The 72,089-nt window shown below is 40.1% G+C and overlaps 1 protein-coding gene and 2 non-coding genes across 3 annotated transcripts; all 3 read right to left on the bottom strand.

Annotated features, from left to right (window-relative positions):
* Positions 1–4,518: 4,518 nt before the first annotated feature.
* LOC139750362 (uncharacterized) lies at positions 4,519–33,407 on the bottom strand. Its single transcript, XM_071665072.1, has 2 exons — positions 33,265–33,407; positions 4,519–8,558 (listed from the first exon to the last, which is right to left on the bottom strand). Exon 2 carries the CDS (start codon positions 7,350–7,352, stop codon positions 5,949–5,951), a length of 1,404 nt encoding a protein of 467 aa, XP_071521173.1. The 5' UTR covers positions 7,353–8,558; positions 33,265–33,407; the 3' UTR covers positions 4,519–5,948.
* A 5,730-nt stretch (positions 33,408–39,137) lies between these two features.
* Positions 39,138–39,211, bottom strand: TRNAN-GUU (transfer RNA asparagine (anticodon GUU)). The gene has a single exon. It is a non-coding gene; the product is annotated as a tRNA-Asn (tRNA).
* Positions 39,212–57,705: 18,494 nt separating this feature from the next.
* TRNAN-GUU (transfer RNA asparagine (anticodon GUU)) lies at positions 57,706–57,779 on the bottom strand. Its single transcript has one exon. It is a non-coding gene; the product is annotated as a tRNA-Asn (tRNA).
* Between the last annotated feature and the right edge of the window lie 14,310 nt (positions 57,780–72,089).

Below are 72,089 nucleotides of genomic sequence, written 5' to 3' on the forward strand. Positions count from 1 at the left end.
TCGGGGCCTGAACATGCAGGAGGGTGAAAGGAGGGCAAGTAATAGAGTGAATTGGATCGATGTGGTATACAGGGGTTGACGTGCTGTCAGTGGATTGAATTAGGGCATGTGAAGCGTCTGGGGTAAACCATGGAAAGCTGTGTAGGCATGTATATTTGCGTGTGTGGACGTATGTATATACATGTGTATGGGGGTGGGTTGGGCCATTTCTTTCGTCTGTTTCCTTGCGCTACCTCGCAAACGCGGGAGACAGCGACAAAGTGTGGGAGGAAAGTTGTTAGAAGCAGTGAAAAGTTTTTATCGAGGATGTAAGGCATGTGTACGTGTAGGAAGAGAGGAAAGTGATTGGTTCTCAGTGAATGTAGGTTTGCGGCAGGGGTGTGTGATGTCTCCATGGTTGTTTAATTTGTTTATGGATGGGGTTGTTAGGGAGGTAAATGCAAGAGTTTTGGAAAGAGGGGCAAGTATGAAGTCTGTTGGGGATGAGAGAGCTTGGGAAGTGAGTCAGTTGTTGTTCGCTGATGATACAGCGCTGGTGGCTGATTCATGTGAGAAACTGCAGAAGCTGGTGACTGAGTTTGGTAAAGTGTGTGGAAGAAGAAAGTTGAGAGTAAATGTGAATAAGAGCAAGGTTATTAGGTACAGTAGGGTTGAGGGTCAAGTCAACTGGGAGGTGAGTTTGAATGGAGAAAAACTGGAGGAAGTGAAGTGTTTTAGATATCTGGGAGTGGATCTGGCAGCGGATGGAACCATGGAAGCGGAAGTGGATCATAGGGTGGGGGAGGGGGCGAAAATTCTGGGGGCCTTGAAGAATGTGTGGAAGTCGAGAACATTATCTCGGAAAGCAAAAATGGGTATGTTTGAAGGAATAGTGGTTCCAACAATGTTGTATGGTTGCGAGGCGTGGGCTATGGATAAAGTTGTGCGCAGGAGGATGGATGTGCTGGAAATGAGATGTTTGAGGACAATGTGTGGTGTGAGGTGGTTTGATCGAGTGAGTAACGTAAGGGTAAGAGAGATGTGTGGAAATAAAAAGAGCGTGGTTGAGAGAGCAGAAGAGGGTGTTTTGAAGTGGTTTGGGCACATGGAGAGGATGAGTGAGGAAAGATTGACCAAGAGGATATATGTGTCGGAGGTGGAGGGAGCAAGGAGAAGAGGGAGACCAAATTGGAGGTGGAAAGATGGAGTGAAAAAGATTTTGTGTGATCGGGGCCTGAACATGCAGGAGGGTGAAAGGAGGGCAAGGAATAGAGTGAATTGGAGCGATGTGGTATGCCGGGGTTGACGTGCTGTCAGTGGATTGAATCAAGGCATGTGAAGCGTCTGGGGTAAACCATGGAAAGCTGTGTAGGTATGTATATTTGCGTGTGTGGACGTATGCATATACATGTGTATGGGGGGGGTTAGGCCATTTCTTTCGTCTGTTTCCTTGCGCTACCTCGCAAACGCGGGAGACAGCGACAAAGTATAGAAAAAAAAAATTATATATATATATATATATATATATATATATATATATATATATATATATATATATATATATATATATAGCTACTTTGCTAATGTGGGAAATGGCGAATAGTTTGAAAGAAAAATGATATATATATATATATATATATATATATATATATATATATATATATATATATATATATATATATATATATATATATATAGATATATCTTTTTTCTTTCAAACTATTCGCCATTTCCCGCGTTAGCGAGGTAGCGTTAAGAACAGAGGACTGGGCCTTTGGGGGAATATCCTCACCATCCTCAAACATCTCATTTCCAGCACATCCATCCTCCTGCGCACAACTCTATCCATAGCCCACGCCTCGCAACCATACAACATTGTTGGAACCACTATTCCTTCAAACATACCCATTTTTGCTATCCGAGATAGTGTTCTCGACTTCCACATATATATATATATATATATATATATATATATATATATATATATATATATATATATATATATATATATATATATATATATATATATATATATATATATATATATATTTAGACTGAGTACAGAATGGAAAAAAATGAGAGAAAAGGAGGTAAGGGGAGTGGGGTAGGAATGGGATGTATTTAGGGAAGCAATGATGGCTTGCGCAAAAGATGCTTTTGGCATGAGAAGCGTGGAAGGTGGGTTGATTAGAAAGGGTAGTGAGTGGTGGGATGAAGAAGTACGATTATTAGTGAAAGAGGAGAGGGGAAGTAATAGGGTCATGGAGAGAGGTTTGTTGAAGAGACAAGAGGTGGTGAAATCCTTGCCGAAGATGAAATGGGGCAAGGCGGCAGGAGTTGAATCTATCAAGAGAGAGGGTGACCGTGCTGTTGATTGGTTGGTAAAGCTACCAACTGTATGTAAGAATCGTGGTGGAATGCCTGAAGATTGGCAGAATGCATGTATAATGTCATTATGTAAAGACAAAGATAAAGGTGAGTGTTCAAACTGTAGAGGTATAAGGTCGTTGAGCATAGCTGGTAAATTGTACTGAATGAGATTGTGAATACATGAAGAGAGCATCAGACTGGGGATGAACAGTGTGGTTTCAGAAGTGGTATAGGATGAGTGGATCAGGTGTTCGTTAAAAAATGTGTGTGAAAAATACTTTGAGAAACAGATGGATTTGTATGTAGCATTTATGAATCTGGAGAAGGAATATGATAAAGTTAATAGAAATGCTTTGTGGAAGGTCTTAAGAATATATGGCGTGGGAGGTAAGCTGCTAGAAGCAGTGAGAAATTTTCATCAAGGGTATATGGCATGTGTACGAGTCGGAAGAGAGAGTAATTGGTTCCCAGTGAATGTTGGTTTGCGGCAGGGATGTGTGATGTTCCCATAGTTGTCTAATTCGTTTATGGATAGGGTGATTAGGGAGGTAAATGCAAGTTTTGGAGAGAGGGGCGATTATGCAGTCTGTTGTGGATGAGAGGGCCTGGGAAGTGAGTCAGTTGTTGTCTGCTATTGATACAGCTCTAGTGGCTGATTCGTTTGAGAAACTGCAGAAGTTGGTAACAGTCTGGAAAAGTGTGTGAAAGGAGACAGTTGAGAGTAAATGTGAATAACAGCAAGGTTAATAGGTTCAGTAGGGAGAAGGACCAGTTAATTGGTAGGTAAGTTTGAATGGAGAAAAATTGGAGGAAGTGAAGTGTTTTAGTATCTGGGAATAGACTTAGCAGCGGATGGAACCATGGAAGCGGAAGTGAGTCACAGGATGGGGGAGGGGTCGAAGGTTCTGGAAGCGATGAAGAATGTGTGGAAGGATAGAACGTTATCTAGGAGAGCAAAAGTGGGTATGTTTGAAGGAATAGTAGTTCCAACAATGTCATATGGCTGCGAGGCATAGATAGGATTGTACGGAGGAGAGTGGATGTATTGGAAATGAGATGTTTGAGGACAATATGTGGTGTGAGGTGGTTTGATCGAGTAAGCAATGAAAGGGTAAGAGACATGTATGAGAACAAGGAGAAGAGGGAGACCAAATTAAATGGGGAAGGAAGGAGTGAAAGTGGTTTTGAGCGCTCGGGACCTGAACATACAGGAGGGTGAGAGACGTGCAAGGAATAAAGTAAACTGCAACGATGTGGTATACCGGGGTCGACGTGATGTCAATGGACTGATGTAGGTTATGTGAAACCGCTGGGATAAACCATGGAAAGGTATGTGGGGTCTGGATGTGAATAGGGAGCTGTGGTTTCGGTGAATTACACAAGAATGCTAGATACTGAGTGAGAACGAATGTGGAGTTTTCTATCTGATTTCCTGGCGCTACCTCGCTGAAACAGGGCGTAGCGATGCTGTTTCCTGTAGGGCGGTTTGAGAGGCTTGAAAGAAATAGAATGAATTGGAAAGATGTGGTATATCGGGGTTGATGTGCTGTCAATGGACTGAACCAGGGCATATGAAACGTCTGGGAAGGTCTGTGAGGCCTGGATGTGGATAGGAAGTTGTGGTTTCGGTGCATTGCACATGAGAGCTAGAGAGTGAGTGTGAACGAGGGTGGCCTTTTTTATCTGTTTTCCTGGCGCTACCTCGCTGAAGCAGGGGGTAGCGATTCTGTTTCCTGTGGGGCGGGGTGGCGCTAGAAATGGGTAAAGGCAAGCAAGTATGAATATGTACATGTGTATATATGTTTAATGTCTGCGTATTATATATGTTGATATGAGTATGTATATGTACGTATATGTGCGTGTATGGACGTTTATGTAAATATATGTCTATAAGAGTGAATCGGCCATTCTTCGTCTGTTTCCTGGCGCTACCTAGCTGACGCGGGAAACATCGGTTAGATATAATAAAAAGTAATATAAAACCAATGCTCAAGTGGTGACTTTTGGAGAAATGTGAGAATGTATTCATGTATCATTTGGGTGTAAGCAGCTTATGTTGCCTGCCATACGCAAACAGAGTGACATATATGTCGATAGAGACATCCTAATTATGGCTGCACGTTTCATTATTGTATTATTATTTATCATTTTGAGACAGCTGTAGGAAAGGAAAATAATTCTAGTTTTACAACTTCACACATTTACTGATGTACAAGAGAATGCATCACCAAATGGAGCAACTTACATGTATATTGTGATGACAAAATATTAACCTGAAATATCAAAGACATACCAGTTGTAAAGTGCGATGAAAACAGTGTTTAGCAGAACAGACATCTTGTCAGGTAACGTTTAACCTGTGTAGCCATTTTCTTATCTAATTCTATATTATTTTTTTATCACCATTATGTCACTCTACATATGTTTGACATTAAATAATCAGGCTCTTTACAACTGATGCCATTACAAAGATATTCATTCCATAGATAAGAATAGCTGTATCACTGAGATAAAAGTTTATAATCACAGTCATTTGGGTAGTCCCTTGCATGCTATCATCATACAAAAAAAGAATGACATTATGAAACCTGCATTTCTCGTGTTCATAGGAAACAGAAGGAGATGTCAGAGTGACGTTCATGTACACAGAACAGGTAACATATCTTCACACGGATCCTCAGCCAAGTTCATGGTCTGTGGGATATCTTGTCTTCCCTGTCTTCTGACCCAGGGAATGGGTAATGGTTTTGATACAGTTCTGTATTAATGCCAATGAAACCAATAATGTGTTTTGCTCATCTCCAGCGCGAAGATTAAGAAAGAAACGTAAATATCTTCCTTAACGATATCAATATCGTCCGTCTGAGCCTGTGTGAATGACTGAAGGGCAGTATTGACTGCTTCTGTATCTGGAAAGTGATCCGTCTAGTACGTTATGGATTCTGCCCTATCATCAACTTTTTCTTTCACTCTCAGAACTACCAGACCTATAGGAGATACCTCAAGTGATCCTCAGCTGTCAACTGGCAAGAAATCTTGATACACTGAACTTTATAGTCGCAGAAAATGTTACAATAAAGAACTCTTCCAGGTCCCTTAACAATATGAACAATCATATCCTATATGAATATTCACTTGCCATGGCACCGTGAATTTTTTTTCTTGTATATTCAGCGATGTGCTGAAATGAATCACTCTACAAGAAAAGGTGTTTTAGTACTGTATTAATATAGTTTCTTTCCTGCATGATCATGTGCACATGTGTTGAACTGAACCACTTCCCTGAGAAGTCTCTTGGCTAAGTGAGCATTCATACAATTTCTAGCTGAACGCCTCCTCTGAGAAAGGGCCTTTGTCGATATAAATCATATGGCTTCTCTCCTGTATGAATCGCCATGTGCCACACTAGGTTACCCAGTCTCAGAGGTGTTTCTAGCAATGTGAACATTCATATGTCTACTCTCTTGTATGAATATTCATATGCTTTACTACATCTCTCCGAAAAGGTCTTTTGGCTATGTGACTATTCACATGGCTTCTCCCCTGTATGAGTGAACTCAAACTTCATTAAACGCCTCCTCTGTGAAAATTCTTTTTGATCATGTTAAGTCATATGGCTTCTCTCTTGTATGAATAGCCATGTGCCGCACTAAGTTACCCCTCTTGGAAAAGGCCTTTTGGCAATGAGAACACTCATATGGCTTCTCTCCTGTATGAATGACCTTGTGCTGCACCAAACTAACCTTCTGGGAGAAAGTCTTTTCACAATGTGAACATCTATATGGCTTATCTCCTTTATGAATGGCCAAGTGCCGAACTAAATTACTCCTTCCCGAGAAAGTCTTTTGGCAATCTGGACATTCATGTAGTTTCTCCCCTGTATGAATAACCATGTGCCGCACTAAATCACTCCTAAAGGAGAAAGTCTTTTGGCAATGATCACATCTATATGGCCTCTCTCCAGTATGAAGAACCATGTGCCGCACTAAGTTACTCCTCTCGGAAAAGGTCTTTTGGCAGTGTGAACATTCATATGACTTCTCACATGTATGAGTATTCATATGCCGCACTAAATTATCCCTTTGGGAGAAGCTCTTCAGGCAATGTGAACATTCATATAACTTCTCTCCCTTATGAAGAGTCATGTGCTGCACTAAGCTACTCCTACAGGAGAAACTCTCCTGACAATGTGAACACTCATATGGCTTCGCTGCTGTATGTATAGCCAAGTGCTTCACTAAATCACTCTTCCTTGAGAAGGTACTCTGGCAGTGTGAACACCCATACGGCTTCTCTCCTGTATGAATGGCCATGTGTCGCACTAAAGAACCTCTCATGGAGAAGGTCTTCTGACAATGTAAACATCTATATAGCTTTTCTCCAGTATGAATAGCCATGTGCCGCACTAGATTGCTTCTCCTGGAGAAGTTCTTTTGGCAGTGTGAACATTCAAATCTCTTCTTTCCAGTATGAACAGCCATGTGACGCACTAGATTACTTCTCAAGGAAAAACTCTTTTGGCAATCTGAACATTCATATGACTTCTCTCCAGTATGAATGGCCATGTGCCGCGCTAAATTACCCCTTTGGAAGAATGTCTTTTGGCAATGTGAACATTCAAATGACTTCTTTCCAGCATGAATAACCATGTGACGCACTAAATTACTCCTCATGGAGAAGGTCTTTTCACAGTGTAAACATTTGTATTTCTTTTCTCCTGTATGAATAACTATGTGTCGCACTAAATTACACTTTATGGAGAAGGTCTTTGGGCAATATGAGCATTCATATGGCCTCTCTCCCATGTGAGCTTTCATGTGATTCTCAAGTTGATAACGTTTGCTAAAACCTTCCTGGCTCTGGGAATACTTGAAAGGTTCCTCCCCTGTGTTCGTAAGCACATGCATTTTCATATCAGAATCTTTTAAGGATCCTTTGTCACATGATGAACCTGACGCTGGTTTACCCTCCATGATGAAATCTCGTCGAGAGTTGTAGCCCATAACAACCCGATGTTTAGTGACTGAACACCACAAGTGGAGTGAACAATCTTGACTAATGTGGCAAGTGGCATTTGCACCACAAGATCGGATTTTAGCGCGCTATTCTCAACTCGGTCAAGTGTAGTGACATGAACTGCTAGTTGTCAGTGGCGGAGAGCGTTGAGGCTTCTGGTCTCTATGTTTAGGTCAGCTGAGGTCAGGTACTTCCATCACCTTGTCACCCACACCCATACAGCGGACACTCTCAGCAAAACAGGTTAGCCATGGTAGTTCACAAGTTATATCAAATCCCAAATTACTATTTTTTTCTTTACTCATACTATTACAAATTCAATAGTGTTTCTTTATGCACCTGTCTGGTCTTCTTACATTCCAAGTTTTATACTGTTGTGAAGCCACTCACCATTTTCAGCAATGGATGATACATATTCATAAGATTATATCTAGCGAGACGAAATGAGCATTCCTTACATGTCCTAAAATCACCTTTGACAGATATGAACAAGGACTTACATCTTTGACTTTATTCACAAAGTACCAGTTCAGAGCTGTCACCGGTACTAGTGATAAATCAATCTGACAACAATTCTGAATGGTTATCATAAATAATTCAACTTGGCCATGTAGTGAGAAGATGTTTTACAGAGAAAGATATGAAACACGAAATGTACTGGCGTATCATAATGTAAACATATATCATGAACAGATGAGTTGAGCTTCACAACAGTTCTTGTCATAATGAAACTTAACAAGTAATAATATAATTCTAATAATAGTTATAAATAGTTCTGACTGAAAAGTAACAATAATCCTTATCATAAAGTAAACTCTCTTATGGTACCGTTAACATCAGTCCTTCTCTGTACCAAAAAAAATACAGTTTTCCTCACTCTGTTTTGACTGTTCATAATATCTTTCAACCTACAATTAACTACTTATTGTTATCAATATGTTGATCCAGTTATTACTGTTACTATATAATCTTACTCTTGTTGGAGACCTTTAGATACTTCCACTGCTGCTGCTGCTGTAATCATTACAGATAATTCCACTGGCCTGCTTCGCTCTTTTTGTATTTGATTGTAATACTATTGTATGTAACTGCTGTGATGATGTTCCTGCTGGTATCAACACTATACTTCGTTCATGTGGCACTTCGTCAGCCCTTAGAGGTACACATTACGTTCTTCAGGTGAGTACCAGAAACTGCAAATAATAACAGAATGAATATTAACATTAAACTTTGAAGGTAATACTGTTAATGTACAAGAAGCTATGATCTACAAGAATTGATACATAGAAACTAAACTGATATCATCATTATCAAGCGTTGACAACAGAGGGAGCTCAGATCTTCCACGTATAATGTGAACATTACATAGCCATGAGATTCTTAACACCAGAAACTTTCGAATCAGTGTTAGATAATGACTCTACACACAGATTATATACTTTAAAGACTATATTATTAATATTTTGAGGTTATACTCCTAGTATGAAATACTGACAATATATAGAAATCAGATCGCTAACATTATTTGTTGACGATATATAGAGGACATATCCCTGATATCAAGTACTGACAATATGTAGAGGGCAGACAGGAAACATTAATTACTGATGACATATAAAGGACAGATGCCTAATATCGTGTACTGAGGATACACAGAGTTAAGATCCCTAACATAAAGCAATAACAATATATAGAGGACAGATCCTGAGCATCAAGTACTGACGATATAAAGAGGTCAGACCCTTAATATCAAGTACTGACGATATACAGAAGTCAGTTTCCTAACATCAAGTACTGATAATACACAGAACTCAGATCCCTCACATCAATATTTGACAACATACAGAAGACAGATCCCTAACATCAAGTACTAACAACATATAGAAGACAGATCCCTAACATCAAGTACTAACGATGTATAGAAGACAGATCCCTAACATCAAGTACTAACGATGTATAGAAGACAGATCCCTAACATCAAGTACTAACGATGTATAGAAGACAGATCCCTAACATCAAGTACTAACGATGTATAGAAGACAGATCCCTAACATCAAGTCCTAACGATGTATAGAAGACAGATCCCTAACATCAAGTCCTAACGATGTATAGAAGACAGATCCCTAACATCAAGTACTAACGATGTATAGAAGACAGATCCCTAACATCAAGTACTAACAACATATAGAAGATATATGCCCAACATCAAGTACTAACAATATATAGAAGACAGATCCCTAACATCAAGTACTAACAACATATAGAAGATATATGCCCAACATCAAGTACTAACAATATATAGAAGACAGATCCCTAACATCAAGTACTAACAACATATAGAAGATATATGCCCTAACATCAAGTACTAACAACATATAGAAGACAGATCCCTAACATCAAGTACTAACAACATATAGAAGACAGATCCCTAACATCAAGTACTAACAACATATAGAAGACAGATCCCTAACATCAAGTACTAACGATGTATAGAAGACAGATCCCTAACATCAAGTACTAACAACATATAGAAGATATATGCCCAACATCAAGTACTAACGATGTATAGAAGACAGATCCCTAACATCAAGTACTAACAACATATAGAAGATATATGCCCAACATCAAGTACTAACGATGTATAGAAGACAGATCCCTAACATCAAGTACTAACAACATATAGAAGACAGATCCCTAACATCAAGTACTAACAACATATAGAAGATATATGCCCAACATCAAGTACTAACAACATATAGAAGACAGATCCCTAACATCAAGTCCTAACGATGTATAGAAGACAGATCCCTAACATCAAGTACTAACGATGTATAGAAGACAGATCCCTAACATCAAGTACTAACAACATATAGAAGATATATGCCCAACATCAAGTACTAACAATATATAGAAGACAGATCCCTAACATCAAGTACTAACAACATATAGAAGATATATGCCCAACATCAAGTACTAACAACATATAGAAGACAGATCCCTAACATGAAGTACTAACAACATATAGAAGACAGATCCCTAACATCAAGTACTAACGATATATAAGTAATAACGATATATAGCGGACATCTCCCTAACATCTCCCTAACAATGTTTCTGAAGTGCAAAAACATCTTTTTGAAAGCACAAGCCTAGATAAATGAGTCACCAGGGGCCTGCTGAAACACGACTGGAAATGTTGGGACATTCAAACAGTGGCCAATCCTGAGTAGCAGTTCTCTCTCAGTTGCAGGTGAGAACTCATTGTGTAAACGGCGTCTTTTCACTCAATTGAGAGATTGTGCTTGTGTGTATTCAACTGTTGTGTTGATACCCCATCCACCATTATAATGCCGAGGAAGTGCGTAAATATTCCGAATAATCTTCGCTACATCTGAGGTGAATTGACATTCATATCGCAAAAACGTCCTTTCACATCCCACATTAAAAATGCAATGAACTTACTTTGGTTGTAAAGTGGGTGACCAGGATAAAAGTTGAGCACCTCATTTTTGTCATGTCACATGTGTCAGGCTTCTCACAGTATGGGAAAAAGGTTCACGCTGTATGCCTTTTGCCATTCCTATTTTCTTACTTTAAGAGCGGGATTGCCTGAAGGGCACATATTTACATGAAAGTGTTGTAACACAAGTAATAATGATAAAAGTTCTCTTTCGATAGTAGAGTAATCTATCTGGCCTTGAATAATTTTCTTACTAAAATAGCTTAAAGGATGATAGATATATTCTTCGTCCTCCCAGCTCCTAAATTACCGGCATCTACAGCTAATTTAAACGGTATGTTAAAAATCAAGGGCCTGCAAAATCGGACTATATAAAGTTTGGGTTTTTATCTGATGGAAGGCTGTCACACTCCTCATCTAAAACATTCTTTCTACGTTGGGCAGACTGGTAAGGATCTTAATGTTAGACTTATGCAACAAAAATATAGAATAAGAACAGGACAAGAATAAAATGCCTTGTTTAATCATGTTAAAATTTATGATAATTGTATTGACTGGAGTAATACCAACTCATTTATCAACTAACTCCTGTACCAAGGGAAACATAATTGAATCTTCTATTATTAAATACACAAAGATTTGTAACATTAATATCAGTGAAGGTCTATACAAATTGGATAGTTTTATTGTAGACAAACTTTGTAAACAGTTTCCTTTCTTGTCAACATAATAAAACTTTACGATAGGTACCCGAACACCACCATCCGGTGACACTTGTTTACGAATGGCGTCCTATCTACGTCTCTTGCTTGTATATCAACTGACTGTTCTATATCTTATTCTTGTATCTCCCCTGATGATGTGAACATCACATCAAATTGCGATGGGAACTTATCGTATTTCATTTTCATGTATAATACCTGTGTATATATATATATATATATATATATATATATATATATATATATATATATATATATATATATATATATATATATATATATATATATATATGTAAGAGGATAGAATTGTTGGACAAGGCGAGATCTGACTGTGCACATAAACTTTTAGCAGAAAACAAACATAAACGGAATCAACAAGGAACCAGATGGTCGCCAGTGTTGTCACATCTATCTAACCTGTATAGTATCCTTGACTCATACTTTTTTTGATATGTTGGGAATACTACATCTTGCAATTAAGAATATACATTATTACTAGAGCCACTATATGCAGGAGGGAGATCATATGTTGGCAACCCCACAGTGTTGAACGGTGCCCCGGGTCAACACGAGGGGCCGACAGCCACCTACTGACCCCTATCACATCCCTCCTGAAGGGGGGTGGGGGAAAGAAGGCCACATATGGGTACTCTTGTAATATTGTTTAGCTAGGAAGGAACAATGTATCATATTGTAAGAATAATAAAAGGATTTAGTACGTAAAATAACCCATGGCATGCATCATGAGTATAGCTGTAGGTTAATTATAGAAATCAAATTGCACCGCACATGTGATCACTGCAGTTTCCATGTAGGAAAATGCCAAGTGCAAAAGTTTACTAATTACGGAGCTCAATTACAAACATACAGTGGTTCAATTCCAAGTAACGTCACCATAAAAATGTATCGAGTGCGGAAAAGTGCGAACGTGGAGTGGAAAAGTGACAAAGCGACACTGTGAATCAATTAAACAGGGAAACTGTAAAGACCACCTTGGTAACCCAACGTGATTTCAAGTCACGCAGTAAACAGACGAGACGGAGTTGTGGGTCAGTTCAGTACACTACCTCCTCAGAGACAGTTACCCAGCTCAGGGGGCAAGTTAGCCTACCTCCTTAGAGACAGTTACCCAGCTCAGGGGACAAGTTACTCTACCTACTTGGAGACAGTTACCCAGCTCGGGGGGCAAGTTAGCCTACCTACTTGGAGACAGTTACCCAGCTCTGGGGGCAAGTTAGCCCTACCTCCTTAGAGACAGTTACCCAGCTCTGGGGGCAAGTTAGCCTACCTCCTTGGAGACAGTTACCCAGCTCAGGGGGTAAGTTAGCCTACCTACTTGGAGACATTTACCAAGCTTGGGGGGCAAGTTAGCCTAACTCCTTGGAGATAGTTACCAAGCTTGGGGGGCAAGTTAGCCTACCTCCTTGGAGACAGTTACCCAGCTCTGGGGGCATGTTAGCCTACCTCCTTGGAGACAGTTACCCAGCTCTGGGGGCAAGTTAGCCTACCTACTTGGAGACAGTTACCCATCTCTGGCGGCAAGTTAACCTACCTCCTTAGAGACAGTTACCCAGCTCATGGGGCAAGTTACTCTACCTACTTGGAGACAGTTACCTAGCCTGGGGGTATAGCATTCAAAGAAATCCCGGAGAGCGTACGAGAGGTGAGGAAAGCAGCTTGTGTGTCCTGGTGCAGCATGTGCGAATACTGAGGACGTGCTTCTGGCGTGATTGACTCAACGCAATTGTAGGAAACGCGAGCACAGACGGACTGACCTGACGTGGAGGACGTGGTGCATTGCATGAAGAGACACTGAGTCACGCCCATACACCTGGCTGCCGTCCAGCTACTACAAACCCAGCTAAGACCATGTGTTGTACACTCAAGTGAACTTTGAGCACCAGAGAACAAGAAGTCCCTTGCAATTGAGAATTACGATGCTTATTTACTATTAGCATTTGTGTTAGGATGCATGCCACATTATTTCTGATACTGTGAGTAGCCTTAAATATCTAAAATTCAGTAAACGTCCGTGGACCCATGCATAATGATTATATTAGTGCGTGCTTACGCACATCTAATTGTCAGATTATGTGTACTCATGTCATTATATTTCGGTATTAAATGTAAGAAGGTTATTGACTTTTCCTTAGCCCACATGAACGTGAATAGTCAAAGCATGCTTGTAGTCCACTGGCCTGGGTGGGGTCATAAACGTCTGAATTTAGTTTTTTTCATTTTCTTACACCATGGCTATGGGCCCCCAGAGTAATCTCACTTGAACATCAAGTATCAAATAATAATCTCTAGTAAGTACTACTAGCAACAACAACGCAACGACAGTATTCTTGTATTCTCTTGTATCTGTATTGTATATCTTGTATTTCATTTTTTCATGCAAGGAATAAAGTGAATTGGAACGATGTGGTATACCGGGGTCGACGTGCTGTCAATGGATTGAACCACGGCGTGTGAAGCGTCTGTGGTAAACCATGAAAAGTTTTGTGGAGCATGGATATGGAAAGGGAGCTGTGGTTTCGGTGCATTACACATGACAGCTAGAGACTGAGTGTGAACGAATGTGGCCTTTGTTGTCTTTTCCTAGCGCTAACAAGAGGGGTAGGGGGGGAGGGGGGGAGGGGTGCTATTTCATGTGTGGCGGGTTGGCAACGGGAATGAACAAAGGCAGCAAGTATGAATACGTACATGTGTATATATGTATATGTCTGTTTAAGTGTATGTATGTATACGGTGAAATGTATAGGAAAGTATATAAGCGCGTGTTGGCGTTATGTATATACATGTGTATGTGGGTGGGTTGGGCCATTCTACCGTCTGTTTCGTTGTGCTACCTCGCTAACACGGGAAACGGTGATTAAGTATAACAAAAAATGAATAATATATATATATATATATATATATATATATATATATATATATATATATATATATATATATATATATATATATATATATATATATTATTGATTTTGCTTTGTCGCTGTCTCCCGCGTTTGCGAGGTAGCGCAAGGAAACAGAGAGAGATGGCCCAACCCACCCACATACACATGTATATACATACACGTCCGCACAAGCAAATATACATACCTATACATCTCAACGTATACATATATATACCCACACAGACATATATATATATATATATATATATATATATATATATATATATATATATATATATATATATATATATATATATATATATATATATATATATCCCTGGGGATATATATATATATATATATATATATATCCCTGGGGATTGGGGAGAAAGAATACTTCCCACGTATTCCCTGCGTGTCGTAGAAGGCGACTAAAAGGGGAGGGAGCGGGGGGCTGGAAATCCTCCCCTCTCACTTTTTTTTTAATTTTCCAAAAGAGAAGGGGAACAGAGAAGGGGCCCAGGTGAGGATATTCCCTCAAGGGCCCAGTCCTCTGTTCTCAACGCTACCTCGCTAATGCGGGAAATGGCGAATAGTATGAAAGAAAAAAAAGAATATATATATATATATATATATATATATATATATATATATATATATATATATATATATATACACACATGTACATGATTCATACTGTCTGCCTTTATTCATTCACATCGCCACCCCGCCACACATGAAATAACAACCCCCTCCACCCGCATCTGCGCGAGGTAGCGCTAGGAAAAGACAACACAGGCCACATTCGTTCACAATCAGTCTCTAGCTGTCATGTATAATGCACTGAAACCTCAGCTTCCTTTCCACATCCAGGCCCCACAGAACTTTCCAGGGTTTACCCCAGACGCTTTACACGCCCTGGTTCAATCCATTGACAGCACGTCGACCCCGGTACACCACATCGTTCCAGTTCACTCTATTCCTTGCACGCCTTTCACCCTCCTGCATGTTCAGGCCCCGATCACTCAAAATCTTTTTCACTCCATCTTTCCACCTCCAATTTGGTCTCCCACTTCTCCTCGTTCCCTCCACCTCTGACACATATATCCTCTTGGTCAATCTTTCCTCACTCATTCTCTCCATGTGACCAAAGCATTTCAAAACACCCTCTTCTGCTCTCTCAATCACACTCTTTTTATTACCACACATCTGTCTTACCCTATTATTACCCTATCATTACTCGATCAAACCACCTCACATCACATATTGTCCTCAAGCATCTCATTTCCAACACATCCACCCTCCTCCGCACAACTCTATCTATAGCCCACGCCTCGCAACCATATAACATTGTTGGAACCACTATTCATTCAAACATACCCATTTTTGATTTCCGAAATAATGTTCTCGACTTCCACACATTCTTCAACGCTCCCAGAACTTTCGCCCCCTCCCCCACCCTATGATTCACTTCCGCTACCATGGTTCCATCCGCTGCCATATCCACTCCCAGATATCTAAAACACTTCACTTCCTCCAGTGTTTCTCCATTCAAACTTACCTCCCAACTGACTTGTCCCTCAACCCTACTGTACCTAATAACTTTGCTCTTATTCACATTTACTCTCAGCTTTCTTCTTTCACACACTTTACCAAACTCAGTCACCAGCTTCTGCAGTTTCTCATACGAATCAGCAACCAGCGCTGTATCATCAGCGAACAACAAGTGACTCGCTTCCCACGCTCTCTCATCCACAACAGACAGCATACTTGCCCCTCTCTCCAAAGCTTTTGCATTCACCTGCCTAACAACCCCATCTATAAACAAATTAAACAACCATGGAGACATCACACACCCCTGCCGCAAACCAATATTCACTGAGAACCAATCACTTTCCTCTCTTCCTACACGCACACATGCCTTACATCCTCGATAAAAACTTTTCACTACTTCTAACAACTTGCCCCCAACACCATATATTCTTAATACCTTCCACAGAGCATCTCTATCAACTCTAGCATATGCCTTCTCCAGATCCATAAATGCAAAAACAAATCCATTTGCTTTTCTAAGTATTTCTCACATCCATTCTTCAAAGCAAACACCTGATCCACACATCCTCTACCACTTCTGAGACCACACTGCTCTTCCCCAATATGATGCTCTGTACATGCATTCACCCTCTCAATCAATACCCTCCCATATAATTTCCCAGGAATACTCAACAAACTTATACTTCTGTAATTTGAGCACTCACTTTTATCCCCATTGCCTTTGTACAATGGCACTATGCAAACATTCCGCTAATCCTTAGGCACCTCACCATCAGTCATACATACATTACATAATCTTACCAACCAGTCACCAATACAGGCATCCATTTTTTAATAGATTCCACTGCAATGCCATCCAAACCCGCTGCCTTGCCGGCTTTCATCTTCCGCAAAGCTTTTACTACCTCTTCTCTGTTTACCAAATCATTCTCCCTAACCCTCTCACTTTGCACACCACCTCGACCAAAACACCCTATATCTGCCACTTTATCATCAAGCACATTCAACAAACCTTCAAAATACACACTCCATCTCCTTCTCACATCACCACTACTTGTTACCACCTCCCCATTAGCCCCCTTCACTGATGTTCCCATTTGTTCCCTTGTCTTACGCACTTTATTTACCTCCTTCCAAAACATGTTTTTATTCTCTCTAAAATTTAATGATACTCTCTCACCCCAAATCTCATTTGCCCTCTTTTTCACCTCTTGCACCTTTCTTTTATATATCTCCCAGTCATTTGCATTATTTCCCTGCAAAAATCTTCCAAATGCCTCTCTCTTCTCTTTCACTAATAATCTTACATCTTGTTCCCACCACTCAATACCCTTTCTAATCTGCCCTTCTCCCATGCTTCTCATGCCACAAGCATCTTTTGCGCAAGCCATCATTGCTTCCCTAGATACATTCCATTTCTCCCCCACTCCCCTTATGTCCTTTGTTTTCATCTTTTTCCACTCTGTACTCAGTCTCTCCTTGTACTTCCTCACACAAGTCTCCTTCCCAAGCTCACTTACTCTCACCACTCTCTTCACCCCAGCATTCTCTCTTCTTTTCTGAAAACCTCTACAAAATCTTCACTTTCGCCTCCACAAGGTAATGATCAGACATCCCTCCAGTTGCACCTTTCATTACATTAACATCCAAAAGTCTCTTTCGCGCGCCTATCAATTAACACGTAATCCAATAACGCTCTCTGGCCATCTCTCCTATTTACATACGTATACTTATGTATATCTCTCTTTTTAAACCAGATATTCCTAATCACCAGTTCTTTTTCAGCACATAAATCTACAAGCTCTTCACCATTTCCATTTACAACACTGAACACCCCATGCACACGAATTATTCCCTCAACTGCCACATTACTTACCACTGCATTCAATTTATATATATATATATATATATATATATATATATATATATATATATATATATATATTTTTTTTTTTTTTTTTTTTTTATACTTTGTCGCTGTCTCCCGCGTTTGCGAGGTAGCGCAAGGAAACAGACGAAAAAAATGGCCCAACCCCCCCCCATACACATGTACATACACACGTCCACACACGCAAATATACATACCTACACAGCTTTCCATGGTTTACCCCAGACGCTTCACATGCCTTGATTCAATCCACTGACAGCACGTCAACCCCTGTATACCACATCGCTCCAATTCACTCTATTCCTTGCCCTCCTTTCACCCTCCTGCATGTTCAGGCCCCGATCACACAAAATCCTTTTCACTCCATCTTTCCACCTCCAATTTGGTCTCCCTCTTCTCCTCGTTCCCTCCACCTCCGACACATATATCCTCTTGGTCAATCTTTCCTCACTCATTCTCTCCATGTGCCCAAACCACGAATAGTTTGGCGAATAGTTTGAAAGAAAGAAATACATATATATATATATATATATATATATATATATATATATATATATATATATATATATATATATATATATATATATATATGTATTTCTTTCTTTCAAACTATTCGCCATTTCCCGCATTAGCAAGGTAGCGTTAAGAACAGAGGACTGGACCTTTGAGGGAGTATCCTCACCTGGCCCCCTTCTCTGTTCCTTCTTTTGGAAAATTAAAAAAAAAAAAAACAAAAAACGAGAGGGGAGGATTTCCAGCCCCCCGCTCCCTCCCCTTTTAGTCGCCTTCTACGACACGCAGGGAATACTTGGGAAGTATTCTTTCTCCCCTATCCCCAGGGATAATATATATATATATATATATATATATATATATATATATATATATATATATATATATATATATATATATATATATATATATATATACATATATATATATATATATATATATATATATATATATATATTATATATATATATATATATATATATATATATATATATATATATATATATATATATATATATATATATATAATGACGAATGCCTATGACGTGATGGGCTTCAGTTAGGGTAACACCTCCCTACCTCACCACACTAGACATATATAACCTCCTCCTCCTCCTCCTCCTCCTCCTGTAGAGGCCCCAGGCAGTACTGAGGATGGACTGACTCACTTTTATTCTGAGACTAAATTGTTAAATTGTAAATTCCTCGCGTCCTCCTGCCTGGCCAGCCAGCGCCCGCCCCCCCTGACGCACCCACTTGTGTCATGGCTGATCGTAGGGCGCAGCAAAGCCCCACATTATGACGCTGAACGACCGTCCAGTATGTCACTATCACCCTCCCGCCGACGCAGCTGCTCGTTCATCAACACACACACACACACACACACACACACACACACTCCATGCCAAAGCTTAACACGCACCAATTTCAAGTAGCGCCATAATTCGCCACATTCCATCTCGCTCTCAGGGCTGGAAGGCATAACTAATACACGAGACGTATCAATATATATATATATATATATATATATATATATATATATATATATATATATATATATATATATATATATATATATATATATATATATTTACATATATTCCTATGAGTCCACGGGGAAAGTGAAACACGATAAGATGAAAACCGGCAAGGCTGCGGGTTTGGATGGCATTTAGCAAAAAAGGGGTGACTGTATTGTTGACTGGTTGGTAAGATTATATAATGTATGTATGACTCATGGTGGGTGCTTGATGATTGGCGGAGTGCTTGCATAGTGCCAGTGTACAAAGGCAAAGGGGATAAAAGTGAGTGCTCAAATTACAGAGGTATAAGTTTGTTAAGTATTCCAGGAAAATTATATGGGAGGGTATTGGTTGAGAGGGTGAAGGCATGTACAGAGTATCAGACTGGGGAAGAGCAGTGTGGTTTCAGAAGTGGTAGAGGATATGTGGATCAGGTGTTTGCTTTGAAGAATGTATGTGAGAAATACTTAGAAAAGCAAATGGATTTGTATGTAGCATTTATGGATCTGGATAAGGCATATGATAGAGTTGATAGAGATGCTCTGTGGAAGGTATTAAGAATATATGGTGTGGGAGGCAACTTGTTAGAAGCAGTGAAATGTTTTTATCGAGGATGTAAGGCATGTGTACGTGTAGGAAGAGAGGAAAGTGACTGGTTCTCAGTGAATGTTGGTTTGCGGCAGGGGTGCTTGATGTCTCCATGGTTGTTTGATTTGTTTATGGATGGGGTTGTTAGGGAGGTGAAAGCAAGAGTTTTGGAGAGAGGGGCAAGTATGCAGTTTGTAGTGGATGAGAGAGCGTGGGAAGTGAGTTAGTTGTTGTTCGATGATGATACAGCGCTGGTGGCTAATTCGGGTGGGAAACTGAAGAAGCTGGTAAAGTGTGTGAGAGAAGAAAACTGAGAGGAAATGTGAATATGAGCAAGGTTATTAGGTACAATAGGTTGAGGGACAAGTCAATTGGGAGGTAAGTTTGAATGGAGAAAAACTGGAGGAAGTGAAGTGTTTTAGATATCTGGGAGTGGATTTGACAGCGGATGGAACCATGTAAGCGGAAGTGAATCATAGGGTGGGGGAGGGGGCAAAAGTTCTGGGAGCGTTGAAGAATGTGTGGGAGTCGAGAACGTTATCTTGGAAAGCAAAATTGGGTAGAGCAAGATTATTAGGTACAATAGGTTGAGGGACAAGTCAATTGGGAGGTAAGTTTGAATGGAGAAAAACTGGAGGAAGTGAAGTGTTTTAGATATCTGGGAGTGGATTTGGCAGCGGATGGAACCATGGAAGCGGAAGTGAATCATAGGGTGGGGGAGGGGGCAAAAGTTCTGGGAGCGTTGAAGAATGTGTGGAAGTCGAGAACTTTATCTTGGAAAGCAAAATTGGGTATGTTTGAAGGAATAGTGGTTCCAACAATGATATATGGTTGCGAGGCGTGGGCTATAGATAGAGTTGTGCAGAGAAGGGTGGATGTGTTGGAAATGAGATGTTTGAGGACAATATGTGGTGTGAGGTGGTTTGATCGAGTAAGTAATGAAAGGGTAAGAGAGATGTGTGGTAATAAAGACAGTGCGGTTGAGAGAGCAGAAAAGGATGCTTTAAAATGGTTTGGTCACATAGAGAGAATGAGTGAGGAAAGATTGACCAAGAGGATATATGTGTCAGAGGTGGAGGGAACGAAGAGTAGTGGGAGACCAATTGGAGGTTGAAAGATGGAGTGAAAAAGATTTTGAGTGATCGGGGCCTGAACATGCAGGAGGGTGAAAGGCGTGCAAGGAATAGAGTGAATTGGAACGATGTGGTGTACCGGGGTCAACGTGGTGTCAATGGATTGAACCAGGGCATGTGAAGCGTCTGGGGTAAATAATGAAAAGTTTTGTGGGGCCTGAATGTGGAAAGGGAGCTGTGGTTTCAGTGCATTATACATGAGAACTAGAGACTGAGTGTGAACGAATGTGGCCTTTGTTGTCTTTTCCTAGCGCTACCTCGCGCACATGCAGGAGGAGGGGGTTGTTATTTCATGTGTGGCGGGGTGGCAACGGAAATGAATAAGGGCAGACATTATGAATTATGTACAAGTGTATATATGTATATGTCTGTGTGTGTATATATATATGTATACGTTGAGATGTATAGGTATGTAAATTTGCGTGTATGGACGTGTATGTATATACATGTGTATGTCTGTTTCCTTTCGCTACCTCGCTAACGCGGGAGACAGCGACAAAGGGTGAAAGTTTATGAGATGGATCAAAGCGAAGACTAAAAGTCGCGGAAAATTTGAGAAAAACTCCGGAAGAAATGGCTGGATTTTGGAAACACAAAGTATAAGAAACATATATATATATATATACATATATATATATATATATATATATATATATATGTATATATATATATATATATATATATATATATATATATATATATATATATATATATATATATATATATATATATATATATATATGTGTGGAAATGTGTGGAAATAAAAAAAAAAGAGCGTGGTTGAGAGAGCAGAAGAGGGTGTTTTGAAGTGGTTTGGGCACATGGAGAGAATGAGTGAGGAAAGATTGACCAAGAGGATATATGTGTCGGAGGTGGAGGGAACGAGGAGAAGAGGGAGACCAAATTGGAGGTGGAAAGATGGAGTGAAAAAGATTTTGTGTGATCGGGGCCTGAACATGCAGGAGGGTGAAAGGAGGGCAAGGAATAGAGTGAATTGGAGCGATGTGGTATACCGGGGTTGACGTGCTGTCAGTGGATTGAATCAAGGCATGTGAAGCGTCTGGGGTAAACCATGGAAAGCTGTGTAGGTATGTATATTTGCGTGTGTGGACGTATGTATATACATGATGTATATACATATGTATGGGGGGGGGTTGGGACATTTCTTTCGTCTGTTTCCTTGCGCTACCTCGCAAACGCGGGAGACAGCGACAAAGTATAATAAAAAAAATATAATATATATTTATCTATATTTATTATACTTTGTCGCTGTCTCCCACATTAGTGAGGTAGCGCAAGGAAACAGACGAAAGAATGGCCCAACCCACCTGCATGCACATGTATATACATACATGTCCACACACGCACATATACATACCTATACATCTCAACATATACATATATATACACATACAGACATATACATATATACACCTGTACATGATTCATACTGTCTGCCCTTATTCATTCCCTTTGCCACCCCGCCACACATGAAATAATAACCCCCTCCCCCCGAATGTGCATGAGGTAGCGCTAGAAAAAGACAACAAAGGCCACATTCGTTCACACTCAGTCTCTAGCTGTCATGTATAATGCACTGAAACCACAGCTCCCTTTCCACATCCAAGCCCCACAAAACTCTTCATGGTTTACCCCAGACGCTTCACATGCCCTGGTTCAATCCATTGACAGCATGTTGACCCCCGGTATACCAAATTGTTCCGATTCACTTTATTCCTTGCCCTCCTTTCACTCTCCTGCATGTTCAGACCCCAATCACTCAAAATCTTTTTCACTTCATCTTTCCAAATCCAATTTGGTCTCCCACTTCTCCTCGTTCCCTCCACCTCTGACACATTTATCTTCTTTGTCAATCTTTCCTCACTCATTCTCTCCATGTGACCAAACCACTTCAAAACACCCTGTTTGCTATAATTACAAATGACCCCCGACTGCTCCCCGGGCCTCCCCCACAACTCCACAACACTCTCAACGACAGCTACCCACCAAAAAACAGAAGCAACAGCCACACCAAACTTCAGGTTGTCCATCCAAGTCTCCAGCATTTCTGTGTAACACCAACAGGACCACACCGCCCTCCCGCCAACTAAGCAATGCTACCAAGAAGAAGGCATTCTTCAAAACTGCAAACTATACCAAACTGATCCATTATTTCATCCAATTTAGTTTCACTGCTTAGTGTTTAGTTTTCCACCCAAATATCCACAATTCAGTTCCACAAATGCTACATGTAACCTGAAGTTGTTCATTTTACACTTGGACACTGCTTTGTGCAGTTATGCGAGTATTCTACACTTTTCATGTGTAGTACTTTCAATTCAGTGCCTACTTTGCAGTTCTGGAGACTACCTTCCTCCCAGCAACACCACTGAACAGACAGGAAAACAGCACGGTATATATATATATATATATATATATTTTGATTTGTCGCTGTCTCCCGCGTTTGCGAGGTAACGCAAGGAAACAGACGAAAGAAATGGCCCAACCCACCCCCATACACATGTATATACATACGTCCACACACGCAAAAATACATACCTACACAGCTTTCCATGGTTTACCCCAGACGCTTCACATGCCCTGATTCAATCCACTGACAGCACGTCAACCCCGGTATAACACATCGATCCAATTCACTCTATTCCTTGCCCTCCTTTCACCCTCCTGCATGTTCAGGCCCCGATCACACAAAATCTTTTTCACTCCATCTTTCCACCTCCAATTTGGTCTCCCACTTCTCGTTCCCTCCACCTCCGACACATATATCCTCTTGGTCAATCTTTCCTCACTCATTCTCTCAATGTGCCCAAACCATTTCAAAACACCCTCTTCTGCTCTCTCAACCACGCTCTTTTTATTTTCCACACATCTCTCTTACCCTTACGTTACTTACTCGATCAAACCACCTCACACCACACATTGTCCTCAAACATCTCATTTCCAGCACATCCATCCTCCTGCGCACAACTCTATCCATAGCCTACGTCTCGCAACCATACAACATTGTTGGAACAACTATTCCTTCAAACATACCCATTTTTGCTTTCCGAGATAATGTTCTCGACTTCCACACATTCTTCAAGGCTCCCAGGATTTTCGCCCCCTCCCCCACCCTATGATCCACTTCCGCTTCCATGGTTCCATCCGCTGCCAGATCCACTCCCAGATATCTGAAAACACTTTACTTCCTCCAGTTTTGCTCCATTCAAACTTACCTCCCAATTGACTTGACCCTCAACCCTACTGTACCTAATAACCTTGCTCTTATTCACATTTACTCTTAACTTTCTTCTTTCACACACTTTACCAAACTCAGTCACCAGCTTCTGCAGTTTCTCACATGAATCAGCCACCAGCGCTGTATCATCAGCGAACAACAACTGACTCACTTCCCAACCTCTCTCATCCCCAACAGACTTCATACTTGCCCCTCTTTCCAAAACTCTTGCATTTACCTCCCTAACAACCCCATCCATAAACAAATTAAACACCCATGGAGACATCACACACCCCTGCCGCAAACCTACATTCACTGAGAACCAATCACTTTCCTCTCTTCCTACACGTACACATGCCTTACATCCTCGATAAAAACTTTTCACTGCTTCTAACAAGTTGCCTCCCACACCATATATTCTTAATACCTTCCACAGAGCATCTCTATCAACTCTATCATATGCCTTCTCCAGATCCATAAATGCTACATACAAATCCATTTGCTTTTCTAAGTATTTCTCACATACATTCTTCAAAGCAAACACCTGATCCACACATCTTCTACCACTTCTGAAACGATACTGCTCTTCCCCAATCTGATGCTCTGTACATGCCTTCACCCTCTCAGTCAATACCCTCCCATATAATTTACCAGGAATACTCAACAAACTTATACCTCTGTAATTTGAGCACTCACTCTTATCCCCTTTGCCTTTGTACAATGGCACTATGCACGCATTCCGTCAATCCTCAGGCACCTCACCATGAGTCATACATACATTAAATAACCTTACCAACCAGTCAATAATACAGTCACCCCCTTTTTTAATAAATTCCACTGCAATACCATCCAAACCTGCTGCCTTGCCGGCTTTCATCTTCCGCAAAGCTTTTACTACCTCTTCTCTGTTTATCAAATCATTTTCCCTAACCCTCTCACTTTGCACACCACCTCGACCAAAACGCCCTATATCTGCCACTCTATCATCAAACACATTCAACAAACCTTCAAAATACTCACTCCATCTCCTTCTCACATCACCACTACTTGTTATCACCTCCCCATTTGCGCTCTTCACTGAAGTTCCCATTTGCTCCCTTGTCTTACGCACTTTATTTACCTCCTTCCAGAACATCTTTTTATTCTCCCTAAAATTTAATGATACTCTCTCACCCCAACTCTCATTTGCCCTGTTTTTCACCTCTTGCACCTTTCTCTTGACCTCCTGTCCAAAAAAATATACTCACCTTTTGATACACTATATCTCAATGAATTTTTTTTTTCATATCTGAAAAAAGAAAAAGTGAGTACATTCTTTGGGGACATCCTATGTAAATATATTGGGAGATTCTGAGTGACGTTTGTCAACAACCTGGCATTATATAGACTCAGAGGCAGTGTAGCAGCTACATCAGCTAGATATCAAAATAATTTAAAGCACTTACATTACATACTAGGAATATTATAATTTTTCAATTTTCAATGTGCTTAGAAAAGAAAAGGGCATTACCTTTGCTTTTTGAATTTCCTTAATCTTACTTGATTACGCACGTGTGTGGACCTTAGTCTTCACACAAGATCATCAAATTCTGATGAGTAACATAGAGATAGATAGATGACTTTCACAGTAAACTAGTGATGACTCTATGTTTCCAAGGGCGCTCATGGTTGCAGCGTCAGAGCCGAGGTCGCTCAACATTAACACTATGACACTGACCTACACCAGCACTCTACTCCATCGTCTGAAAAAGGGTAAAGGTCATCCCGACACCAGCGTTTGTGGTTAAAATCGCCAAATGTATCTCATGCTCGAGGTATACGTAGGTCACAATTATGAAGAATAGGTTGAAACATTAATAACCACGAGAAAGTGACGCAGTCTAAATGGCTAAACCTATGATTAAACCCTTAAAACATTTTGTATGTAGTTCCAAGAAAGTGGTACAATCTGCCGACCTTGCTGCCATCAAATGTCACTTAACTACCCAGCAAACTGGAGGAACTAGACATGACCACCAGGTCACTTCACAGCCAGGCCATAACAGAGGCCTGGCTGACCAGTCCTGAAATATGCACCACGAGTGACTAAACTCTCTTCTGCCACCCGGAAACCAAACAGATTACACCTGGAATATGTATCATTAGTGGCACTCATTTGTTACAAAGAGTTACGTCCGGCCCAATAACAGTTAATGAGCCTGAGAGTCTGGAGGTGTTATGGGTGAGATTAAGTCAACAAACCTCCAGCAGCATCTCCCTCCATCATTTACTGAGTGTTCAACAACCCACCTCTCTCCTCCTAAGCCAGAGACTCACTGTTACAATATCTAACCTTCCCATCTGACACACGCAGGACAAGATACCACCCTTGGTTTAAGGTTGTGAAATGAGGCGATTTTAATGAGATACACACCATTAACCTCCAAGAACAATTACACTAATCTAAGTTGGATCATTTTCCTACACATGGTCAAAACACCCCTGACGTGATTCTTACAAACATGGCTGACCACTACCCACCACCCGAGCTCAGCCTCTCCTTCCTCCTCGGACAGTTCGCATTTCCCAGTGTTGCGGTCCCTCGCCCCATAGTCTTCCTACACAAGCGGGCAGATACCTTAACTTACCTGGCTCTTCCTGACTCAGCGAAGAGAGATTTCGGTCAGTGAGCATCTCATCATCACTGACCTGAGGTGGCCAGTGAAGATGATGTAATCTTTTAGGAGAAGTATCATGACACCAGCAGCCATGCACACCAGCACTTCTTCCCCAGATAACGGAAACACTACACCCGGTCGACGCTCCCTTGATCATGCAGCACAGAAATTGTTTGTCAACGATCACAACAACGACCTCTACAACCAACGATCACAACAACGACCTCTACAACCAACGATCACAACAACGACCTCTACAACCAACTAAGCAACAAAGTGCAATGCGAAGTACGAGCTGAGAAGAAAGCCTATTACCCAACTAAGGTGCAGCATCTGAAGCAGGCCAACATCAATCAGTGGCATGATAGAGCAACAATATTTACTGGCTGAGACAAGTGAGGAATCTCCCCTTCTCTTGTGTACATCATATCAGCAGTGAGGAGGCTGAACACCAAATTAACAAACACTTTACCAGTATTGGCCAGAGATTACCATAACCTGACATCAGTTTCCTCCTAGCTTACCTACCAATCTCATCTCCCCCAAACAAAATAGAGGGATATCAAGCAGCTACTGCCTTCAGCACCTTAAACTAAACTCTCAACCACACCCATAATCTTGCAATGAGGCTAAACAAAGAATTCTCCCATGAATTAGCTACACCGCTACCTGCCATAAATAATGCTTCACTCAAACAGTCTAAATGTCCACAAGCTTGGAAGACAGCATATGCCACTCTACTACTCAAATCCGCTAACTCAGAGCCTTTTAAAAGCTTACGCCCTGTTGACTTCACTCCAACCCCTAGTCTAATTGTCAAAGTTTTGTGTGTGACTGAGTCTATGCAGACACTGTTGACTCAGTAGCCTCTCAGGTAGGAGTATCTGAGAGTATGTGGATGTAACCAGGATGAGAAGGGAGAGATAGGTAGTATGTTTGAGGAAAGGAACCTGGATGTTCTGGCTCTAAGTGAAACAAAGCTCAATGGTAATGGTGAAGAAAAGTATGCCTTCGGAGTAAAGTAAAGGATTGGTGTGAAAGGAATGTGTGAAAATATGTAAGGAAGTGATCTTAAGGCTGATCTGGGTAAAAATGAAAGTCGATTGCGAAAGATGAGCGATTATTAGTGCTTATGCATCTGGCCATGAGAAGAAAGATAATTAGAGGCAAGTGTTCTGGGAGCAGCTTTGTGAGTGTGTCAGCAGTTCTGATGCAAGAGACCGAATTTTTAGTGATAGTTAACTTAAATGTGACGGTGAATAATGTGGCAGTTGATCTGTACAATCTAGGGGCATAGGGTATTCAGTAAGGTGAATGGAAACGGTGAACAGCTTGTGGAGATGTATGCTGTTAAAGAACTGTTGATTGGGAATACCTAGTTTAAGAAAAGAGATATGCACAGGTATGCGTATGTGAGTGGGAAAGATGGTAAAAGGGCATTATTGAATTACATACTATTTAACAAGAGTGCAAAAGAGACTTGGATGTGAATGCTGAGAAGGGCAGCTGACTGAATGTCTGATCATTACCACATGGCGGCAAGGTATACGTTTTGGAAAAAGTTCATGATATGGTTGAGAAGAGGGTGGTTAAAGTAAGTAAGCTTGGAGAAAAATATCCCAGGAGGGATTGACTGTAGCGTAAACGAAGCTAAGGGAGGAGGATGAGGAATGGGAGGTATTTGGGGGTAATATCGCTGGCATGGGCTAGAGAATACGATACGAATACGAATGATTTTCTTTTTATGCGGCAGGTGGAAGGTGGGAGGTAAGCAGGCGAAAAAGGGTAGTGAGTGGTCGGATGAAGTAAAGTTGCTACTGAGAGAGAAAAAATTGCAAATGATTGGAAGTGTAGAAAAGAAAGCGGCTGGAGCTCAGGAGGAAGTGCATGAGTTAAGAGAGAGATAGAAAAAAGAGGCAAATGAAAGTTGGGGTGAGCATCATAAAACTTTAAAAAAGAATAAGTAAATATTTTGGAAGGTCAACTGTATGAAAAAAGAAAAGAAAAACGAGGATATCGTGGAAGGAGGCAAATGGGGATATCGGTGACAACAGGTAGTGAAGAGATAGACTATGCATTTTGAAGGCCTACTAGAGTCGGTATCTGATACATAGAGGCAGATGTGTCTGGGTCGGGGAGGTATGGGAAGTGAGAATCTTAGAAAGAGGTTCGGTAATGAAAGAAGAGTTGGTGAAAGCCTTGCACAAGATGAAATGCGGCAAGGATGCTAGAGTGGATAATATTGCAATCCATTTTCTTAAGAAATGGGTTGACGTGACAGTGGTGTTGAATAGTTGGGATTTTCATTGTATATCTGGATTATGATAAGGAGCCTGAGGATTAAAGGATTGCATGTATAGTGTCACTCTAGAAAAGGCAAGAAGGACAAAGGTGAGTGAAAGCATAAAGAGCGCATCAGATTGAGGAGGAACAATGTGGTTTTAGGAATGGTAGAGGAAGTGTGGATCAGGTGTTTGCTTTGAAGAATGTGTGTAGGAAATACTTAGAGAAATACGATATGAATGCGGCGTTTATGTAACTAGAGACAGCATACGATAGGGTTGACAGAGATGCCTTGTGGAGGGTGTTGCGATATGGTGAGGGAGGGAAGGAAAGCTACCAGAGTCGGTGAGAAGTTTTCATCAAGAGTTTAAGGCGTGTGTACGAATACGAGAGTAAGAGGAGAGTAAGTGGTTCCAGGTGAAGGTTGATCTGCGGTGGGGGTATGTGATGTCACTAGGGGTTTAATCAGTTTTCGGATGGGGTGGTGAGGGAGCTAAAATCAAGGGTCTTGGAGAGAAGGGCGAATTTGCTGTTTATAGGGAGTGAAGAAGCATGGGAAGCGAATCAGTTGTTGTTTGTTGATGATACAGCGCTGCTGGCATATTCGAGTCAAAGCTGCAGAAGTTGGTGACCGAGTGTGGAAGTGTAAGAAAGGAGGAAGTTGAGATTAAACGTGAATACAAGCAAGGTTATTAGGTTTAGAAGAGAAGAGGGACAGGTTAGCCGGTGGTATAAGTGTGAACGAAGAAATTTTGGAGGAGGTAAAGTTCTGTAGATTTCCAATGGCGGATATGGCAGCGGATGAAACTAAGGAAGCGGAAATGAGTATTAGGATGAGTGACGGAACGAAGGTGTCGATAGGCACTGAAGAACGTATGGATAGAAAGGATATTATTTGAAAGGGCAAAAATGGCTATGTTTGAGAGTATAGTAGTCCCAACAATCTTATATGGCTGCAAAACATGGGCTAAGATAAGGATGTGCGGAGGTGGGTGGATGTGTTGGTAATGAAACATTTAAGGACAATATGTAGCGTGAGATAGTTTGATCGAGTAAGTAGTAAAAGAAAGGAGAAACGTGTGTTAATAAGAATAGCATGAGTGAGGACAGGTTGACATAGACAGTAAATGTGTCAGAAGTGGAGGGGTACAAGAAGGGGGAAACCAAATTGGAGATGGAACACTGGAATGAAAAAGATTTTGGGTACTCAGGGCCTGAACATGCAGGAGGGTGAAAGGTGCGTACGGGATATATTGAATTGGAATGATGTGGTGTACAGGAGTCGACGTTCTGTCAATGTGATGCAGCTTGGAGAAACTCTTCAAGAATATATGGAAAAATAAGTTATTTACTGGGAGGGTGAGAATGGGTATGTTTGAAGGTATAGTGTTCCAACAATGTTGTATGAGAGAGAATCATGGGCTATAGATGAGGAAGTACAGAGATAGGCGAATGTTGGTAATGAAATACTAAAGGATAATATGAGTTGTGAGGTGGTTTGATCGAGTAAGTAGTAAAAGAGAACGAGAGAGGTGTGGTTGAGAGAGCTGAAGAAGGGATGTTGAAATGGTTTAGACATATAGAGAGGATGAGTAGACATGTCAGAGGTGGAGGGGGACAAGGAAAAGTGGGAGACCAAATTGGAGATGGAAAGCTGAAATGAAAAAGATTTTTGAGTGCACGGGACCTGAAAGTGCAGAAAGGTGAAAAACGTGCACGAGAAGAGTGAATTGTAATGATACAGTATACAGGGGTCGACGTTCTGTCAATGTGAAGTACCCGGGAATAATCAAGGAAGAATGGGTGGAAAGAAAGGTTATTGATATAGATGGCAAAAAAAAAAAAAAAAAGGTAGGTTGAAGGTATAGTAGCTCCAACACTGTGGTATGGTTGCGAGGCATGGATTATAGATGAGGATGTGCGGAGGAGGGTGGATGTGTTGGTAATGATTTACAGGCAATATGTGGTGTGAGGTGGTTTGATCGAGTAAGCAGTAAAAGAGAAAGAGATGTGTGGTAATAAGAATGTGACTGAAAGAGCTGAAGAGGGATAGCTGAAATAGTTTGGACATATAGAGAGGATGCATGAAGAGGTTGACAAAGACAGTAGACGTATCAGAAGTGGAGGGGGACAAAGAGAAGCGTAAGGCCAAACTGAAGATGGCACGCTGAAATGAAATAGATTTTGAGTGCTCAAGCCAGAACATGCAGGAGTGTGAAAGGCGTGCATGGGATAAGGTGGAATGGAATCATGTGATGTACAGGGGTCGACGTTCTGTTAATGTAAAGCGATCGGGAGAAACTACTGAAGAATATGTGGAAAGAGAGATTCTTTACTGGAATGGCGATAATGGGTATATTCAAATGTATAGCATTCTCAAAAGTGTTGTATGGATGCGGAGAAGGGTGGGTGTGTTGGTAATGATATAATTACGGACAATATATGGTGTGACGTGGTTTAATCGAGTAAGTACTAAAAGGAAAAGAGAGAGATGTGGTAATAAGAGTGCGACTGAGAGCTGAAGAGGGGGTGCTGAAATGGTTTGAACATATAGACAGGATGAGTGAGGAGAAGCTGGTAAAGGAAGATGCGTTAGAAGTGGAAGCGTACAAGTAGAAGGGTAAAATGGAATGCTGGAAAGAAGAAGAAGAAGAAGAAGAAGAAGAAGAAGAAGAAAGAGGGACCAGGGCCTAAAATGCAGGAGGGTGAAAGGCGTGCACGGCATATGGTGAACTGGAATGATGCTGTAAACAGGGGTCGATATTCTGTCAAAGTGAGGGGGGCCAGGGTAAACGATGGAAAGGTCTGTGGGGTCTGGCTGTGGATAGGGAGCTGTAACTAAGTTTTGTGTACTGCTCATGACCGCTAGAGAACTGACGAGAGCGAACGCGCTTTTATTTTTCTTCCTTTTGCTCCTCGTGCAAACTCGTTCACGCGGGAAACAGAGAACAAGAGTTAAAAAATAAAGTTCTGTTTGATAATAAGGTAGTTATTCCTTTGGACACGAAACCTATCCAAGGGAACACTAGTGGTAGCCAAACATAGCTTACATTGGATATTACGGAAAGGTTTATTTGTGGTACTATTCCCTCTGCTCTTAAAATGTCTTGTTTTTTGTTTAACGAGGGATTTCATTGTATGAGTCTGATACTATTCTTATAATGCAAAATTTAATTTCTTACTGGGTTGCTTCCATCAAAAAGTGAGCTTTATTGCAAACTTTCGAGTATCTTTTTTGATTTATTTTTTTTTTTAGTACAATATACAAAACTTCCACATTTTCATGCTACGGTGAGGGGGTAGTTTGCTTGAGGTGCAGTCGTCAGACATATTTCGTATGGTCTCAATCTTATCTAACATTGTTTTACTAAGGTATTTGAGCTACATCTACAGCTGATGCTACTGTGGTAGTGTATATATTTCGCATAATGACATACCTTGTTCCTGCAATTTGACATCCATCGATAATTAATGTCATTTCCCTTTAATGCTAGTGTAAAGAAAATACATTCAGTAACAGCCACGCAGTGATTAATATATTTTTCGACTGTGCTGAATGAGGCAAAATTAATGAGTTGATGATTTCAGGAAAATAATGTAACTATAGTTAAGGTGAAAGTAAATGAATTTTTCACATACATTTACGTTAATTTATCCCACTCTTTCCCTGATATTCATAATTCTAAACTTATTGCGCTATCATAAATTGAAATACAACGCTCCACATTAGGTTTTCCCCCTATCCTTTACGAAAATGCCTTTCAGATCGATGCCTCGCTATGCTGACCTATTACAGAAACGAGACATACAATGTCAGTCACATGATGTACAATTACAACTGGCCGTTTAATTACATTCGTTCGTTTCTACAGGTATCCTTGTCGCTTCGAACGATAGCAGTTTTTATTGCTATATTCTAAACAGTGTTTAATTCTTACCTAATCGTCGGGCAGCGTTGCATCCTGTAGATTCCAATTAATGCAGTTACATACAAATTCTCTTGTTTGTTACAGTTATACGCACAGTTTTTGAATAACTTCCAACAACATACTCCGAAGATCAATATTAGCGTCTGTTTGGTAGTAACAGTGGTTGACGACAGAGAGCAGCATCTGTCGGGTGTTGCCTTTAAAACTAGTTGCCACTTTTTATTTTATGCACGACCATCGAGCTCATAACTTTTGTTATCTACATTTGTTTCACGATGTTTACCATATTCAAATGTCACACAGAAACATCTTGTATATATATATATATATATATATATATATATATATATATATATATATATATATATATATATATCAGTGATATCAGTGTGCAAGGCATATAGATATCGACAATACATATAGATCTCCCTTCGAGGCAGACTCTAACACAAACTATCAACCCCATTCTGCTTGTTAGCCAACTCAATTGAACCGGCACATTTTCCCGAACATAATTTCACAGTCCTCTTGTATTATTTCTTTTATCAGCTGGTGAAGAGAAACATTAATAATCACGCAAATTTATTAAACTACCATCGTCTGTGCCCGTTTCTTGTAGAGCTGTAACATCCACCTTATACAACAGCGAATAAGCATACACATCTGTGGTCCTAGTACGTAAGCTATTTACATTCTATGAAAGGTTACTTAATTCATGGTCCTCCATTTTCCCTGTTTACAACTGAAAGTAACCTTACTCTCTCATTAACAAATTGTTCCATCACGTCTTTCCCTCGAACTGATATCTTATTATATAGAACTTCAGGGATGTCAGCACACCTGACGTGTTATCTCATTTATAACGTCCACATTTCCGCTCCCCCAGAGCGAGGATTTGGTTTGTCAGTACTCATCACTGTATTGTTTTCAGCTTTTTCTCTTTTTCCCCATCCACCTTATTTTTTGTTCACAAAGATCAGCAATTACATTCTGATTGTCCTCTACTTTTTTCCTAAGCGCTTGGATTTCTTGCCGTAGTTGAACTACTACACCATACTTATCACTGAGTTTGTTATTTACCTTACCTTCTGGAGTAGTCTTCGGTGGAACCCTTGTATTATTTCTTGCTACCTTGAACGTGTCATTCTGTTCCATTCTCTTCTCTCACACGTTCTCAGTTGAAGGCAGCGTTGCCTTGTTTGTAACTCCTTGTTTGTCCTCCCTTTCCCGCTGCTGTACTTCCTTCAGGGTCTGTCACCGGACGCCGTACACTGTGGTCTCATACTGCAAATTGATGAACCTGCATTATGCACACCGCCATAAATGCAACAGAATGGCATAACACGTTGCCCAGACTTTATCTTACTTTTATATTCCATTGAATTATTTATCAACTTTGGCATATCCAGATCCTTTGGACCACCAATTGCACTTGTAACACAAAACAGGCTGTTCAAAGAACTTTGCAATTCTCCTATATCCTGTTCCAGATATGGGTATCATCTCCGGAACGTCTCCCTTCACCAAGACTACCATTTGATTCTTCTTTTCATCCCGGATTTCTTGTCGGTTTGCTCATACGAATCGTGTATCATCAAAAAGAAAATCAGGATCCAGTATAACCAGGTACATGAATACAGTCACCTTGGTGTGTTTTTCTGTGTCATTGGGTATCGTTAATATCACCTCCTCAAATCCTTTCGTCGTCAGAAACTTTACTGCTTCATCCCCAGCCAAAGTCAGATAGGAATTATTATGACCTTCCTTAAGTAAAGGTTCAACCTTTTTATGCTGCCTTCCAAGCTTAGCTTCCCACAGCAACAGCTTACTTATATAGTGTCATGCGTAAGTCACTTGGAAAGTTCACCCTCCTCCTACGTGAGCTGTTTCCTCCACCCGGTTTGTTCCCCACACTGGATCTGTTATTTGGACTAATTCGACCATCCTCCTGGGTTCGGTTCCCAGTTGAACTATTCTTTCTTCTTTCTTCTCCTTATGCTTTCATTTTCTTCCTGTCGTTCTGGATCTCATCACTATCGCTTCCTTCAATCTACTTCAATATTCTCGCCTTCATTTCTTTTTTTTCTTAGTAATCTCCTCTTGAAAACTGTTTGTCACCTCTATTGTTGTCGGTGGCAGATCATGTGCTTCTGAATCACTACTTGATAGCTTCAGGTCGTCGTCTGTGCAGTTTATTACTGCAATCTTTTCTTCCTTAGCCAAAATCTTCTCATGTTTATGCCCCCCACTTGCCCTAGACATGGTGCAAAGCTTAGACAGTCGGTGAAAATCAAACTCTTGCTGCAGATTGAAACATGAGTAACGTCTTACCAGCAAGGTGGTATCCACAGAAATGAGTCCGAAAGATTCGTGGGAGAGTAGAGCACATAAAGCTGTTTCCATTCTTAGACTCTATTAGCAGTTATAGACATTGTGTGAATAACCAATATTTTCATAAGTAACTTCCAACCCACAAGTAACGCGAGGAAAACCTTAAAAGTTGCCTGATTCCGCCCGGGATCAAACCTTATACTTGTGAAGGTCACGTGACAACCTCTACACTATGGAAACTATGTTACCTTTACCGAAGAAGGTGTTTCACTTTCATTACTGAAGAATATGCTTCGGTGTCATAACTGAAGCAGATGCTTGGATTTCTTAAGTGAAACATATCTTTCAGTGCCATTAATGACGTACTTGTTTTTATATGATTACTGAAGGAAATGCTTGAATGTTATTGCTGAAGCATATGTTTCACTTTCATTTCTGAAACAGATATTTCAGTGTCTTTAATGATGCAGATCTTTCATTATCATCATTGAAGTAGAAGTTTTAGAATCATTACTAAAGTTGATGTTTTAGAGTGATTATCGACGTAGGTGATTGAGTGTTAGTATTAATTCAGATGATTAAGGGTCATTACTGAAGCAGATATTATAATGTCTTTACTGAGGAAGAGAAGTCGATATTTGAGCGTCATTACTGAAGCAGGTCTTTCAGTGTTAGTACTGAAGCATGATTTAAATCTTTTATCAGAAGCAAATATATCAGTTTCATAACTGAGGTAGATTTTTTAAAATTTTTGCTTAATGGTTGAGGGAAAGCAACGGATATTACAACCGCCGGCTTTGTGTTTACAGACGAGCACACTGCAATCATGTAATGTCATGACATGTTGAGCACTGCATGGCCCACCAGTGGTGGAGGTATGAAACTACATAGCTTCCTGGGTAGGAAAACCTAGGAATGTCTATCCAAAAAAGAAAAAAATAGTCATTACGCGAGATGAAAGCAGGCCAGCTTTCAAAATGAGAATGAGAATTTCTAAGTCGGATTCCTACAGATCCAAATCTGTCAGGTAGGTATGTGTGTCGGGGTTTAGAATGAATTTCTGGAAGACACTTACTTTACACTTGAGTTTATCCTGAGACTTATTTACATGTATGCAGTCAACCAATGGGATGGTTATAAGTTACTTTCTATTCCTACATCAGACTTCTAATGGTTCTAATGAACCTCATGTGTGATGTTATGATGTTGTCATGAGGATGTTCTCTTTTCTTTCCCAACATCTAAGATCTGATCTTTTCCAACAGCTGTAGGATTTGAAACTTTTTACCTTCTCATATATTTCCTTATAACTACAACCTAAACCTTTGTAAAAGAAAGTTTTCTACTACCTCTGGAATTATCATTCATCATCATTTCTCTGTTGCTAATCATATGTCTTTGAAGTCTTTTTTTAAATTCTATTTAAAATCTGACAGCGATGAAGAATTGTGTTCGTGACTGAAGCCGTAGTTTTCAAAGTGAGAAAAAGTGATAATGTAAGATTGAAAGGTATACCACACAGCACACAAGGATCTCAGCCTTAAGATATCTCCAGAGTTTCATGATAGATCACAAGGCAGAAAGGTGTTGCTTACAACGACCTTATCGTAGACCATTCCAGAGGTTCACTGGATGGTTCCAGTAGGTCTCGACAAGTGAGGTAATCCAGATGTTTCAGTGGCAGGAACAGATGTCGCGCCAAAACAATCTAGAGGTTCACCATAAACCTCAGCAACAAAGACTGGAATTACATTACTAATATAGAGAACATCCCAGAGGCTCCGTGGAAGTCCCAAGAAGTAGATATGGAAGTAATGGAACAAACTTCATTTTAAGAGGTTTCCATCAGTCAGACATACCAAGTCTCCGACAATGGGCGGAAAACTCACGCAGTCAGCTAAGTTTTTCCACTGTCCCTCCGAGGGACGTACCTATCCCGCCGATGGACGTAAATCTTTCAGCAATTACAAAGCGAACTCCTTCGCATTTGATTAGTATCGTTCCACGTGCTCGTAGTGCGTATAACTATAAAATACTTAACGTACATAACGTAATTCAGTACATATACACTTTCCTATTCTTAGTAACATTTTTAGTCAGTTCTAAGGATGAATCTGACAGCATTTACAAATATGAGTTGCTATTAATGCATGTGGGTCACTCAGGTGGCCTAAGATAGTATACTGCTGTTCGTGGAATTGTATGGCAGCCTGTTATCACACTCTTATTTCTTGATGATTTGTACATGTTGTTTATTCTCTTATTCTTATGTGTAAACACCTACATATCATCTATAAGGTACAGTAAAAAAATTAGATCTTAGCCCACTCATTCTGTAAGTTTTCACTTATTCTGGAAACATTGTATTTGGTGGTGGTGGATGTACGATCCATTCCACTAAAATCACAAGTCTTTCAGGATCTTCTAACTTCCTGTCTCATATCAGATCCCTGGATGCAACGATATCAAAAACTGCAGTAGTTTGATAAACTTTATGATCATTGTAGAGATTAAAAGGAGCCTCCATCAGAAGACACAGGAGTCAGGGAAAGCGTTCTGTCTTTGCCTCAGACACCGAGGGAACAGACTGACTTTGCCTTTATTCCACTTCTCCACTCTGACCTGTTTACTGTAATGTTATTACCCTGGATTGGTCTAGTCTAAAGATTGGTCCCTTTCTATAATAAAATGAAATCATTCATAGAAGAGCATGGTCTTTGTCCATTGACCTTTGGGTTATGGGCCTATCAAGCTTCCACTGCGCCAATGGTGTCATTTTACTGAAGAAAAATCATTAATGTAATTGACGATAACCTCCTTTAAACAGCTAGTCTTGTGTGTCCGGCTAATACACAACTGGAACTCTTGTTTATGTATGGCCCAGCGGTAGAGGGAAAGAAGTGAAATTACAATGGCAACTCTCCTCTTATCAAATGCCACATTATAATGATAAAATGTACTGGGATATTGAGTATTGTATGACTACCAGTGGTGGAGGTACGAAACCAGCAACTCTCGGGAGTAGAAACTGAAAAAATGTCCAAATAAGAGTGAAGAAACAATACCCGTAGTTTAGAGAAAGACAAGTGGACATGATTTCAGAATCAGAATAAAAATTCATTGGCCTGATTTCTATGGACTTAGGTGTCAAGTAGATATCAAGAGCTGTAGTCTGCCTGATGAGGTTTAGAATTATCCTCTGGATTGTTCTTAACATCACATAATGTATGTATCCTGTACTCGTTTGCATGTATATAGTGAACATCTGGAGTGGTCATAAGGTATCTTGAATGTGTGACTTCTGCGTTTGCCTTTCAAGGCTTCTTCTTAACCTCCGGTGTGATCTTATGATGTGGCATGGGGCTCTACCTTTGTTGAGGTTTCCAGTGAACTTCACGGAAGCTAGTAAGGATGAATTACATATGACGCAGATAACTTTTGGTGGCTTACAGTTAGTTATTTTTGAGATTACATACAGTTTTTGATTAACTCGTGTGCCTGTTTAAAACTGAAGTTTCTTGTAAGTTCTGGAGTAGTCTCACATAAAGATTCGCCCCCGGGTGGGCTCGAACCACCAACCTCTCGGTTAACAGCCGAACGCGCTAACCTATTGTGCCACGGAGGCCTGAAAATATCACATCTTATGGCTGACTTGGAGACGAGTGCTTGTGGCACTGACTGTTTTAGATAACATATAGGAGTTATGTGTAGCTGGAGAGGATATAGTGTTCGTATTCAAAGCCAAGTTTAGACAAGGACTTATGTTGCTCTTGAGGATTACTCCTTGTGGAAATACTCACAAAATATTGGAATTTCATCTGATCAATCGGGATGATTATCATTACATTATTCCTGTTTGGCAGTCACGTAATGACGCAGACCATCTCTTACCTTCTCATCCATAGTTCATGATAATGTTCCGTCTGTAGCTGGGATATTTCCAGGTTTCCTTGGCAAAAGAGATTAGTGAGTTAGAATGTTCACCGAAGGGTTGGTGATTCAAGCTTATCCAGGAACGACCCTTGATTATAAGAACGTTTTCCAGGAACCTCAACATCTCACCACAGACCGTACCACTCGGAAATCTAATGCGTCACTAGGCAATCTAGTGTTTCACATGATTACTGTGTGGCCGATGACATCTCAACGATGAGCAGTTGCGATATCTGGTTCTTTCTCTACACCGCTAGACTTTGAAACCCTTTGCCTGTCATTTCTTTCCTAAAAGCTACGATCTGACGACTTCTTTACAACGATAGTATGTGAAACTTATTACCTTCCCACATATTGCCTAACAACTGTGACCTGTACCTATAGTAAGAAGTAAGTTATCTACTTCATTTAAAATTATTATTCTTCCTCTTCTCTCTAAAGCTTTTATAAGTCCTTGAAGACCTTTTCATGTTCTATGAGCTGCCATTGATGAGGTCTTTTGCTCACAACTGAAGCCTTCCATTTGAAAAATAATAATTATGTTAATGACATATAGAAAATTATGAAGCAAACCACACTACTCTCTCCACATTAAGAACTCTCTAGAGGCCTATCAGAGTTCACCAGGCAGAAAAACCTTACCTAAAACATCCTTCTTCTGAACCATTCCAAAGGTTCACTGGAAGCATCCAGGAATTCTAGGAGATAAAAAACTTGACATATTAGGTAATCCAGAGGTTTCACCGTTAGAAGATAAAGGCAAAGGAAAAGTGAAATCAATCTGGAGGTTCACTATTTTCTTCAACAACAGATCCTGGAATTACATGACAAACATAATGAACACCCCGCAGGTCATCTGGAAATCCTGAGAAGTAGATATAGGAGACATGGAAAAACCTTCATCATACAAGCTTTCTATCAGTCAGACATACCAAGTCTCCTACAATTGTCGGAAACTTCACTCAGTCAGCTAAGGTTTTCTGCCCTTCTAGGAAGGTGACGTAAATCTCCCTTAGTGTGACATTCAGGGCTAAAAACGCGAACGCCGATGCTTTCGTTGGTATAATTGATTTTGTGGATATACTGATATTGTTTGAAGAAGAACATGATTTATCTTTTGTTCAGCATCTATGTCATTTCAAATTTCTAACAAAACTTTTATTAAATTCTAATGATGAATTTAGCGTCATTTACAAATATGAATTGGCATAAATGCGTGAGGCCCATCCAGCTAGGCTGGTGTTCGTTATATTGTATGGCGACTGTTATCACACTTATATTTTGGTGATTTCTGCCTATTGCCTGTTTGTTTTCTCTCATTAGTAAGTATATCTATATATCTTCTATACAACACAATAAATAAACAGTAGATCATGTTCCAATGTTTCTGGCAATTTGTCTTGTATCGGAAACAATCATTGAATTTGGCGGAAGGTGGTCGCACAATCTTCATGTAAAATTTTCCAATTCAGGATCTCCAATCTGTAGTCAGTTTACTACAAACATTAATATCAATTACTGGAGTGGAATATCAAACTTTAAGATCATTGCAGTGGTTGACTCCGAGGACCCTCCACCAGTAGATACAGGAATGAAACAAAACATTCTGAAATTTTTCTCAGACACTGGGACAGACAACTCCAATGGTTAATAAGAGGCTACTGGAAACAGGTACATCAGTCTACCACAAACGATCCCAGAGGTTGACAGGAAACCTTCAAAAGTTATGGGAGTCACATCAAATTTATCCACAAAAACTTTTATCGGGCATAAGGGTCTCATCTAATTTACCCTCAACAGCGTTTTTGAGTTCTACTGGAAACCTTTATTCAGTTATAGGAGTAACACAAACATATCCTTAAAGGCTTTTGCGAGTTTTATTGACAATGTTCAGAAGGCACAGGATTCATAGCTACTTTATTTGCAGCAGCTTCCCTAAGGTTTAATGGAAACCTCCAGTAGGTTTATCACATATGATTTATCCTCAACAGCTTAGTTGTGGTCCAATTAGAAACCTTCATCGGGTTGAACAATTACAACTAATTCAACTCGAACAGCCTCCTTAAGGCTCATTGGAAACCTCCAGCAGGGATAGCAGTGAAACGTAACTTGTTTTCAACACCTTCACTGAGGTGTACTGGAAACCTCTAATCAAACTTAATTCATGATCAACAGTTTTCTTTGTAAGCCTGCAGCAGGTAAAGCAGTGGGAACTAATTTATACTCAAGAGCTTCCCTCAGGTGAAGTGGAAACCTCTTGCAGGTGTAGGAGGTATACTGGATTGATCCCATTCATTTTCAGCAGGTTCCTTGTGGGGTACAGGAAACTCCAGCAGATTTGAATATTTGAAGGTTTTAAGATTGTTTGAAACCTGATAACGAAATGTACGAACTTTTATGATCACATCATAAGAACATATCTGTAGTTTACCAGACCGTTTAAAAGCAGAGACAAGAGTCATGCAACTATATCTACTTTTGGTTACGCCAGAGGCTTACTATATACAAGTAAAGAATTAATGGATACACACTACAAGAGTATGCTAATTGTATTCCAGAAGTTCATTCTAAACTTTATCATACAGACGACGGCGCCTTATATCTACCGAACAGAAGTCAGTCTACAGTAATACAGCTTTATAAGAAGTAAACTAATTGCCTCTTTTATTACTTTCTCGTTTTTCTTTAACTAATTCTTTGTCTTTGAAGTCATTCTGTATATTTCATTTAAGTCATAGCGTCGATGAGGCCTTTCTTTAGAAGTGAATATTTCCTTTCGAAAATAAAGTGATATTGGTGAATAAAAAACTAAAAAACTTTGCACACCACATTCTTTACATTACGAACTATCCAGAGAGCCACCAGATAACATCAGGCATCAAGAGGACGCTTAGAATAATCATATACTACACCATTCTAGAAGCTCACTGAAAGCTTCCAGCAGGTCAAGGAGATAAAAGACGTGACTCCTGACGTATGTAGTAAACCACAGGTTTCAGCATCTGAAACTGAAGCCACATTAAGAAATAACTGTATAGGTTCACCATAAACCTCAGCAACATTATCCTAGAATCACATCACACAGACATAAAGAACACACCAAAGGCACTCTGGAATTCTCAAAAAGCTATAAAAAGAGTCACGTCATAAACTTCATGTTAGACACTGTCCATTGGTCTGACATGACAAGTTTCCCACCCAATCAGCAGAGGTCATCCTCTCTCCCGTCAAGGGGCGTAGATCTATAACAAATTGACTGTTCACATTCGCATTAAACGTCGTCGACGTTCAATATATGAATAGTAACATTAATGATTAAGATTCTTCCATATATTCATAGTGGTTATGTTTATTAACAGTTTAGATATGAAGGCAGGTTATCTCTTGGTTCAGTTTATAGGGATTCATTATTCTTGAGTACATTCATAGCCAGTTATGAAGATGAATCCTGAGATATAAGAGATGGTAACAATGCATATGAGCAGCCCACCTGGCCTAAGTCAACGTTCTGAAGTTCATGTTGCTGTACGGGGACTTCTTACCAGATCATTGTTCTCAGATCGTAAATTCCTGGTGATTTCTGCGTGTAGCGTGTGAACCGAAAGTCGTACGTAAATATATTTAAACGAACAACATATGAATTATACTTAACTTGTATTGACACTGATGTTAAACAAAAGTAATCACAAAACATTTAGAGGTGAGGAGTTTTTAAGATTTACATTGTAGTATAAATCACTTTCACGAATCAAACCCCAAATATAATATCCCATCATGTTCTCGTTACATGTTCCTTGGTAACGTTGTTCAAAGTCCAACACATCCTGGTGGAAGCGCTCGCCTTTCTCCTACGAATACGCTTTCATGTTTTCCTGGATTTTATGAAGATGAGCGTCAAGAATATGGACTTTCAGGGACGTCCAGGAGCCCATTTTGTCGTAGTTCTTCATCATAGTTTCAACCAGCTCCACATTGTTTTCGGTCTTGTGATTGCCCAGGAAGCCCCGACCCACGGCGACAAAGCTATACCAAGCTGCCTTCTCCTCCCTAGTGAGCTTCTTGGGGATTTCCTTGCACTCCAGGATCTTCTTTATCTGTGGTCCGACGAAGACACCGGATTTGACCTTTGCCTCAGACAGCTTAGGGAAGAAATCTTCTAGGTACTTGAAGGCTGGAGATTCCTTATCTAGAGCAGTGACAAATTGTTTCATAAGGCCTATTATTATGAGCAATGGTGGCATCAACACCTTCTGATGGGTCCACCAGTAGCTCCCACTTGCGTTGTTCATTCCCACAGAGAATTCCGTCCACTGTGGCCAGTTCCGTCCTTAGTAGAGCGCCGCGGTGTCCCTGGTCTCCCAAAGGCAAAGAGAGCAGGGAAACTTGGTAAAACCAACTTGAAGACCCATCAGGAATGCCACCATTTTGAAGTGTCCGATGACCTCCCAGTCGTACTCACCATAATTCGAATCGAGGTCTTGACACTGCTGTTTTCTTCTTTGAGGTGTACCTAGTAACAAGGGGAAGAAACTGGCATTTGTTCTCGTTATGGATCAGCTCGACTTTGAGGCTCCTGAAAGAGCTGTCAAATAACATAAAATTCCGCCAACCAAACGAATATCAATTGTCTGCCTACTTTTCAGATATTTTTTTTTTTTTTGCATTGTTTGCAGGTGTAATGAGGTGCTTAGAATTTGTCTTGATATGCATGGTAGGCCTCGCACATCTTAGCATATGCTGCTGCGAAATAATGTTTTAATTTTATTGTTTTGATAAATTCGCTGGAAACATAGCAAAATGCGTCTCCCGGATGCTTGCAGCCTCTAGATGTTATATCAGAAAATTTTACGTACTTATATGTATCCACTTAGGCGGCTAAATCTAAACTGAGGTGGTTAGCTGAAGGCTCTTTATCTATAATAATATGTATATTACTGGAAACTTCTAGAAAGTTCTATATCATTTACTTAGCAATGAATCTATCTGGAATGTTTTAATGGGTAACTTTCAATATATCACTGTCCTGATCAGAATAGAAAAATTATAAGGAAATAGCAGCCATCTTTTATATACTTCTTTGACATAATCAATTAGAAAATTTGTTACACGGTTTTAAATCATCAGGCAGAAAAGTGTTGCTTACAACGACCTTATTGTAGACCATTCCAGAGGCTCACTAAAAGTTTCTAGTGGGTCTCGGCAAGTGAGGTAATCCAGAGGTTCCACCAACAGAATCAGGTGTCTCACCAAATTATCCATAGGTTCACTATAAACCTCAGCAATAGAGACAGGAATTACATTGCTATTATAAAGAACAACCCAAATGCCCTGTTGAAGTCCCAAGTGGTAGTTATGGAAGTAATGGAACAAACTTCATCTTATGAGGTTTTCATCAGTCAGACATACCAAGTCTCCGACGATGGGCGGAAAAGTCACGCAATCAGCTAAGTTCATACACTGTCCCTCCGATGGACGTACCTCTCTCACCGATTGACTTAAATCTTTCAGCAATTTTAAGGCGAATTCTTCCTTATTTGGCTAGATATTGTTTTCAGAAAAACTATCAGTATCCTTCCATGTGCTCGTATTGCATATAACGACAAATTACAATCTAAAGCTCATATGCTTACGTGTAGCCGTTGACATCTCAGGTGTGGGTCGTTGTGATATCTGGTTCTTTCCCTACACCGCTAGACTTTGAAACCCTTTGCCTCTTTAATCTTTCCTGACAGGTACGATCTGATCTCTTCTTTACACCGGTTGGATGTGAAACTCTTTACTTTCTCACATATTTCTCAATAACTATGACCTGTAGCTATAGTAAGAGGTAGGTTATCTACTTCATCTAAGATTATTATGCTTCTCTTCTCTCTAAAACTTTTTATATGTATTTGAAGACTTTTTCGTATTGTAAGAGCTGCCATATATGAGGACTTTTGCTCTCGACTGAAGAATTCGTTTTGAAAATATAATCATGTTAATGATAGAAAATTATAAAAGAAACCACACCACTCTTTCTACATTTAGAACTCTAAAGAGGTCTATCAGAGTTCACCAGGTAGAGAACAGTTACGTACAATGACCATCTTCTGAACCATTCCAGAGATTTACTGGAAGCATCCAGTAGGTCTAGGAGATGAAAGTCTTGAAACATTAGGTAGTCCAGAGGTTTCACCATTAGAAACGCAAGCCAAAATAAAAAGCAAAGGCTATCTAGAGGTTCACTATAATCCTCAACAACAGATTACTAGAATTACATTACAAACATAATGAACACCCCAGAGGCCATCTAGAAGTCCTGAGAAATATATATATAAAAGTCATGGAACAAACTTCATCATACAAGGTTTCTATCAGTCAGACATACCAAGTCTCCTAAAATATGTGGAAAATTCGCTGCCAGATAAGGTTTTCCGCTTTCACAACGAGATTACGTAAATCTCTTTCATAGTGAACTCTCAACGCTAAAAGCGCGAACATCGTCGCTTTCTACGGAATAACTGTTTTTACAAATATCAGTTAAGACCCACTGTTGCACCTGTAGTGCATATATTGACATTGTTTGAACATGAATATGACTTAGCTTTTGTTCAAGATTTATGAAATTGAAATTTCTAGCAAAACTTTTAGTTAATTCTGAAAATGAATCTACGTCATTTACAAATATGAACGTTTTGTATATGAAACAATTAGTTCAAGGATTAGTGATAACTCCTCATCCACTCTGGCTGAGTTACATGCAATCTGTGAGGGTCTTCAGATTGCTATAGAGATATGTGAAGATACGTATTTCTTTGTGGACAGTAGAAGTGCATTGAAGGCCTTGAAGAGTAAGTACTCTTGTAACTACCATGTTGTTAACATTTGTAAACGCCTGGTTATAGTACCTCAAGAGATGAAAAGTGATGTACAGTTTATATGGAGTCCATCATATGTAGAGATTCATTTTAATGAAATGGATGGTGGGTTGGCCAGAGAAGCCACAAAAAATATGTATATAGATATTGATAGTTATAAGAGCATAGGAATGATAAAAAATGAAATGAAAAGAATAAGAGAGGGTTGGGAATATGTAAGCATAAGTGTAAGTGCTAAACATAGTGAGACTTTATATTATTTATATATGTTAAATAACACAACTGTAACTTATATGGCAAACCTTACATCTGTGGATAATGCGATAATGAGACTAAGATAGGGGTATAGATATCATTGGCAATTAAGTAGGAGGATTGGTCGACCCTGTCAACTTTGCCAATTGAGGGATGGACGTACATGAGAACATCATGTATTAAGTTGTGAAAAAATTCAGCTGTACTGAAACAACGAAATTAGTAATTTAAAAAGCATGATTTTGTCGGATGCTTATTATTGATGTGATTGAAAAAAAAAAATTCTTGCACAGTACAAAAACTTTGCACCATAGTTGTGATATCTTTGTATTGAGTTCAGGGGATTCAAAATGAGGTGCATTGCTTGTTTTCTTTGCACTGTACATATCACCACAAAATCTATAATATTTGTGAACGTCTTTTTTTTCTATGTCACACTAAGGGTGATAAAGATGAGGAGGGGAGTAGTATACTACGCCGTCTTTTGTTGTAAGTGTGTCAATAAATATTTCAGTTTCAATTTTAGTTTCCTATCTTTAAAGGGTCTCGTGAACTTCAGATGTGGTGTTATGATGTGATTATAGTTCTACCTTCATCTTAAGGTTTCTAGCAATCTTCATGAATAGATTAAGTAAGCCTCTTGTACCTGCTGGACCTTCCAAAGATCTCAGGGAAGCTGCTATGGTTGAATAGGGTCAATGAAGTGTACCTTCTACACCTTCATGAGGTTTCCAGGACATCTTAGGTAAAGGCCGTGGGAGAGGCTGGTACTACTACTGTCTACTCCCTTTCTTTCATTGGCAGAGTCAGGCGGAAACCCAAAGATTCGTAGCACACCATGATACCAGGGTCTGGGATACATAGATATGTTGGACTCTATCAAGATTTTACCTAAAAGGATTGTGCTGACAGGAGGTATCAAAGGAACTTATGTGAATAAAGTAGGTGTTTGGTGCTTGTAAGATTTTCTTCTTTTATGTCAAAAGCTTCATCCACCGACAAAGACCACTTCAAGGCCTGGCCTTATTTAGAATAAAGAACAAATCATGAAAGGTAAAAAGAAACAAACAAAGGAAAGATATTACGAATATTGGAATAAGTGGAAAACCTATCTTTTCAAATGTGCCAAGTCATAGTTATTGGCCGCACAGTAATCATGTGACACAGCGGGTTGATGAACATTGCGTGCTCTAGCTAGTGAAGGGGGCAGGTAAACATCCAGGTCTCAGGAGCAAAGAATAAAGTAATACTTATACAAGAAGGAAAGTGAACCAACATGGCAACGTTGGCCAAGAAGGTCAAGAGAGGACGTCGCTTGGGACATTTTATCAATGCGAATGGTTTCGACTCATCTCTGTCAAGTAAGTGTGCAGAGATAAAACCACCCTAGATGTGAGAGCAGTACTCCATACAAGGACGAATCAATCCCTTATATAAACGAGGCAACGTTTCAGAAGAAAAGAAGATTCGACGTCTAAATAAGATATCACACAATACACATGGTTTAACCGAGTACTGAGTAGTGTGGCTCATAGTGTGATTCTCATATCTAGATGTTATAGTTCATGGTATATGTTCAACCAATCAAGGATCATCAGTTGGTGAGCTCAAATCCCTAATACTTATGTTAACAACGGAATGCCTAATCTGTTGTGTTAAGGAGGTCTGGAAATACTCGAGCTTCAGTTGGACCTGTAGCTGAAACTGTGGATATAGAGGTAATTGTTGTCTGCATTATTACATAAGTGCCACACATGTTTAATGTATTGATGATAATCATCCCGATTGTCTAGTTGGTGTCCCAATATCTTGTGACAATTTCTTGCGGGTAAAACCTTCAAGGACTATTTATGTCTTTGTTCAATACTGGCTAAGAACACAAGCACTGCATCCTCTCTTCTTACACATCATTCTTATTTGTTATCTAACACAATAAGGATGTGTCAAAAATTTCACCTGAAGCTGATGCATTACCTGTACTACAAGGCACATTTAGTTAACGTGTTCGGCTTTTAACTGAAAAGTTTGTGGTTCGAATCCACCTTGGGGCGAGTTTTTCAGTTAAGAATAATCCACAACTTAACAAGAAACTTCATCTAGCAAGTACGAAAGTCAACCATGAGGACTTTCCGAAGATTGATTGTAAAAGTTCAACCCTCACCTGCTTCCCTGAAGTCTACTGGAAGCCTGAACAACTAGCTGTAGCCTAATGACCGCATCATACGACAACTGAGGTTCACTACATTCTTTAAAATGTACATACAAGAGTCATATATCAAAGTTGAATGATGACCACTACTAAATTTTCAGTATGTAAAAGCCGCTTCAGGATACAGAAGAGTGATGGCAAAAGCATTCAAGGGGTTCATTCTAAACCTCAACATATATACAGTAAAACAGCCTCTCATACCTTCCTAATAGACCTAATCTTATAGAAGTGTTATCCAAACATTTTGATTGCGACCCTAAATACACTCTTTTCCCGGCCATGTGACCCAAAGGAAAGGTATATGATACACTGTGTACAGTACACCATAATGTTCACGCACCGTTCACGCCACAGACATGACACGAAAGCAGGCGCTAATCACAAAAACGTGAAAACAAGCGACGTTTGGGGGAAAATATGCATGGCTATATGGACTTGAACGGGGAAAAGGCAACATTTCCTCGAAGAATGTCATGAATATTCGTTCAATGCCATACAAGCAAACATCATCTGACCAAGAACTGCTCCAAATCAATACTTCATCTTCACATCTATAAATCTTCACATCACCATAAAATAGTGGGATGGGTATTAGCTTTTCTCCACTTAAGCTGTGAGCTATCTAGTTCGATGCATCCATCTTGCAATGGTCTAAACTTTATGTAAGTTGGGAAGAAAGGGCAATGTTCATGGATTGTTTCTGGTAGACTGATGTACCTGCTTGTAGTATCCTGTTATTAACCACTGGAGTTGATTCTCTCAGTGTGTGAGAATAATTTCAGTATGTTTCGTCTGATTCCTGTGTCTACTGGCGAAGGCTCTTATGAGTCAACCTCTGCAGGGATATTAAAGCTTAACATTCAACCAAAGTTCATGATATTGGTTTCTGTAGTAAACTGATGAGAGGTGGCAAACTGAAGCTCCTGAAAGCTGAAGATTTTAGTTGAAGATCGTGTCACCGCATTCCGTCAAATTCAATGGTTGTTTCCAACACAAGACAAATTTCCAGAAACAGTGGACAGTTAAGTACTCTATATCTATTGTGTTGTATAGATCTGTAGATATACTTACACATGAGTGGAAATGAACAGATAGCAGTAGAAATCACCAAAAAATAGTGGGATGGGTATTAGCTTTTCTTCACTTAAGCTGTGAGCTATCTAGTTCGATGCATCCATCTTGCAATGGTCTAAACTTTATGTAAGTTGGGAAGAAAGCGCAATGTTTATAAACGCCATACTCTCTCATAACATCATACAAAGTCCTTGCATACTTGGACACGTTACTCAGATTTCTTCCTTCACTCAAATACATCACTGCACCAGACAGTCTTTCATCTGCATTTCTCGTAATGGATTTGAGAGCAGCAGTTACAGCAAGTTCCTTAGACCTATGTTCAATACTTGGTAAAGTTAATTCCTTTCTCATGATTTGTACTCTAACGTTTCATTGACGACCTAACACTATTCTCAGGGCTTCATCTTGTATGACTTCAAGTTTGCGACTATCCTTCTTACTGTACATAATGAGAATAGGTGCCGTATAATCAGTAACTGATCGTACTGTGTTGATGTACACCATCCTTGAAACTTGGATGCAAACGCCATTTCCACCCCACGCTAAGGCTCTCAGTGGTCTTAAACGCCCTTTGCATGCATTCTCCAGATACTGTATCTCCCGTACTCTACTGCTCCCTCAGTGCATAATGTTCATACCGAGATATTTATGCACGTCAGCTTTTTTAACCTTATTCCATTCAAAAACAAATCCACTGTTCCAAATTCTTAACTTGATACTAAGCTTTCTCATCATTGATTACAATATCCATTCTACAGCGAAGTATGCCCAAAGCGTCTGAAGTCTGTCGCATGTTATTCATTCATGTAGGTTGTAACAGGATATAGTCAGCATATACTATGACCAGAGTATCTTGGAAATTTATGCAGAGCTATTATATTCATTAGTATATTAAAAAGAGTAGGGCTAAGGAGACCACCATGTGGAGTTCTCAACGCTATGTCTCTATCCTGAATATCATCTTTAAAAGTAAACTCAGCCTTTCTGTTACTTAAATAATAGTCAATCCATTTCAGCAACTTCCCGGAAACACCCAAGTAAACAAGTTCTTCAAGTAAAACTTCCTTTGGCCTCACAATTACTCAGACTCTTCATTGCACAATCACCAATGCTTTTTTCCCCTCATAAACCCATGTAAATTGGAAGATAAAAAAATATTCAAATTTATACAAGAACTTGTTCATTATCATTCTCTCCATCATTACATCTAAGTATTGGTACGATTACTGCTTTTTTCCACTTGAGTGGAATACGACCTTCATTGTATGATATATTGAATAATTCTAGAAGGCGTCCCTCCCTAGTGCAAGGTAAACAATTAATAATGTCATATGATACTCCATCTTCCCTGGTGCAGTAGATTTCCCTTTTTCATCACATACAATGATTCGTCTCTCGTTATTTTCACACATTGATCATCTTCCAGCGTACACTGACTTAGTACAATTTCCCTCCTAGATCTAAGTTTGCTCTGTAATGAGCCTTGAACTACAGGTGGCAACTCTGCAAAGCTGCCTGCTACAGCCCATTTATGAATAATTTGATTGGCCCTTGCTTGTTGATCACCATGGGTGTTGTCCTTACTTCCAACACCTCATATTTTATCTAATTCCTCCAGATGTCACTGAATTTCTTATGTTTACCAATTCTCCAGGAAAGTCCATCCAATACTTATTCCTTGCCTTTTACTTTACCTTAGTGTACTTTATAGCAGTGTCTTTCATTACATCCTTAATTTTATCATCATTAGGATTTGGAATACGATTTTCATGCGTCTTTCTATGTAATTCACTCCAATTCTGCACTAACCTGTACAGATTATGTTTCTCATCATTCGTTTTTCCTTTATACCCATAATTTTTGGTCGTCAGCACAGAATCAATGATATATAATAAATCATCAAAAAATCTATCTACGTCTCTTGGTTCATAACCTGTATACCAATCCTGTACAGTAGCGATCAGTTCCTCCTTTTGTCATCCAACAAACAATATCTTTTACGCTCAAAGATTTTCTTTATCTTATTGACATGTTCAATGACTCGTAATGTAAAGTGATCACTGAGCAAATCCCCAACTGTCTCGGCACTCGTCCTCGTTCCACCTGTATTGACTATCACTGTATAATCCAATTTTCCTCCACGTATATGGGTAGGATCATCATTACCCAATAACTTAACACCATCAAATTCCCCTCAATGGTGTGACCATCTTCTGCCATTAATATTGCTGGGTCCTGCAGTACCTAAAATTTCATGTCTTGCATAAGTACGCGTAACCAAGACACAGGCATTAGTAAATATACACTCTTGCATATGACCATTATCCACATTTTGAGGATGGACATGAACATGAAATATACATATAGATCTCCTTTGAAGGTAGACTTTAACCCACAAACTTTCAACCCCATTCAACTTGTTAGCCAACTCCAATTTAACCGGCACATTTTTCCGAACATAAGTCAACAGTTCTCTTGTATTATTTCTTTTATCAGTTGGTGAACAGGAACATTGATAATCACAAAATTCATTAAACTACCATCCTCTGTGCCCGTTTTATGTAGAGCTATAACATCCACCTTAAACAACAGCGTATAAGCATACACATCTGTGGTCCTAGTACGTAAGCTATTTACATTCCACAAAATGATATTCAATTCATTGTCTTCCATTTTCCATATTTACAACTGAAAGTAACCTTACTCTCTCATTAACAAATTGTTTCATCACATCTTTTCCTCGAGTTGATACTTTATTATATGGAACTTCAGGATGTCAGCACACCTGACGGGTTATCTCATTCATAACGTCCACATTTCCGCTCCCCCAGAGCGAGGATTTGGTTTGTCAGTACTCATCACTGTATTGTTTTCAGTTCTCTCTCTCTCTCTCTCTCTCTCTCTCTCTCTCTCTCTCTCTCTCTCTCTCTCTCTCTCTCTCTCTCTCTCTCTCTCTCTCTCTCTCTCTCTCTCTCTCCATCCACTTTCTATGTTTATAAAGATTAGCAGTTACATTCTGATAGTCCTCTACTTTTTTCCTAAGCGCTTGGATTTCTTGCCGGAGTTGAACTACTACACCATACACATCACTGAGTTTGTCTGTTGCCTTACCTTCTGGAGTAGTTTTTGGTGCAGCCCTTGTGTCATTTCTTGTCATCGTCAAAGTGTCATTCTGTTCCATTCTCTCACACGCTCTCAGTTGAAGGTAGCGTTGCCTTTTTTGTAACTCTTTGTTTAACCGCCCTTTTCCCGCTGCTGCACTCCCTCATGGTCTGTCACCGGTGGCGTGCACCTGTGGTCTCCTATTGCAAATTATTGAACCTGAATTTTGCGCACCGCCACAGTTGCAACAGGACGGCACAACACGTTGCCCAGACTTTATCTTATATTTACATTCCATCTAAAAAACAGGATGTTCAAAAAACTTTGCAAGTCTCCTTTATTCTGTTCTAGGGATGAGTATCATCTCCGTAACGTCTCCCTTCATCATGGCTACCACTTGGTTCTTCTTTTTACCCCAGATTTCTTGTCGGTTTGCTCATACGAATCGTGTATCATCAAGAAGAAAATCAGGATCCAGTATAACCAGATACATGAATACAATCACCTTGGTGTGTTGTTCTGTGTCTTGGGGTATCGTTAATATCACCTCCTCAAATCCTTTCGTCGTCACAAACTTTACTGCTTCATCCCCAGCCACAGTCAGATAGGAATTATTACGACCTTCCTTAAGTAAAGGTTCAAACTTTTTATGCTGCCTTCCAAGCTTAGCTTCCCACAGCAACAGCTTATATAGTGTCATGCGTAACTCACTTGGAAATTTCAGCCTCCTCCTACCTGAGCTGTTTCCTACACCGGGGTTGCTCGCCATATTGGATGTCACCAGGATTAATTCGACCACCCTACTGGGTTCGGTTCCTAGTTGATTTCTTTTTTCTTCTTTCTTCTCGTATGCATTCTTTTTCTTTTCTTCTTAGTAATCTCCTCTTGAAAACTGTCACCTCCATTGTTGTCGGTGGCAGATCATCTGCTTCTGAGTCGTTACTTGAAAGCTGCAGGTCGTCGTCTGTGCAATTTATTAGTGCAGTCTTTTCTTCCGTAGCCAAAATCTTCTCGTGTTTATCCTCCTCCCCCACTTGCCCTAGACATGGAGCAAAGCTTAGACAGCCGGTGAAAATCGAAACTCTTGCTGCAGATTGAAACGTGTGTAACGTCTGACCAGCAAGGTGGTGTCCACAGGAATGAGTCCGAAAGAGGCGTGGGAGAGTAGAGCACATAAAGCTGTTTCCATTCTTAGACTCTATTAGCAGTTATAGACATTGTTTGAATAACCAATATTTTCATAAGCAACTTCCAACCCACAAGTAACTCGAGGAAAACCTTAAAAGTTGCCTGATTCCACCCGGGATCAAACCTTATACTTGTGAAGGTCACGTGACAACCTCTACACTATGGAAACTATGTTACCTTTACCGAAGAAGGTGTTTCACTTTCATTACTGAAGAATATGCTTCAGTGTCATAACTGAAGCAGATGCTTGGGTTTCATAAGTGAAACATATCTTTCAGTGCTATTAATGACGTACTTGTTTTTATATGATTACTGAAGGAAATGCTTGAATGTTATTGCTGAAGCATATGTTTCACTTTCATTTCTGAAACAGATCTTTCAGCGTCTTTAATGATGCAGATGTTTCATTATCATCATTGAAGTAGAAGTTTTAGAATCATTTCTAAAGTTGATGTTTTAGAGTGATTATCGACGTAGGTGATTGAGTGTCAGTATTAATTCAGATGATCGAGGGTCATTACTGAAGCAGATATTATAATGTCTTTACTGAGGAAGAGAAGTCGATATTTGAACGTCATTACTGAAAGAGGTCTTTCAGTGTTAATACTGAAACACAATTTAAATCTTTTAACACAAACAAATATATCAGTTTCATAACTGAGGTAGATTTTTTAAGATTTTTGCTTAGTGGTTGAGGGAAAGCAACGGATATTACAATCGCCGGCTTTGTGTTTACAGACGAGCACGCTGTAATCATGTAATGTCATGACATGTTGAGCACTGCATGGCCCACCAGTGGTGGAGGTATGAAACTACATAGCTTCCTGGGTAGGAAAACCTAGGAATGTCTATCCAAAAAAGAAAAAAAATAGTCATTACGCGAGATGAAAGCAGGCCAGCTTTCAAAATCAGAATGAGAATTTCTAAGTCGGATTCCTACAGATCCAAATCTGTCAGGTAGGTATGTGTGTCGGGGTTTAGAATGAATTTCTGGAAGACACTTACTTTACACTTGAGTTTATCCTGAGACTTATTTACATGTATGCAGTCAACCAATGGGGTGGTTATAAGTTACTTTCTACTCCTACATCAGACTTCTAATGGTTCTAATGAACCTCATGTGTGATGTTATGATGTTGTCATGAGGATGTTCTCTTTTCTTTCCCAACATCTAAGATCTGATCCTTTCCAACAGCGGTAGGATTTGAAACTTTTTACCTTCTCATATATTTCCTTATAACTACAACGTATACCTTTGTAAAAGAAAGTTTTCTACTCCCTCTGGAATTATCATTCATCATCATTTCTCTGTTGCTAATCATATGTCTTTGAAGTCTTTTTTTATATTCTATTTAAAATCTGACAGCGATGAAGAATTTTGTTCGTGACTGAAGCCGTAGTTTTCAAAGTGAGAAAAAGTGATTATGAAAGATTGAAAGGTATACCACACAGCACACAAGGATCTCAGCCTTAAGATATCTCCAGAGGTTCATGATAGATCACCAGGCAGAAAGGTGTTGCTTACAACGACCTTATCGTAGACCATTCCAGAGGTTCACGGGATGGTTCCAGTAGGTCTCGACAAGTGAGGTAATCCAGATGTTTCAGTGACAGGAACAGATGTCGCGCCAAAACAATCTAGAGGTTCACCATAAACCTCAGCAACAAAGACTGGAATTACATTACTAATATAGAGAACATCCCAGAGGCTCCGTGGAAGTCCCAAGAAGTAGATGTGGAAGTAATGGAACAAACTTCATCTTAAGAGGTTTCCATCAGTCAGACATACCAAGTCTCCGACAATGGGCGGAAAACTCATGCAGTCAGCTAAGTTTTTCCACTGTCCCTCCGAGGGACGTACCTATCCCGCCGATGGACGTAAATCTTTCAGCAATTACAAAGCGAACTCCTTCGCATTTGATTAGTATCGTTCCACGTGCTCGTAGTGCGTATAACGATAAAATACTTAACGTGGGTGAATTTTAGTTTTTAATTCAGTACATATACACTTTCCTATTCTTAGTAACATTTTTAGTCAATTCTAAGGATGAATCTAACAGCATTTACAAATATGAGTTGCTATTAATGCATGTGGGTCACTCAGGTGGCCTAAGATAGCATACTGCTGTTCGTGGAATTGTATGGCAGCCTGTTATCACACTCTTATTTCTTGATGATTTGTACATGTTGTTTATTCTCTTCTTCTTATGTGTAAACACCTACATATCATCTATAAGGTACAGTAAGAAAATTAGATCTTAGCCCACTCATTCTGTAAGTTTTCACTTATTCTGGAAACAATCATTGTATTTGGTGGTGGCGGATGTACGATCCATTCCACTAAAATCACAAGTCTTTCAGGATCTTCTAACTTCCTGTCTCATATCAGATCCCTGGATGCAACGATGTCAAAAACGGCAGTAGTTTGATAAACTTTATGATCATTGTAGAGATTAAAAGGAGCCTCCATCAGAAGACACAGGAGTCAGGGAAAGCGTTCTGTCTTTGCCTCAGACACCGAGGGAACTGACTGACTTTTCCTTTATTCCACTTCTCCACTCTGACCTGTTTACTGTAATGTTATTACCCTGGATGGGTCTAGTCTAAAGATTGGTCCCTTTCTATAATAAAAAAAAAATGATTCATAGCAGAGCATGGTCTTTGTCCATTGACCTTTGGGTTATGGGCCTATAAAGCTTCCACTGCGCCACTGGTGTCATTTTACTGAAGAAAAAATCATTAATGTAATTGACGATAACCTCCTTTAAACAGTTAGTCTTGTGTGTCCGGCTGATACACAACTGGAACTCTTGTTTATGTATGGCCCAGCGGTAGAGGGAAAGAAGCGAAATTACAATGGCAACTCTCCTCTTATGAAATGCCACATTATAATGATAAAATGTACTGGGATATTGAGTATTGTATGACCTACCAGTGGTGGAGGTACGAAACCAGCAACTCTCGGGAGTAGAAACTGAAAAAAATGTCCATATAAGAGTGAAGAAACAATACCCGTAGTTTAGAGAAAGACAAGTGGACATGATTTCAGAATCAGAATAAAAATTCATTGGCCTGATTTCTATGGACTTAGGTGTCAAGTAGATATCAAGAGCTGTAGTCTGCCTGATGAGGTTTAGAATGATCCTCTGGAATGTTCTTAACATCACATAATGTATGTATCCTGTACCCATTTGCATGTATATAGTGAACATCTGGAGTGGTCATAAGGTATCTTGAATGTGTGACTTCTGCGTTTGCCTTTCAAGGGTTCTTCTTAACCTCCGGTGTGATCTTATGATGTGGCATGGGGCTCTACCTTTGTTGAGGTTTCCAGTGAGCTTCACGGAAGCTAGTAAGGATGAATTACATATGACGCAGATAACTTTTGGAGGTTTACAGTTAGTTATTTTTGAGATTACATACAGTTTTTGATTAACTCGTGTGCCTGTTTAAAACTGAAGTTTCTTGTAAGTTCTGGAGTTGTCTCATATAAAGATTCGCCCCCGGGTGGGCTCGAACCACCAACCTCTCGGTTAACAGCCGAACGCGCTAACCTATTGTGCCACGGAGGCCTGAAAATATCACATCTTATGGCTGACTTGGAGACGAGTGCTTGTGGCACTGACTGTTTTAGATAACATATAGGAGTTATGTGTAGCTGGAGAGGATATAGTGTTCGTATTCAAAGCCAAGTTTAGACAAGGACTTCTGTTGCTCTTGAGGATTACTCCTTGTGGAAATACACACAAAATATTGGAATTTCATCTGATCAACCGGGATGATTATCATTACATTATTCCTGTTTGGCAGTCACGTAATGACGCAGACCATCTCTTACCTTCTCATCCATAGTTCATGATAATGTTCCGTCTGTAGCTGGGATATTTCCAGGTTTCCTTGGCAAAAGAGATTAGTGAGTTAGGATGTTCACCGAAGGGTTGGTGATTCGAGCTTATCCAGGAACGACCCTTGATTATAAGAACGTTTGCCAGGAACCTCAACATCTCACCACAGACCGTACCACTCGGAAATCTAATGCGTCACTAGGCAATCTAGTGTTTCACATGATTACTGTGTGGCCGATGACATCTCAACGATGAGCAGTTGTGATATCTGGTTCTTTCTCTACACCGCTAGACTTTGAAACCCTTTGCCTATCATTTCTTTCCTAAAAGCTACGATCTGACGACTTCTTTACAACGATAGTATGTGAAACTCATTACCTTCCCACATATTTCCTAACAACTGTGACCTGTACCTATAGTAAGAAGTAAGTTATCTACTTCATTTAAAATTATTATTCTTCCTCTTCTCTCTAAAGCTTTTATAAGTCCTTGAAGACCTTTTCATGTTCTATGAGCTGCCATTGATGAGGTCTTTTGCTCACAACTGAAGCCTTCCATTTGAAAAATAATAATTATGTTAATGACATATAGAAAATTATGAAGCAAACCACACTACTCTCTCCACATTAAGAACTCTCTAGAGGCCTATCAGAGTTCACCAGGCAGAAAAACCTTACGTAAAACATCCTTCTTCTGAACCATTCCATAGGTTCACTGGAAGCATCCAGGAATTCTAGGAGATAAAAAACTTGACACATTAGGTAATCCAGAGGTTTCACCGTTAGAAGATAAAGGCAAAGGAAAAGTGAAATCAATCTGGAGGTTCACTATTTTCTTCAACAACAGATCCTGGAATTACATGACAAACATAATGAACACCCCGCAGGTCATCTGGAAATCCTGAGAAGTAGATATAGGAGACATGGAAAAACCTTCATCATACAAGCTTTCTATCAGTCAGACATACCAAGTCTCCTCCAATTGTCGGAAACTTCACTCAGTCAGCTAAGGTTTTCTGCACTTCTAACAAGGTGACGTAAATCTCCCTTATTGTGACCTTCAGGGCTAAAAACGCGAACGCCGATGCTTTCGTCGGTATAATTGATTTTGTGGATATACTGATATTGTCTGAAGAAGAACATGATTTATCTTTTGTTCAGCATCTATGTAATTTCAAATTCCTAACAAAACTTTTATTAAATTCTGATGATGAATTTAGCGTCATTTACAAATATGAACTAGTCATAAATGCTTGAGGCCCATCCAGCTAGGCTCGTGTTAGTGATATTGTACGGCGACTGTTATCACACTTATATTTGGTGATTTCTGCCTATTGCCTGTTTGTTTTCTCTCATTAATAAGTATATCTATATATCTTCTATACAACACAATAAATAAACAGTAGATCATGTTCCAATGTGTCTGGCAATTTGTCTTGTATCGGAAACAATCAATGAATTTGGCGGAAGGTGCTCGCACAATCTTCACGTAAAATTTTCCACTTTCAGGATCTCCAATTTGTAATCTGTAGTCAGTTTACTACAAACATTAATATCAATTACTGGAGTTGAGTATCAAACTTTAGGATCATTGCAGTGGTTGACTCCTAGGAGCCTCCACCAGTAGACACAGGATTGAAATTTTTCTCAGACACTGGGACAGACAACTCCAGTGGTTAATAAGAGGCTACTGGAAACAGGTACATCAGTCTACCACAAACGATCGCAGAGGTTGACAGGAAACCTTCAAAAGTTATGGGAGTCACATCAAATTTATCCACAAAAACTTTTATCGTGCATAAGGGTCTCATCTAATTTACCCTCAACAGCGTTTTTGAGTTCTACTGGAAACCTTTATTCAGTTATAGGAGTAACACAAACATATCCTTAAAAGCTTTTGCGAGTTTTATTGACAATGTTCAGAAGGCACAGGATTCATAGCTACTTTATCTGCAGCAGCTTCCCTAAAGTTTAATGGAAACCTCCAGTAGGTTTATCACATATGATTTATCCTCAACAGCTTAGCTGTGGTCCAATTAGAAACCTTCATCGGGTTGAACAATTACAACTAATTCAACTCGAACAGCCTCCTTAAGGCTCATTGGAAACCTCCAGCAGGGATAGCAGTGAAACGTAACTTGTTTTCAACACCTTCACTGAGGTGTGCTCGAAACCTCTAATCAAACTTAATTCATGATCAACAGTGTTCTTTGTAAGCCTGCAGCAGGTAAAGCAGTGGGAACTAATTTATACTCAAGAGCTTCCCTCAGGTGAAGTGGAAACCTCTTGCAGGTGTAGGAGGTACACTGGATTGATCCTATTCATTTTCAGCAGGTTCCTTGTGGGCTACAGGAAACTCCAGCAGATTTGAATATTTGAAGGTTTCAAGATTGCTTGAAACCTGATAATGAAATGTACGAACTTTTATGATCACATCATAAGAACATATCTGTAGTTTACCAGACCGTTTAAAAGCAAAGACAAGAGTCATGCAACTATGTCAACTTTTGGTTACGCCAGAGGCTTACTACATACAAGTAAAGAATTAATGGATACACACTACAAGAGTATGCTAATTGTATTCCAGAAGTTCATTCTAAACTTCATCATACAGACGACGACGCCTTATATCTACCTAACAGAAGTCAGTCTACAGTAATACAGCTTTATAAGAAGTAAACTAAATGCCTCCTTTATTACTTTCTCGTTTTTCTTTAACTAATTCTTTGTCTTTGAAGTCATTCTGTATATTTCATTTAAGTCATAGCGTCGATGAGGCCTTTCTTTAGAAGTGAATATTTCCTTTCGAAAATAAAGTGATATTGGTGAATAAAAAACTAATGAACTTTGCACACCACATTCTTTACATTACGAACTATCCAGAGAGCCACCAGATAACATCAGGCATCAAGAGGACGCTTAGAATAATCATATACTACACCATTCTAGAAGCTCACTGAAAGCTTCCAGCAGGTCAAGGAGATAAAAGACGTGACTCCTGACGTATGTAGTAAACCACAGGTTTCAGCATCTGAAACTGAAGCCACATTAAGAAATAACTGTATAGGTTCACCATAAACCTCAGCAACATTATGCTAGAATGACATCACACAGACATAAAGAACACTCCAAAGGCACTCTGGAAATCTCAAAACGCAATAAAAAGAGTCACGTCATAAACTTCATGTTAGACACTGTCCATTGGTCTGACATGACAAGTCTCCCACCCAATCAGCAGAGGTCATCCTCTCTCCCGTGAAAGGGCGTAGATGTATAACAATTTGACTGTTCACATTCGCATCAAACGTCGTCGACGTTGAATATATGAATAGTAATATTAATGATTAAGATTCTTCCATACATTCATAGTGGTTATTTTTATTAACAGTTTAGATATGAAGGCAGTTTATCTCTTGGTTCAGTTTATAGGGATTCATTATTCTTGAGTACATTCATGGTCAGTTATGAAGATGAATCTGGAGATATAAGAGATGGTAACAGCGCATGTGAGCAGCCCACCTGGCCTAAGTCAACTTGTTACCAGATCATTGTTCTCAGATCATAAAATCCTGGTGATTTCTGCGTGTAGCGTGTGAACCGAAAGTCATACGTAAATATATTTAAACGAACATATGAATTATACTTAACTTGTATTTACACTGATGTTAAATAAAAGTAATCACAAAACATTTAGAGGTGAGGAGTTTTTAAGATTTACATTGTAGTATAAATCACTTTCACGAATCAAACCCCAAATATAATCTCCCATCATGTTCTCGTTACATGTTCCTTGGTAACGTTGTTCAAAGTCCAACACATCCTGGTGGAAGCGCTCGCCTTTCTCCTACGAATACGCTTTCATGTTTTCCTGGATTTTATGAAGATGAGCGTCAAGAATATGGACTTTGAGGGACGTCCAGGAGCCCATTTTGTCGTAGTTCTTCATCATAGTTTCAACCAGCTCCACATTGTTTTCGGTCTTGTGATTGCCCAGGAAACCCCGACCCACGGCGACAAAGCTATACCAAGCTGCCTTCTCCTCCCTAGTGAGCTTCTTGGGGATTTCCTTGCACTCCAGGATCTTCTTTATCTGTGGTCCGACGAAGACACCGGATTTGACCTTTGCCTCAGACAGCTTAGGGAAGAAATCTTCTAGGTACTTGAAGGCTGGAGATTCCTTATCTAGAGCAGTGACAAATTGTTTCATAAGGCCTATTATTATGAGCAATGGTGGCATCAACACCTGAGGGGTCCACCAGTAGCTCCCACTTGACGTTGTTCATTCCCACAGAGAATTCGGTCCACTGTGGCCAGTCCCGCTCGTGATAGAGCGCCGCGGTGTCCCTGGTGTCCCAAAGGCAAACAGAACAGGGAAACGTGATAAAATCAACTTGGAGACCCATCAGGATTGCCACCATTTTGAAGTCTCCGATGACCTCCCAGTTGTACTCATCATAATTCGAGACGTTCAAAAAGGTCTTGGCACTGTTGTATTCTTCTTTGAGGTGCACCTAGTAACAAGGGGAAGAAACTGGTACTTGTTCTCGTTATGGATCAGCTCGACTTTGAGGCTCCTGGAAGAGGTGTCAAATAACATAAAATTCCGCCAACCAAACGAGCAACAATTGTCTGCCTACTTTTCAGATTTTTTTTTTTTGCATTGCTTGCAGGTGTAATGAGGTGCTTAGAATTTGTCTTGATACCCGACAGGCATGCCGAAATATGCATTGTAGGCCTCGCACATCTTAGCATATGCTGCTGCGAAATAATGTTTTAATGTTTCGCTATTGTTTTCCTAAATTGGCGGGAAACATAGCAAAATGCGTCTGCCGGATGCTTGCAGCCTCTAGATGTTATATCAGAAAAATGTATGTACTTATATGTATCCACTTAGGCGGCTGAATCTAAACGGAAGTGGTTAGCTGAAGGCTCTTTATCTATATTAATATGTACATTACTGGAAACTTCTAGAAAGTTCTATATCATTTACTTAGCAATGAATCTATCTGGAATGTTCTAAAAAATGGGTAACTTTCAATATATCACTGTCCTGATCAGAATAGAAAAATTTCAAGGAAATAGCAGCCATTTTTTATATACTTCTTTGACATAATCAATTAGAAAATTTGTTACACGGTTTTAGATCATCAGGCAGAAAGGTGTTGCTTACAACGACCTTATTGTAGACCATTCCAGAGGTTCACTAAAAGTTTCTAGTGGGTCTCGGCAAGTGAGGTAATCCAGAGGTTCCACCAACAGAATCAGGTGTCTCACCAAATTATCCAGAGGTTGACTATAAACCTCAGCAACAGAAACAGGAATTACATTGCTAATATAAAGAACAACCCAAATGCCCTATGGAAGTCCCAAGGGGTAGTTTTGGAAGTAATGGAACAAACTTCATCTTATGACGTTTTCATCAGTCAGACATACCAAGTCTCCGACGATGGGCGGAAAATTCACGAAGTCAGCTAAGTTCATGCACTGTCCCTCCGATGGACGTACCTCTCTTACCGATTGACTTAAATCTTTCAGCAATTATAAGGCGAATTCTTTCTTATTTGGCTAAATATTATTTTCAGAAAAATGATTAGTATCCTTCCATGTGCTCGTATTGCATTTCTTTCTTTTTTTATTATACTTTGTCGCTGTCTCCCGCGTTTGCGAGGTAGCGCAAGGAAACAGACGAAAGGAATGGCCCAACCCCCCCCCCTCCCTACACATGTATATACATACGTCCACACACGCAAATATACATACCTACACAGCTTTCCATGGTTTACCCCAGACGCTTCACATGCCTTGATTCAATCCACTGACAACACGTCAACCCCGGTATACCATATCGCTCCAATTCACTCTATTCCTTGCCCTCCTTTCACCCTCCTGCATGTTCAGGCCCCGATCACACAAAATCTTTTTCACTCCATCTTTCCACCTCCAATTTGGTCTCCCTCTTCTCCTTGTTCCCTCCACCTCCGACACATATATCCTCTTGGTCAATCTTTCCTTACTCATCCTCTCCATGTGCCCAAACCACTTCAAAACACCCTCTTCTGCTCTCTCAACCACGCTCTTTTTATTTCCACACATCTCTCTTACCCTTACGTTACTCACTCGATCAAACCACCTCACACCACACATTGTCCTCAAACATCTCATTTCCAGCACATTCATCCTCCTGCGCACAACTCTATCCATAGCCCACGCCTCGCAACCATACAACATTGTTGGAACCACTATTCCTTCAAACATACCCATTTTTGCTTTCCGAGATAATGTTCTCGACTTCCACACATTCTTCAAGGCCCCTAGGATTTTCGCCCCCTCCCCCACCCTATGATCCACTTTCGCTTCCATGGTTCCCTCCGCTGCCAGATCCACTCCCAGATATCTAAAACACTTCACTTCCTCCAGTTTTTCTCCATTCAAACTCACCTCCCAATTGACTTGACCCTCAACCCTACTGTACCTAATAACCTTGCTCTTATTCACATTTACTCTTAACTTTCTTCTTCCACACACTTTTCCAAACTCAGTCACCAGCTTCTGCAGTTTCTCACGTGAATCAGCCATCAGCGCTGTATCATCAGCGAACAACAACTGACTCACTTCCCAAGCTCTCTCATCCCCAACAGACTTCATACTTGCCCCTCTTTCCAAAACTCTTGCATTTACCTCCCTAACAACCCCATCCATAAACAAATTAAACAACCATGGAGACATCACACACCCCTGCCGCAAACCTACATTCACTGAGAACCAATCACTTTCCTCTCTTCCTACACGTACACATGCCTTACATCCTCGATAGAAACTTTTCACTGCTTCTAACAACTTTCCTCCCACACCATATATTCTTAATACCTTCCACAGAGCATCTCTATCAACTCTATCATATGCCTTCTCCAGATCCATAAATGCTACATACAAATCCATTTGCTTTTCTAAGTATTTCTCACATACATTCTTCAAAGCAAACACCTGATCCACACATCCTCTACCACTTCTGAAACCACACTGCTCTTCCCCAATCTGATGCTCTGTACATGCCTTCACCCTCTCAATCAATACCCTCCCATATAATTTACCAGGAATACTCAACAAACTTATACCTCTGTAATTTGAGCACTCACTCTTATCCCCTTTGCCTTTGTACAATGGCACTATGCACGCATTCCGCCAATCCTCAGGCACCTCACCATGAGTCATACATACATTAAATAACCTTACCAACCAGTCAACAATACAGTCACCCCCTTTTTTAATAAATTCCACTGCAATACCATCCAAACCTGCTGCCTTGCCGGCTTTCATCTTCCGCAAAGCTTTCACTACCTCTTCTCTGTTTACCAAATCATTTTCCCTAACCCTCTCACTTTGCACACCACCTCGACCAAAACACCCTATATCTGCCACTCTATCATCAAACACATTCAACAAACCTTCAAAATACTCACTCCATCTCCTTCTCACATCACCACTACTTGTTATCACCTCCCCATTTGCGCCCTTCACTGAAGTTCCCATTTGCTCCCTTGTCTTACGCACTTTATTTACCTCCTTCCAGAACATCTTTATATTCTCCCTAAAATTTAATGATACTCTCTCACCCCAACTCTCATTTGCCCTTTTTTTCACCTCTTGCACCTTTCTCTTGACCTCCTGTCTCTTTCTTTTATACGTCTCCCACTCAATTGCATTTTTTCCCAGCAAAAATCGTCCAAATGCCTCTCTCTTCTCTTTCACTAATACTCCTACTTCTTCATCCCACCACTCACTACCCTTTCTAATCAACCCACCTCCCACTCTTCTCATGCCACAAGCATCTTTTGCGCAATCCATCACTGATTCCCTAAATACATCCCATTCCTCCCCCACTCCCCTTACTTCCATTGTTCTCACCTTTTTCCATTCTGTACTCAGTCTCTCCTGGTACTTCCTCACACATGTCTCCTTCTCAAGCTCACTTACTCTCACCACCCTCTTCACCCCAACATTCACTCTTCTTTTCTGAAAACCCATACAAATCTTCACCTTAGCCTCCACAAGATAATGATCAGACATCCCTCCAGTTGCACCTCTCAGCACATTAACATCCAAAAGTCTCTCTTTCGCACGCCTGTCAATTAACACGTAATCCAATAACGCTCTCTGGCCATCTCTCCTACTTACATAAGTATACTTATGTATTTTTTTTTTTTTTTTTTTTTGCTTTGTCGCTGTCTCCCGCGTTTGCGAGGTAGCGCAAGGAAACAGACGAAAGAAATGGCCCAACCCACCCCGATACACATGTATATACATACGTCCACACACGCAAATATACATACCTACACAGCTTTCCATGGTTTACCCCAGACGCTTCACATGCCTTGATTCAATCCACTGACAGCACGTCAACCCCGGTATACCACATCGCTCCAATTCACTCTATTCCTTGCCCTCCTTTCACCCTCCTGCATGTTCAGGCCCCGATCACACAAAATCTTTTTCACTCCATCTTTCCACCTCCAATTTGGTCTCCCACTTCTCCTCGTTCCCTCCACCTCCGACACATATATCCTCTTGGTCAATCTTTCCTCACTCATTCTCTTCATGTGCCCAAACCATTTCAAAACACCCTCTTCTGCTCTCTCAACCACACTCTTTTTATTTCCACACATCTCTCTTACCCTTACGTTACTTACTCGATCAAACCACCTCACACCACACATTGTCCTCAAACATCTCATTTCCAGCACATCCATCCTCCTGCGCACAACTCTATCCATAGCCCATGCCTCGCAACCATACAACATTGTTGGAACCACTATTCCTTCAAACATAACTATTTTTGCTTTCTGAGATAATGTTCTCGACTTCCACACATTCTTCAACGCTAACAAAATTTTTGCCCCCTCCCCCACCCTATGATCCACTTCCGCTTCCATGGTCCCATCCGCTTCCAGATCCACTCCCAGATATCTAAAACACTTCACTTCCTCCAGTTTTTCTCCATTCAAACTCACCTCCCAATTGACTTGACCCTCAACCCTACTGTACCTAATAACCTTGCTCTTATTCACATTTACTCTTAACTTTCTTCTTTCACACACTTTACCAAACTCAGTCACTAGCTTCTGCAGTTTCTCACATGAATCAGCCACCAGCGCTGTATCATCAGCGAACAACAACTGACTCACTTCCCAAGCTCTCTCATCCCCAACAGACTTCATACTTGCCCCTCTTTCCAAAACTCTTGCATTCACCTCCCTAACAACCCCATCCATAAACAAATTAAACAACCATGGAGACATCACACACCCCTGCCGCAAACCTACATTCACTGAGAACCAATCACTTTCCTCTCTTCCTACGCGTACACATAATATATGTATTATTTTTTTTTTTTATTATACTCTGTCGCTGTCTCTCGCTTTTTAAACCAGGTATTCCCAATCATCAGTCCTTTTTCAGCACATAAATCTACAAGCTCTTCACCATTTCCATTTACAACACTGAACACCCCATGTATACCAATTATTCCCTCAACTGCCACATTACTCACCTTTGCATTTAAATCACCCATCACTATGACCGGGTCTCGTGCATCAAAACCACTAACACACTCATTCAGCTGCTCCCAAAACACTTGCCTCTCTTGATCTTTCTTCTCATGCCCAGGTGCATATGCACCAATAATCACCCACCTCTCTCCATCAACTTTCAGTTTTACCCATATTAATCGAGAATTTACTTTCTTACACTCTATCACATACTCCCACAACTCCTGTTTCAGGAGTATTGCTACTCCTTCCCTTGCTCTTGTCCTCTCACTAACCCCTGATTTTACTCCCCAGACATTCCCAAACCACTCTTCCCCTTTACCCTTGAGCTTCGTTTCACTCAGAGCCAAAACATCCAAGTTCCTTTCCTCAAATATTCATTTCCTCCAATATTCATTATCAATTACTTGATATCGTTTTTCCATAAACTCCTGCGCAAGTTTCGATGTTAAACTTCATACTTAAAGAAGAAACTTATTTATAGTCGACGTATATATGGTTTAAAGTCAATGTTTTAGAGAAGCCTTATTGCAATAGTTTCGTGTCAAGTGTATATGGACAACTTGAAGTGCTGACATCAGTGGATAGAGAGTTCGGAAGGTTGACAACAGTGGACAGAGACAGTGGAAAGATTGAAAACAGTCGGAGAACTGTGAAGGAGGTGGACGTGCGAGAGGTGAACGGTCACAGGCAGGAGGGTCTGTGGAGGGCGGCAGCGTAGGGGCTTATCGCATGGGAGGACACGGAGCCGGACACCATCATTGGCTGTACCCTGGCTCTCCCAGGCACCTCCCATGTGGAGACCAGGAAGAAGCTCTACCACCCAGACTTGCCAATCATCACGACCACCACGACCACTACGACCACCACACAGGCCACGACCCCCAGGGCTGGGGAAACACTCCGACGGTGGTCCAATCGACCCATAACGTGCCTACCACTAGTGACGGTTTCTTCGCAAGCGCAGGAAGGAGCACGTCGCCGGCATCTACCCATTGCTACAACAGCCTTATGTTCCTGCCTTTTGTCCTGTGGTGGCTGCCACTCCTCCCATGAGCAGTGGCTGCAGGGAAGATCAAAAAAAAGTGTACTACGCGGGAAACGGCGATCAAATTTAAAGAGGGAAGTCAGCACCACAAGTAAAGCATCCTCCTCGAAGGCTCAGAGTGGGGTGCCTAAATGTATGTAGATGTAACCAAGATGTGAAAACCCTTACTGGAAAAACAATCACTCTTGAAGTAGAACCTTCAGACACAATTGAAAATGTGAAGGAAAATAGTGAAATTGGAGAAAAATGTAGCTTAGACATTGAAGCTTATTGATACAGTGGTTAAATTGATGAGAACTGCTATTGACGTTTGTGTAAATAAATTATACATTTCCTTTTTTCCATAGCCAGAGGTTGAACCATTATGTGACATTCTTTTTTTTCATTCATTTCAAGCTAGAATTTTCAGTTTTCTAAATTGTTTCTTACATTTCTCATATGTATATATAGGTATGTGTGTGTGTGTGTATATGTGCGTATGTATGTGTATGTGTGTGTATGTGTATATGTATATATATATATATGTATATTATCCCTGGGGATAGGGGTGAAAGAATACTTCCCACGTATTCCTCGCGTGTCGTAGAAAGCGACTAGAGGGGACTGGAGCGGGGGGCCAGAAATCCTCCCCTCCTTGTATTAACTTTCTAAAATGGGAAACAGAAGAAGGAGTCACGCGGGGAGTGCTCATCCTCCTCGAGGGCTCAGAGTGGGATGCCTAAATGTGTGTGGATGTAACCAAGATGTGAAAAAAGGAGAGATAGGTAGTATGTTTGAGGAAAGGAACTTGGATGTTTTGGCTCGTATTGCATATAACGACAAATTGCTTAACGTGAATGAATTTTAGTTTATGATTCAATACATGTACATTTTCCTATTCTTACATTTTTAGTCAATTCTAAGGATGAATCTAACAACATTTACAAATATGAGTTGCAATTAACGCATGCGAGCCATTTAGGTGGCCTGAGGCAGCGTTCTGCTGGTGGTGGTATTGTACTGCAGCATGTTATCACACTCTTATATGTTGATGATTACTGCCTGTTGCTTAATCATTTCCACTTAAGTGTAAGTATACAGATGAAGTCTTTATAAGACACAGTAAGAAAAATAGATCTTGATCGACTCACTCTGTTAGTTTCTCTAATGCTGGAAAGAACCTTTGAATTCAGCAGTAGTGTGTGCACGATTTATTCCACTAATTCACGTCTTTTAAGGATCTTCCAACTTGCTGTCTCATATCAGATCACTGGAAGCATCGACATCAAGAACTGGAGCTATCTAATAAACTTTATGATCATTGTAGGGATTAACAGGAGCCTCCACCAGTAGACACAAGAGTCAGGCAAAACGTTCTGCCTTTGTCTCAGACACTTGGGCAAATGACTGACTCTTCCTTCACTCCACTTATCCACTCTGACCCTATTAACTTTAATGATTTTACCCTTAATGGATCAGGTCTAGAGATTCGTACCTTCCTGTAATAAGAAAAATCACTCAGAAGAGCATGGTTTCGGTCTATTGATCAATGGGTTTTGGGCCCAGCACGCTTCCACTGCCATTTGATGTCATTTTACTTAAGAAAAATTATTCATATCATTAACGATATGCTACTTTAAAGAGTAAGTCTTTTGTGTCCGGACGAAATCCAACTGGAACCCTTGTGTATGTGTGGCTTATCGGTAGAGGGAGTGAAATGAACATTACGATGGCAGGCTCTCTTCTTACCAACTGCCACAATGTAATGATAAAATATATTGTGTTGTTGAGTACTGTATGACCTGCCAGTGGCGGATGTACGAAATCAAGTACTTCCGGGAGTTGAAATTGAGAAAAATGTCCAAATGATAGAGAGGCAAAAAAAAAAAAAAAATATCCGTAGTTAAGAGAAATACATGTGGACATACTTCCAGAAATAGAATAAATATTCAGTTCAGATTACTATGGACTCAGGCTTCAGGTAGGCCTGAAGAGCTGCATTCTGCGTGATGAGGTTTATGATGATCCTCTGAAATGCTCTTACCGTTACATGACGTGTGAATCCTGTACCTACTTGTATATTGTGAAAATCTGGAGTGGTCATACTCTTACATAGATGTATGACTCTTGTGTCTGCATTTTAAGGGCTTTGCTGAAAGTCCGGTGTGGTCTTATGATGTGGCATGAGGCTCCACCTTTGGTGAGGTTTCCTGTGGACTTCAAGGAAGCTGGTAAGGATGAATTGCATATGACTTGGATAACTTTTGGAGGTTTATAGTTATCTTTTCTTGATAGCACAGAAAGGTTGTGATTATGTCCTGTGCCTGTATGAATCTGAGGTTTCTTGTAAGTTCTGGAGTTGTCTTACATAAAGTGTCACCCCCGGGTGGGCTCGAACCATCAAACTTTCGGTTAACATCCGAATGCGCTAACCTATTGTGCCACGGAGGCCTGGAAATACCTCAGTTTCAGGTAGACTTGGTGACGAGTCCTTGTGGCACTGAATGTTTTACATAACATATAGGAGTGATGTCTAACAGGAGACGGGGCAGTGCTCCTGTTCATAGCCGAGTTTGGACAGTGACATAATTGTCCCTTGAGCGTCAAACCTTGTGGAAATACACAATAGATATTGGAATTTCAACTAAACGAAGATGATTATTATCACATTATGATGTATCAGTCATTTGTTGTTGCAGACAATCAGTTACTTTCCTATCCACAGTTCCCTCAAATGGTTCGTCTGAAGCTGCGGTGTTTCCACACTTCCTCGGCGCAACAGGTTATTGTGTTAAGCTATTCACCAAAAGGTTGGTGATTCGAGCTCATCCAGGGACGACCCTTGATTACAAGAATATTTGCGAGGAACCTCAACATCCACACTCGGGAAACACATTATAAACCATACCAGGCAGTAATCGGCAATCTAATGCTCACATGCTTACCGTGTGGCCGTTGACATCTCATGGGTGGGTCGTTGTGATATTTGGTTCTTTCCCTACACCGCAAGACTTTGAAACCCTTTGCCTCTTTTATCTTTCCTGACAGGTACGATCTGATCTCTTCTTTACACCGGTAGGATGTGAAACTCTTTACTTTCTCACATATTTCTCAATAACTATGACCTGTAGCTATAGTAAGAGGTAGGCTATCTACTTCATCTAAGATTATTATTCTTCTCTTCTCTCTAAAACTTTTTATATGTATTTGAAGACTTTTTCGTATTGTAAGATCTGCCATACATGAGGACTTCTGCTCTCGACTGAAGAATTCGTTTTGAAGATATAATCATGTAAATGATAGAAAATTGTAAAAGAAACCACACCACTCTTTCCATATTTAGAACTCTAAAGAGGTCCATCAGAGTTCACCAGGCAGACAAAAGTTACGTACAACGACCATCTTCTGAACCATTCCAGAGATTTACTGGAAGCATCCAGTAGGTGTAGCAAATGAAAGACTTGAA

The sequence above is a fragment of the Panulirus ornatus genome, chromosome 9, assembly GCF_036320965.1.
Source record: "Panulirus ornatus isolate Po-2019 chromosome 9, ASM3632096v1, whole genome shotgun sequence".
Lineage (NCBI taxonomy): Eukaryota > Metazoa > Arthropoda > Malacostraca > Decapoda > Palinuridae > Panulirus > Panulirus ornatus.

Bases quoted from the DNA above. Each gene is read 5' to 3' on its own strand.
- LOC139750362 (XM_071665072.1), bottom strand. From the start codon at position 7,352: ATGGGCTACAACTCTCGACGAGATTTCATCATGGAGGGTAAACCAGCG.